This window comes from Babylonia areolata, chromosome 18 (assembly GCF_041734735.1).
Source record: "Babylonia areolata isolate BAREFJ2019XMU chromosome 18, ASM4173473v1, whole genome shotgun sequence".
Lineage (NCBI taxonomy): Eukaryota > Metazoa > Mollusca > Gastropoda > Neogastropoda > Buccinidae > Babylonia > Babylonia areolata.
Window position 1 is genome coordinate 37,675,222 of NC_134893.1, and position 72,089 is coordinate 37,747,310.

General features: G+C 39.6%; 4 protein-coding genes across 8 annotated transcripts in view; 2 read left to right on the top strand and 2 right to left on the bottom strand.

Annotated features, from left to right (window-relative positions):
• Positions 1 to 9,080, top strand: part of LOC143292728 (ubiquitin-conjugating enzyme E2-17 kDa-like) — an 11,303-nt gene extending 2,223 nt beyond the window's left edge. The window contains exons 2-6 of the mRNA XM_076603260.1: positions 2,672 to 2,735; positions 4,070 to 4,101; positions 5,319 to 5,396; positions 5,842 to 5,947; positions 6,894 to 9,080. Of these exons, the coding sequence (XP_076459375.1) occupies positions 2,672 to 2,735; positions 4,070 to 4,101; positions 5,319 to 5,396; positions 5,842 to 5,947; positions 6,894 to 7,033 (420 nt within the window). The 3' untranslated portion in view covers positions 7,034 to 9,080. The remainder of the gene's footprint in view (positions 1 to 2,671; positions 2,736 to 4,069; positions 4,102 to 5,318; positions 5,397 to 5,841; positions 5,948 to 6,893) is intronic.
• Positions 9,081 to 11,362: 2,282 nt separating this feature from the next.
• LOC143292729 (serine/threonine-protein phosphatase 2A catalytic subunit beta isoform-like) lies at positions 11,363 to 23,891 on the bottom strand. Of its 4 annotated transcripts, none has more exons than XM_076603261.1 (8): positions 23,750 to 23,891; positions 21,455 to 21,790; positions 19,496 to 19,705; positions 17,595 to 17,768; positions 16,583 to 16,672; positions 15,853 to 16,014; positions 14,925 to 15,043; positions 11,363 to 14,128 (listed from the first exon to the last, which is right to left on the bottom strand). In XM_076603261.1, exons 2-8 carry the CDS (start codon positions 21,608 to 21,610, stop codon positions 14,044 to 14,046), a joined length of 996 nt encoding a protein of 331 aa, XP_076459376.1. In that variant the 5' UTR covers positions 21,611 to 21,790; positions 23,750 to 23,891; the 3' UTR covers positions 11,363 to 14,043. The 4 variants fall into 4 exon arrangements, with proteins under 4 accessions (XP_076459376.1, XP_076459377.1, XP_076459378.1 ...); XM_076603262.1 differs by lacking the exon at positions 23,750 to 23,891 and adding an exon at positions 22,287 to 22,439; XM_076603263.1 differs by lacking the exon at positions 23,750 to 23,891 and adding an exon at positions 22,174 to 22,279.
• Positions 23,892 to 28,313: 4,422 nt separating this feature from the next.
• On the bottom strand, positions 28,314 to 42,371 carry LOC143292730 (serine/threonine-protein phosphatase 2A catalytic subunit beta isoform-like). 2 transcript variants are annotated; one of them, XM_076603266.1, is made up of 8 exons: positions 42,306 to 42,371; positions 41,933 to 42,069; positions 39,556 to 39,765; positions 37,818 to 37,991; positions 37,088 to 37,177; positions 33,480 to 33,641; positions 32,253 to 32,371; positions 28,314 to 31,335 (listed from the first exon to the last, which is right to left on the bottom strand). In XM_076603266.1, exons 2-8 carry the CDS (start codon positions 42,038 to 42,040, stop codon positions 31,263 to 31,265), a joined length of 936 nt encoding a protein of 311 aa, XP_076459381.1. In that variant the 5' UTR covers positions 42,041 to 42,069; positions 42,306 to 42,371; the 3' UTR covers positions 28,314 to 31,262. The 2 variants fall into 2 exon arrangements, with proteins under 2 accessions (XP_076459381.1, XP_076459382.1); XM_076603267.1 differs by having other exon boundaries at positions 42,223 to 42,323.
• A 16,222-nt stretch (positions 42,372 to 58,593) lies between these two features.
• The window catches only part of LOC143292731 (uncharacterized), a 14,739-nt gene continuing 1,243 nt past the window's right edge, over positions 58,594 to 72,089 (top strand). The window contains exons 1-7 of the mRNA XM_076603268.1: positions 58,594 to 58,824; positions 60,872 to 62,004; positions 62,742 to 62,897; positions 65,373 to 65,552; positions 66,090 to 66,859; positions 67,766 to 68,137; positions 68,630 to 72,089. The exon at positions 68,630 to 72,089 is cut by the window's right edge and continues 1,243 nt beyond it. Coding sequence (XP_076459383.1) covers positions 58,785 to 58,824; positions 60,872 to 62,004; positions 62,742 to 62,897; positions 65,373 to 65,552; positions 66,090 to 66,859; positions 67,766 to 68,137; positions 68,630 to 68,957 — 2,979 coding nt within the window. The 5' untranslated portion in view covers positions 58,594 to 58,784 and the 3' untranslated portion in view covers positions 68,958 to 72,089. The remainder of the gene's footprint in view (positions 58,825 to 60,871; positions 62,005 to 62,741; positions 62,898 to 65,372; positions 65,553 to 66,089; positions 66,860 to 67,765; positions 68,138 to 68,629) is intronic.

Consider the following 72,089-nt stretch of genomic DNA (forward strand, 5'->3'; position numbering starts at 1 on the left):
ATGCCACATCCACCAAATCTCTTTACACTATCATGTCAAATCTTCTCGGCACTGCAAAAAAGACTCCTCTTCCTTCTGCCTACACTTTATCTGAACTCCCCAATGTCTTCTCTTCTTTCTTTTTTGACAAAGTCCAGAATATTCGTACCATCTTAGACCAAATGTCTTTCCAACCTACTCATCCTGATCCTCAATTCAACGGCACTCCTCTCCATTCCTTTAATCCATTAACTGAAACAGATGTCCATGAAATCCTCAAAGAAATGACAATAAAATCCTGTGAGCTCGATCCTATACCAGCCTGTGTTTTTTCTCAGTGTGTCTCACAGCTTCTCCCCACAATCACCAACATTGTCAACTCATCCCTTCTCTCTGGAACGTTTCCATCCACTTTCAAAACTGCAATAGTCCGGCCTCTTCTGAAGAAATCCAACCTTGACGCAAACATTTTGAAAAACTATCGACCAGTTTCTAATCTTCCATTCCTGTCCAAACTCCTTGAAAAAGCCGTCCTGAAGCAGCTCAACAATCACCTTTGTTTCAACAATCTCATCCACCCATTTCAGTCTGCCTATCGTGCTGACCACAGCACCGAAACCACTCTCCTCCACATCCTGAATAACCTACTGCTAGCGTCCGACTCAGGACATATCTCCCTTCTCACTCTTCTCGACTTGTCAGCCGCCTTTGACACGATAGACCATTCAATCCTTCTTTCCCGTCTTCATTATACATTTGGTATCAACGGCACTGTTCTAAACTGGTTCAAATGGTATCTCACTGATCGATTCCAGTCTGTCATTGTTGATAATTTCGAGTCTGAACCCGTTAAAATTGAACATGGAGTCCCACAGGGATCTGTTTTAGGCCCAGTGCTCTTCACACTGTACACTGCTCCTCTCGCTGAAATTATCAACCGCCATAATGTCAGTCATCATTCTTACGCTGATGACACTCAACTCCAGAAGAGTGATACACCTGAAAAACTGTTGTCGCTCTTGCAAGAAACATCTAACTGCTTCCTGGATATTCAAAATTGGATGACTCTAAATAAGTTACAATTGAACGCGGACAAAACTGAAGCAATGATCATAGGAACTAAACAAAAACTCTCTTCCATTACAACTAATACAATCAAACTTGGCAGTACATCCATCCCTCTGTCCACTTCAGTCAGGAACCTCGGCGTTGTCCTTGACAACACACTGTCCATGCAAACATTTATCAATCAGACATGTCAATCCTGCTACTGTCAACTGCGGCGCATCAGTTCCATCCGGAAATATCTGTCCACTGACGCAACATCTAGACTTGTCGTTTCTCTCATTCTCTCTCGCCTTGACTACTGTAACTCTCTATTGTCTGGTTTGCCTGCTTCATCCATTCAGTCCCTTCAGCGCATACAAAATTCTGCTGCCCGACTCGTCCTCAGAAAGAAAAGATCTGAGCACACCACTCCTCTTTTGCAACATCTCCACTGGCTCCCTGTCTCACACCGAATAAAGTACAAGATCAGCACTCTATGCTACAAATGTATTCACAAATCAGCCCCTTCCTATCTCTGTGCCTGCCTTCACCTCTACACTCCATCTCGCTCACTACGATCAGCTTCGGATCCACTCCACTTACATATACCCAGATTCAAACTCTCGACTGTTGGCCACCGTTCTTTCTCTGTCTCTGGACCTTGTAATTGGAATGAACTTCCTCTTTCGCTTCGTCAAGTCTCCACACTCAGCTCTTTCAAGTCTGGCCTTAAAACCCACCTCTACCCAAAGTAGCCTCCCTTCCCTGCCTCTTCCTTGTCTTTTTAGTTTTTTTCAGTTTTAGAGTTATGCTTGCGTGAGAATGACTGGTGCGAAAGCGCTTTGATTTGTTTATGCACAAGATTTAGCGCTATACAAATACCATTATTATTATTATTATTAGTTGTGTCCAAGGGAGGTAATACTCTGTCCTGGGTTATCCTCCCCCTCTTATTTTAGTTGATCGATAAGCAATACAAATACTTTTGTGGGAATGGTGTGTGGAGGATGAGTTGATGGGGTGGTGGTGGGGTGGTGGTGGGTGGCATGTGACCAGTTTTAGATACTAAAGTTTTGTGTCTGACATTGTGCATTTTTTGACTTGTGAAGTAGCACAAATGTTAGTATCAGTGAACAATCCTCAGTAATATTTAGGATTTGTCTGTGAAGTTCAGGAATGAATATTATTCTCTTAAGATATAGTAATAAAAAATAAAACTTTTTGCATCTCATAATGCTTAAGAACTTCCACAATTTGTGTAGATGCATCAATATCATAGTAATGTACAGTGCTGCTTCAGTCAAAAAGTTTAAACATTGATTAAATGAGCTTTTTTTTTCTTCTTCTTTAAAAAAAAAAAAAAAAAAAAAAAAAAAAAAAAATTTTTTTTAGAGAGACTTCCTAACCTTGGAAGTCCATTAAGCATAAAGAACATTATTTGTCAGGAGACAAGGAATAGCATTATGTGAATAGCTATTTTAGGATTATCGAATTAACTTGAAATATTATTTGATATTATAGTTTTACATAAATAGATGTACTTGAGATCATTAGTTTTTCATATGAACAACCAATGTACTGCATTAGTACATGTATGTGTCGTCTTTAATGTCAGTTAACAGTGAACAAAGTTGTTTGTTTGCAGGAACTGCAGGACTTTGGTCGTGATCCACCAGCACATTGTTCAGCAGGACCTGTAGGAGATGACTGTAAGTTTGTATGTGTGTGTGTGTGGGGGGTGTTCATTATAGATTCATGCATAAAATAAATTTTTAAAAAGAGAGAGAGAGAGAAAAAAGAAAGGAAAAAAAAATATTGCCGGCGCTGGGCATTGATCCTCGATCGATGTGCAGTGAACAGCTTGACATCGGTACCGAATAATCAACGGATGTAATGTTCAATTCTCGGTCAGTGTAAGTCTATGCAGACCTTTCTTGATCCTTGAGTTTACTTTCACTGCTGTCCTGCGTGAACTTTTCACTAATGACTAATACTCGTGATAGAACAGCATGCAGGAAAGTCCAGCCAGAAATCAAACTCTTGATCCACAGATTAGTCATGTGACCCTCAACACTGCCTCCTGACTCTATATTTGCCAAAACTCCCACCATAATTGCCAACGAACTTACACTATTTTAAAAATTTATCATATGTAATGATTACTGATGTCGATCGATGACATTTTGGTTTGGACCTCTGCTAAGCACCGAGCATTGTATCAATATAGGATTGATACCCAGCTACTTCTAAAAAAAAATATATAAGGTTTCAGAATTCAGTGGAGCCTCTGAGTGCATGTCTGTGTATGTATGTGCTTGCAGCACAGCACTTGTATATTTTGCACAGAATTTGAGAAGAAATGGTTTTAATGTCATCTTCATCAAAGACATTGTTTTGCATCATCGGATCATGATAAATGAACCTTGTAAATGATGATCAGATCTGAAGCTGTCATTGTTGCCAGCCCTGCAGGCAAAAGGCTGAAGGTTTGTGTAACAAACCTGTACTATTTGCTAGTTTTCCAGATGGCACTTGGAAATTAGAAATTAAAAGGAAAAAAAAGACTGATTATTGAAATGTGTGATTTAGTTTTAATATGTTTTACTTGATTTCAGTGCATGTATGTTTCTTTATGAAATTGAAAATTAGAATAATTGTTTGTATGCATGTGTGTATTCATTCTGATTCATCTGTTTAATTTGTAAATAAGTCCTTATCTTAAATAAACCAGTCTTCCTGATGTGTATGTTGCTTCAAGTAGGGCTTAAAAGATGGAGCAGCCAAAAACAAATGAAAATGAGATAAAATCAGCAGTGTTGACAGCATTTTACTCCAGTTATTTCTTGTTGAATTGATAAATTGTAATTAATGAAAATAAAGCATGTTATTCATGCTTGAAAATCCAACATCATCTGTGATGTAATTCTAATTGTACTTATAGTAATTCTGTTGGGTTTTTTTTTTTTTTTTCTTTGGTTTTCTAAAAACTGGTTTCAAGGAAACTCGAAAGATTGAACATTGTGTGTATCTGTGTCTGTTTCAGTATTTCATTGGCAAGCCACAATAGTGGGCCCGGTAGGTGATTCTGAAATAATTTTTTTTAGGCATTTTTAATTTTTATTATTTGTGTTATTATTTTGATATTGTTGTTGAAGTTGTTGTTATTGATAAAAAATATTATTATTAACACTATTATTGTTATTATTATTATTATTTATTCCGTGTTTTATTTGGTATGGTAACAGTTGTTGATACTGTATGACAGTGAAGAGTTCTGAGGTGATGCCACTAGTTCCAGTGTGTTGCAGGTGATATATATATATATCTTGGTAGTCAATCCCAGGTTTAAAAACTGGACACCACACCGTGACCTGTTGGGCTCACGGGATGATGTATGTTATGCGATTATAGATTAAATATTAAATTCAGGCCCAGATGTCTTTGTTTTTTTCACAATGTATTGAAGAATACACAAAAAACACTCTTGGTTAATCTTTAAACTTTAAAACTTCTCATTTATGCCCATGTTGGTCCAAAACCACCCCACCCCAAACACAAGTACAGTTTTAAAGGTTAAAAGATAAACCAAGACTGTTGGTGCATTCTCCATGACATTATGAAAAAAACAAAGACATCTGGGCCTGGATTTCATATTTAATCTCTCTCTCTCTCTCTCTCTCTCTCTCTCTCTCTCTATATATATATATATATATATATATATATACTGATAAGCAATACAGTTGATTAGTCTGATTTTAAAGGAAACGGTCAAATCTTGTACTTCCTATAATATGACAGTTGAATTTAACCTTTAGAGAGTTGTAAAATGATTGGATTTTTACTTTTAGGGAAAAAATTCTTTGTAGAGAAACTGCTCAGAGAGTTGTCTTGTATTAGTTCAGAAAATTTGATTTAAATGTTTAACAAAGACTTGCTTATAATCAGTGTTATATGATATACAGAGAGAGAGGGAGAGAGAGATTTTTTGTGCCCACAAGATTAACTCGTTATGAAAAGGACTGGCTTATTGATGTTGAAAAACATTTAGACAAATCATAAAATTTTGCTTTAAATTGCAACATTTAGTGTTTACAGTTTACAAAGTTTTTTTTTTTTTTAGAAAAATAGTTTAAATACCTTACTACCTAATATGGTAATGTTGATAAAATTAAAAAGAAGCAAAAAAAAAAAAAAAGCACCTTTTTTGTTACAAGTTCTCTTTTACTAACACCTCATGTTTTTTCTTGGCTTTTTAATTGTAATATTTTTTTTTGTTTTGTTTTGTTTTCCAGCCTGACAGTCCATATCAAGGTGGTGTGTTCTTCTTAACCATACACTTTCCAACAGACTATCCTTTTAAGCCACCCAAAGTAAGTATGACTGTTTTATTAGTATTTTATTTACACAGCACACTCTTTTAAAGCAGACAGATAGGTAGACTAGAAGTAGGTTGGTCGAAATCTGAATTGGTTTCTTTTTGTCAAGGAGACATTTTAGACTTGGCCAGCTAACTCTTGGCAGACAAGTAATTTTTTCAAATCATCATTTGCATTGGTTTACTCTTTGTTCATGCATGGGAATGACAGTTTCTACTCTGCTCGCATCTTACTAACCTTGCTTGTTTCAATCACAGAATTAGAACAGTACATATGCTACCAACTGTTCTTGGTTGTACTGAAACAAAACTGACATTACAAATAGAAAAGATTACTGAGCTTGTCAGTAGAGTCTTGAAAGCTTTGCCATATCTTCTCTTGAAAAAAAAAGAGGTCTTTTGTTGTTTGGTTTTCTTAATTACTTGATTGCTTTTGACAGGTGTCGTTTGCAACAAAAATATACCATCCCAATATCAACAGTAACGGCAGCATTTGTTTGGACATACTGAGGTCACAGTGGTCACCGGCTCTAACTATTTCTAAAGGTATGTATGCCCCTCTTAGCTCTGGTTGTTCTCTCTGATATATCATGTTGGCAGACCTCATTGAACTGAGGAACATGAGATGGTTGACACAGACCAGGTGGGCATATAGGACTCATATGTCATGCTTGTTCTTGGCATTTTGCGAAATGAATTGCTCAACAATGAAACATTTGTTGCCCCAAACATGTTTCATCATTTTGAGAAATGTTTTCACAGCAAGCACTGTAGTGCGATCTAGTCCTGTGTTTGGCTAGGTGCACTTTTGGGTGGTTTAGGTGGGTTGGGTAGCTCTTTTGCTGGTTTTTTTTTGTTTTTGTTTTTTTTCCCTTTGCAAGTTAGGTTGTCTGTTAAAAATGTCCCATTCTGATAACCCACCATCATGATTAGTGACTGCACCGTAAGATGTACATGTATTGCGTAAGACTTCAGGCAGGTTGCTGGGTAGATTTCATGTCCAGTTGTTCAAAGCTTATCAAAGGTTTGAAATTGGTAACTGTTTTTTTCTTTATTGTGTATGCAAAAGCTGTCATCGCTCTTTCTGCAGACATTCTTTTTTCAATGTCTGAAGATCAAAGTGCTGTAAGAAGAGAGTTAATGGTGTGCAGATTTGACAGATGATCAGTTTTGTTTTGATTTCTTTTCATCTCATTTGAAAGAACATACTCTGCATTAGATTTAATTAAAAAAAATTTAAAAAAGGTGTAGTTTTGCTGACAGTGCAATGTTTCTTGCATATGGAAACAAGCTTGTGGCTAAGTTGGTTTTTTTTTTTCCAGATGTGAGAAAGTTTTGTGTTTGACATGATTGAATATTTTTATTCGGTTCAGCAGTCCTGATCTGACTCTGTGTGGTCTTATCAGGAAACAATGCAAAATGTGGGGACACTGCTCGTGCCTTCTTTCAGTTGCTCCTGTACTCTGACCAGTGCCTCGTTTCTGATTTGCAGTGCTGCTGTCCATCTCCTCCTTGCTGACAGACCCCAACCCTGACGACCCACTGGTGCCGGAAATTGCCAGAATATACAAAATGGACAGAGACAAATACAATGAACTGAGCAAGGAGTGGACGAAGAAATATGCCATGTGACCGACCGCGGGGCCGGACCTGCTCCAGGGCGGCTGTGAGACAGTGACTTACTGTAGTGGAATGTCCCTAGTTCCTTTCTTTTGATGGAAGACACTTGACATTTTTTTCTGCAATTGGTGACCTGGAAGAAAGGAATGATAGAGAAGGAGCGGAATGAACGGTTTGTACGTCATCGTGCGGATGGATGTGTGTACGAGCAGGGGAAGTAAAGAGCCTCTTGTCTGGTTCTATAGTTTTGTTGTACTGATGTTACGAAGGTGAAACAACAAGCAAATGAAACAAAACTTTTTTTTTTTTAATTTTTTTTTTTAACCTTGTCAACTTTGATGGGTGAAACATGGTTTAGTTCTTGGTTTGGCTGTGTATTCATAAGAAAATCATTTCCTTTGTTTAATATGAACATTTTTTATGTGTGCATACATTAAAAAAAAAATTTTTCACCCTTCTGTTCAGCAAGAAAGTTAATTTCATGATAAAAGAGAGACCCTGAGAAATCTGAATCATGTTATAAGAAAACACAAAAGTCTTCATGTCTTTATATATGATGCAAATGTGGTGAAAGCTATTAAAAAAGAAAGTGTAAACCCCAAAAAGTGTACTGTAGCCAAATGTTAAAGTCCATGCAATGTCGAATGTACAGGTTGATAGATGAACTCTGTAAAGCAGTTTCTTTCTGTCAATGGAGACAAAAAATAAAATGAAATGAAAACACCTGTTCCCAAAAATGAATCGGACTAACTTGAATTTTATGATCATCTCAGGCAGGCTTGCTTTATGTTTCATTCATCCTCCAGGTTTGGAGCATAGATATGTGCAGGATTTGTGAGGGCAGAGATAAGCTGTAGTTTTTGTTTGTGTGGTGAGAGTGGTTTCTTGTGCTCCAAGGGATGAATATGAGACAATCATTTTCCTCTTCCTTGCCTTGCTGCCAGAATCAGGACTTCCATCACTTGTTTCTGGCCCCTGCCTCTGTCCCCTCTTTCACCCAATCCTTCCTCTCCATTGCTTGTTTCATATCGTATTTCGCAAGGAGTGCGTGCAGTTACTGCTCAGTTATTGTAGTGGCTTTTTTGCTGTGTGGTACATTGTTGCTCTTTGACTAGTTTTAGTTTTTGACAAGATTTAATAAACCCTGATATTGCCTCATGCAGTTGACAAGCAACATGATATCTTTTGATTTGTTTTGGACTCTGAAAAAAGATTTGTGAAACACAATTATTATTTCAAAGGTTTCATCACAGAACCGTTTCCCTTTATAAAATTTGAAATTAAACCTGTGTTCTGTCAGAAAACAAGTCGATAATCTCATCCTGATGCCATACCCCCCTTTTTTATTTTGAAAAATTCATTATTTTATTTCATTTTTTATTTATTTTATTATGTATTCTTTGCATGTCTTGTTTTGTATTTTGAGCAGTCGTTTGAGGCATTGCAACTATTTTACGGACTGGGACTACTGATAGTTCCCATTACAGTAATTAACTTTAAAAATGATTATCTTGTGAGAGCCAAACAGCTAGAACTGAACAGAAAATGCTTGCGGCGATAGAGCACAACTGTGAATGTGCGTGACTGGTAAATTGGAAGGACTCGATTCTCAGTTCATGCTACTGGAACTTTGGTCAGGAAGAGATGGTTGGTCTCTCAGCACTGAGCAGCTGGCTGCCTCGGTTTTTTTAGCTGATAAACAAGAGGAAATGAAAGGTCTTCAAGATAAGCTTGCAGTGTGTTCATGATCATAACTTTTTACACAGCTTTGGCTTGGATCAGAGTGGATTGTACTGACAGCACTGAGTGTCTGGTCACTGGTCTGTCTTTGTTAGGTTTTTAATTTCATTTGTCGGGGAATGATGGTGCTGACTAAGTCTTATTTTCCGTTGCCTTCATTCTAGATTGGCAGATTGTCCTCAATTATCTACTTATAGTCAATACCATAATGGTTTATGTTAAGATTTTGCTATCCCGCTTTGAAATCTGTGCATCAAGACAAGTATTTTTGTGTGTGAGGCTGGAATGATTTGAGTAATAAAAATCCATGTTGATTGAACTGTGTCTGTGTGGGGGGCGAGATGGAGAGGTGTGTATTGTTAAGTGTTAGTGAATAGTAGAAAAGAAATGTCATGATTAAAGTGAGTACTGTCATTAAGTTTATAACATCACATGCTGACATGAAAATAAAAAGTATGTCAGATTATCTCACAAATGCATGTGTGTGCATTCACACTCATTGGTGCTGACTAAAATATTGCACTCCATTACCCAGCTGCACAAAATCACCCACCCACATAAAAGAAGTGTCATAAGATTTTTGTGTATAGGATCAGACTAAATCAGTAAATGTCTGAGCTTTTAATGCTATCTATGCTCTTGTCTCTTCAGTACAATTCAGATCAATAGAGACTGTCCCTGCTATAACTCCATAGAAAGCAAACAGTTATTATTTGAGCATTTGGTAAACATGCACGACAAAGACTGAAATATTTTATTGGCCACCACAAAACACCAATTTTCAACAAAAAAACTTTAGACAAAAACTTATTGTTTTCATGCAACCCCCCACCCCCCACCCCTTTTTTTTTTTTTTTTTTTTTTTTACCATACTGAACTTGTCAAAAGATTATTCAGAAAACACACTGTTGTCACTTGAACCACATTTAAATTTTTTTTTTTTATCATACTCAAAAAAGTATATTATGAAAACATTCTTCAGAAAAATACACAGTGTGACACAGTTGTCACTTTAACCACATTTTAAGAAAGATTTACTGTACTCCTCCAAGAAGTTAGTTTTTCAAAAATCTTCAGATGAAAACCATTGAGACAGTGTTGTCACTTGAATTTCTTGTTTTTTTGTTTTTTTTCATTTCCATACATTTTTTACCATTTATAAAGAAGTACACATTTATAAGCAACCAAAGAGTCCATAGAGGCATAGATGCATTAAAGAACTTCTGCAGCTTGTCCAAATCTCTGGAATCGTTTACACTCCATTTAATCCTCTCGGCAGTACCGGGATATGAAGTCCCAGGTTTACTGCTTTGTTCCTTAAATTTTGTGTGTGTGTGAGAGGTGTCTGTGTATGTGTGCGTGTGTCTGTCCTCAGATAATGTACACATTGTATCACTGTGTGTGACGTCTTGAGATAAGTCACAAATTGCATTTCTTTCTGTCCATCTCTAGTGCTCACAAAAGTAATTCAATTGTAAGTGGCAACTTCAACACGGCTCACTTTCTTCATAGTATTACAAGTCCCTGTTGCCAGCCATTGACTAGGAAACCTTTGAACAACAGTTTGTGACATGGTTCATGGGGTTTGTGGACCTCCAAGGGAAGAATTTGCCTTCACTTATAGGTAAAAGTCATGCACCTCCTCTGGGAAGAACATAGAAATTGGGCTTACTGTGGAGTTTGTTAGATATATCATGAGTGACCTCTGTCAGAGTCTTCACCAGCTCGGTCACTAATAATATGTCAAACATTATTTTAGGAAACATAATTTCCTTTTGCCCTCTTCTGTTTGATTTCAGTTCAGTTCCCAATAATGCCATTTCCATTTACGGTACATTTTTACATTTTCATTTTTATTTCTTGCTCTGAGTTGGCAGAAAAGACTCAACAGATGAACTTGGCTTGGTAGTTACCGAGAATTTTCAGCAGATAAGTGGATTTTTTTTTTTTTTTGCTTCCTCATACCTTCCCTTTTTTTTTATTGTTTTTTTTTTGTTTTTGCTGCTGTTGCGTCATACTTCGTACATGCCATTTCAGTGACATTGCTTTCATGCCACTCATTCCAATCCCCTCCACACACAACCCAGGGTCATCTGCCATTGTCTCAGAGCCAGCAGTCCACAGAGGGCTATGAGGTCATATGCTGCAGCAGGTAAGTTGACTTTTTCTTGTGCATGACCAATCAGGGAAACAGAACCTCCTCTTTTTTTTCTCGTTTTTTTTCCCTATCCATTGAATTTCAGAGCACGTGCGGAAGGAGGGTCGGAGAGAGGGAGCAAAAATATCACTGGCTAAACGTGATAAAAGAGTGAACATGTTACAGAGATCATTCCATTAACTCACTCAGTACGGCCAGTCCTCTCTTCTCCTCTACACAGACCCCTCGGATGTCCAGTGGGTGTCTGAATGACCCAACCTTTAGCTTCCGTCGCCAGAATTGTGGTATTCTTTGTCAACATTCACCTCTTCAGTATAAGAGCCTTCCGCTTGCAATATTTTGATGATGGTAACTGGGGTGAAACGCTGTTAGCGTCGTCTCTTTCGCCATTCGTATGGAGAGAGTTAAGGTTGGTGTCTTGTTTTCATTACAAACTTGCACACATGAAAACAAAGACATTATCTGTAGTATTCTTTATTTGAAATGAATTATCAACAAATCTGAATAGTGACATATTTCATTAAAAATGTAATTCATAAAAAATACCATTAAGTCTGTAAAATTATTTTTTTTTAAAACAAACAAGAGAGGCAAGGCCTTTATGACTCACTTGTGATACACTTTAGAAAAAATTAGATAAATTTAATCGTAAAATGTGTTCTGTGTTTCTTATCAGAAAGCTTCCAGTTAAAAAAAAAAAGGCCTGATCACAGATTGGAACCCAGCATGTTCGGGTGGGAAGAAACTGTATTTCTGCACTATTGCGGATCCATGAATGACGTTCAAAAGTTAACATTTAAGCATGCTGTTTTGAGGGCTATAAATTGATAGCAGTATTCGAAGTGATAACGCTGTTTAAATCATTATTTTGGTGTATCTTGAGCATTTAAAAATTCTTAAGGGCAATGAAGGATTCTTTAGTCCGTGGTAAAGGAGACATAGCTATCACTGCAATCAGACTGCAACATTTAGCTGTTTTTCTCTGGATCTAGATAGATGTACAAGTTTTGTTTCACCCGCCAGGAAAGTATGACACGGTCAATTCAATTTCTCTTTTATGTTCATTCTAGTTAATTGAGTATCCACTTTAAAAGATTCATATGCAGTAAACACATATATACGTACAGACAGATACACACACAGACAACTGAACACCAGGTTATAACATACTCACTTTGTTTACACAAGTGAGTCAACAAAATGTCACCACTTTGAACACTGAATATTTCAGACAAAGATTTGTTTGACCAGCAAACATAAGTTCCCATCTTTAGTTTTGATCTTCATTTAAAGCATCAACAGGAGAAGAAGAAAAATCCTGAGTTGATCTTCAGTGACAATATTTTATATCTGCAGATTAAAAAACAGTGACGAGTGAGATATGATCTGAGTAACAAGAAATATATATTGTGCAGATGCAAAGATACATTTGATTAATATCTGAACAAATGAAAAACAAAAATATATATATTTACATTTTGAACTTTATAAACAAATGCGAGTTATTCCAAATGTCATACATGAACATGGAGTGATGGCTTAGAGGTAACGCATTGGCCTAGGAAGTGAGAGAATCACGGCGCAGCCGCTGATATTTTCTCCCCCACCACTAGACGTTGAGTGGTGGTTTGGACGCTAGTCATTCGGATGAGACGATAAATTGAGGTCCTGTGTGCAGCATACACTTGGCGCACGTAAAAGAACCCACGGCAACAAAAGGCTTGTTCCTGGCAAAATTCTGTAGAAAAATCCACTTCGATAGGAAAAACAAATAAAACAGCATGCAGGAAAAAATATTAAAAAATGGGTGGCGCTGTAGTATAGCGACGCACTCTCCCTGGGGAGAGCAGCCCGAATTTCACACAGAAATCTGTTGTGATAAAAAGAAATACAAATACAAATGAACAAATATCAGTTAATCCCAAGGCATACTTGAAGAACAAAATCTGTTTTTGAGTTAGTTTTCTTTCTTTCTCTATTTTTTTCTTTCTAAATTAAACAAGGCAGCAGCAATATCACAATAATAACAATAGCTTAAAAAAAAGAAGAAGATAATTTGAAGAAAAAAATTTTTTTTTGAGCATTTGATAAAAGAAACTGAATGAAATGAGAGTGATGAAAGCAGTTCACAACAAAGAAAAGGCAAATGGCAAGGTGTGGTTTTACATGTTGAGAACAATCAACATTTTAAGAAACAAGTTCATATGATATCAAAGAATAGAAAACAGACTGCTATTATCAAAAGAACATAACAATGCATAACATTTGGTAAGTGTGCATAGATGCCTGAGAGCTTTTTCTGTAGTGCTTTAAACTATTCTTGGTAATAACACCAAATATAATTTCATGACGGGTATTAAGTAACTAAAGTAAACATTGTGCCCATTTTATTAAAAAAGAAGAAAATAATGGTTAATGATAATTCAGCACAGCTGCACTTATTTTCTTTTTTTTTCTCTCTTTTATACATCTCCTGCAAACACACACACACACACACACACACACACACATTTTGTTCCATGTGCATGTTATCAACAGAAATGGCAAATTATGTGACTTAAAATGATTGTGACATTCTTGGCAAATCTATCAACAACTTTGTGTCATCAAATGTCGACATGCCCAGGAATCCAGATTAGTAACAGTCATATAATTACTGATTTGTGCAGTAGTAGATAATAATAGTAACCAGTATTTAGAATGAAACAGCCGTGTCAGGTCTGTTTCTAGCCAGTGACAACCACTAGAAAATACAACAATCACAGAAAAATCCTGAATTCTTTTGAGCTGAGATTAATCAATATATCGCATCAAGGACCAGAACCAGAGCAGTAAGTTCTATGTTTAATGTTCTTTCAAGAGGAGCTCGCAGAAGAAAATGCTTCTGATCAGGGTTCATCAGCAATGAAAGAAAGGAATGCTTCACACATCAACACACATTGGGTCTGCGTACAACTGACTTGAGCCATAATATCATTCTTAACATTTCCAAATATTTATTAATGGACAAATGTGCTCATGAATTCAGGATTTTTTTTCCACATTCAGTTCAAAACGCACAACAGTATAACCATACTCAATTTCATAAATATATCTAACTAACTTAGCAGAGGTGATGAATTCCTCAGAAGAAGGAATACATGTGGTCAGGTAACCTGGAAGGGGGCTGTCGTTGGCTGTCTGTGCGTGGAGCAGCATCAAACTGGATGCTGTGAAAAAGAAAAAAGAGCACCATTGTCACAATCATTTTAAGTCACCATTGATTACTGTTGTCGATATTTGACTGAAGAGGCTTCCAAATAGGGTATCACTGATTACAGTGCTTGAGGAATGTCATAGTAAGCTAAGTTAATCCTCTTCATGCCCATAAGGCTGCCACCAAAAATCTCCATTGTTGACTATCTTGTGCTTTTACCTCAGGTAAAGCCATTCTCCTTTCGTTCTTTGCCAACCATTCTGTACCATGTAATGTCATTGTTTAGAAACATCAGTTATTTAGTTCAAGGTATTCTGTTTCTTTTTCTTTTTTATTCTTTTTTCTTTTTCATATTTGTTTTGGAAGTGCTCTATATTACTGGGGTTGTATGCTACAGCTGCCATTGATTTTCAGAAATGATGACTTCTGAGTAATGATAATAATAATCATCATCATCATGATAGAAATAGTACAATAATATCGTTTATTTTCAGTCCAATATCATCATCTTAGATTAACAGACTATAAATAAATAAACATAGGTATGCTACAGTCACAACTTTGTATATTATGCCATTTTTAAAGACTTTCTTTTATGTCTGCATATGCTGTTGTATGCCGTTATGCACCATTGTATATATATTGTGTCATGTCAGGCACTTGGGGCCCACTGTATGGGAAGTTTGTGCCATGTAAGTATCATATATTATAATCATGATTATTATTATTATTACCGGTATTATCATTATTATTTTATTTATCTATTTATTTTTAAAAAAAAATTATGATTATCATAACTGAATACTCACAATGTGGTCTTCATGGATTCATCCAGCTGTAGAAGAGCAGCCCGGTTACCCAGTCGGTACATGTAGTTAGGGGCACTGAAGGTAGTGACCACCCTCTGGTCATGACACCACTGATAACCCTGAGAGATAAAAACCACAACGACTGAAAATAACTTTCCTCAGCCTCAAAGTTCACTTGTACCAATTATGATGTCTGATAAAACAGCAGTGATCTAGCAACAGCAATAGTATGAACACATAAATGTGCACTGGCAAATGGGCAGTGAATGAGATAATTATGGCAAGCTGAAATGCATTGTGGCGAACCTAAGAACTGAAAATAAGGGAAATACAATATTTTGCTCGGTACAGCAACATGCTTTTGGAAATTGCCAAAATATAGTGTAAATGAAAGTCAAAAACATATGAAAAGACACTATTGAAACTAGTTTAATAATTAACAATACACTTCTCTCCAGGTTCCATTAAAAAAAAAAAAAGCTGAAAAAATATTTTAAAATCACAGAAAAATAAGTAATAATGAATAATAAGAATGAAAGCTTTCAAATACATAACACTTCTTTCCTGTGATTCTGGATTAAATATTTTCAAATTATCACTATATATCTTTAAATTGGTGATCCCGATTTGCCTATTCTCAGTTCACCAATATACTCAGCAGCTGTGTGTGTGACACAGAGACACACACAAGGATACTGAACAGACAACTTGTGTGTGCGTGTGTACTCGTGTGTGTGTGCTTCAGAGAGAGAGAGAGAGAGAGAGAGAGAACTGGTAAAACAGAAATGTCAGGAAAAGCGAAACAGGACAAAGACAGTCAAACTTTCAAGAGGCCACTGAGGGTGGCAGCATGATCAAAAGACTAGGTGAAATGATAACTGGCAAAAATTGGACCTGTTAATAGAAGATGTATATATATATGACTCACCTCATGCACAGCCTGATGTGCCCTGGACACCAAGGAAAGGTCATTGGTGTGGAGGAACATCTCGGAAACATCGGCGCCAAACACGTAACCTGCCCCACGTGGGGATCTGCCCCAGCCATGGATCTCGTCAGGGTCTGACCACAGGAAGTCGTTCATTGGGCCCTGCAAATTGCAAATAAATAATCATTTTTCTTTCATTACAATTTGTAGTTTTTCAGTTACAGAGGTGAAACATATTACACACACTCAGAGGAACATACACAAAAATAAACATATTTTTAGAACATACATGTACAAGATCCAGGATCATTGTAGAATCATTCATTTGTCATTGTTGTCTGTGTATTTTGATTTTGGTAAACGGTTGCTTAAAAAACAAAAGAAAGAAAGAAAACTTGGGAGATTCAGCATTCGGTGGCTGCAAATCACCACAGTCATTGTGTTACTGTTAGTTCTTCATTTGTTTGTTCATTTATCTTTTTCAATCATCTAACTGTTTGATTATTCTGGGGATTAAAAAAAGAACCGAAGGAGAAGGGCTATACTTGGGAGGAAGCTATAACCAGGAAAGGCAGCAGCAGAGGTCTCTGGTGGTGGTGGCCTTATGTGCCACATGACTCAAAGAGGACCAAGAAAGTTATTCTGTGAGTGTGATTTGAATAAAACAATTTTTTTTTTTAAGATAAAAAAGGAAGGGCATTAGATATCATGCCACAGTCTGCATACTGACCTCAAATGGTGCTTCTTGTATTCTGTCTAAGGAGCGGACATGATCCAGTGTATCAATGGAAGGAGACAACCCACCATGCATACAGAAGACCTGTAATAGAGAAAAATTAAAAAAACAAACAAACAAAAAACAACTAAAAAACCCATCAACAAACCACTGATTAACAGTCAGAATCAACAACCACACTGTCACAGATCTACAGTAAGGAATTAGTTATTCAAGAGCACAGCAGTTATAACACTAATATTGAATCATTCTTACCAGAGCAGTAATGATAGAGTGTTGTATGGGCACTGGTAGTATGCACAATAGACTGCCTGCAGCTTGATAGAATTCAAAACCCATTGATTGCCAGGAGTAAAACAGTAGAAATTGGTGTTCCAAGTCATAAATCATCATCCAGAACAATCACACCAAAAACTAAGAAGAAAATGGTCTCGAGATATACCACTCTAGATCAAAATCATTCAAATTAATGTGTGAATTTTCAGCCTTCCAGAGCTATTTCCCTTCTTTTAATGAAGTCATCAGTGATGTCACGATGGATGTAAGTACTATGTCCTAAGAAAATCAAGGGGTTGATAAGGTGGAGGGTGGTGGAAGACATTGTATTCGCCTCCTCTCCTCTTTTTCTCCCTGAATGACAGGAACACACACTAAACCAGGCACACATACCATCCACACGCCACTGCCGTATCCCTCCACACACAGCCAGAAAATACAACTATGACTCAAGTTTTTGTTCGGAAACATACAAAATTAGTTGTGTGTGTGTGTGTGTGTGTGTGTGTGTGTGTGCGTGTGTGTGTGTGTGTGTGTGTGTGTGTGTGTGTGTGTGTGTGTGTGTGTGTGTGTGTGTCTGTTACTTAATAACCACAATGCCCCAAAATGGGTCAAAAGATTAGATATTCTTGATTCTTGCATGTGTGTGTGTGTGGGGGGGGTGGGGGGGGGTGCATGCATGCACATGTACCAGTATGTGTGCATAGGTATGTGAGCGTTGAAAACTTACCTTGCCACCCACAAGTGCTGTTATGGGCATGTGGTCACAAACTTCCATGAAGAGGTTCCAGACCGTGACACTACCATATTTGGCCATTACTTCATCATAGAATCCATACACCTGCGATGTTGTTCGGGTTTCATGATTTCCACGAAGAATGTTCACTCTGTCTGGGTATCGGACCTGAAATCATTCAGATTAAACTTTTTTTCCAAAATATTACTCTTGCAAATGTGAGTAGAATCATACTTAAAATAGTGTTGTATATTCTGAAGAGGTGAAAAAAGATGAATAGATAAAAATGGTGTATCAATATGTGAGAAAAACAGGAAGCTGAATTATACAAATGGACAAGGCTGAAATCTGACCCTGCTCATTCACTCACTTTTCAGAGCTTTGGTCAGATGATGATCCTTTCCAACTGGTCCCTGTTTCTTTGTTTTTCTCATCAGGTTTCCGTCTTCTCACATCAGTCACTGCATCTTCAGTCAATCTTCAGGTCAGCTTCTTCTATGTACGGCTTCAGCCAAGTGTCAGGTCCTCTTTCTTGCCATCGTCCTTCAAAGATGATCCCTGGAGTATTCAGCACTTTATCGAAGACGCGTCTCATGGAATTCAGGGGATAGCTACCTGTGCTTCTTCTCTATGCATATGTCTAAAATAAGATAAAAAAAACAACAACAACAACATCCACATCCTCTCTGTCTATGATGTTCACTTGACAGACGCAATAGCCGAGTGGTTAAAGCGTTGGACTGTCAATCTGAGGGTCCCGGGTTCGAATCACGGCGCCTGGTGGGTAAAGGGTGGAGATTTTTACGATCTCCCAGGTCAACATATGTGCAGACCTGCTAGTGCCTGAACCCCCTTCGTGTGTATATGCAAGCAGAAGATCAAATACGCACGTTAAAGATCCTGTAATCCATGTCAGCGTTCGGTGGGTTATGGAAACAAGAACATACCCAGCATGCACACCCCCGAAAACGGAGTATGGCTGCCTACATGGCGGGGTAAAAACGGTCATACACATAAAAGCCCACTCGTGTGCATACAAGTGAACGCAGAAGAAGAAGATGTTCACTTAAATCACCATGAGTCATCACTGACTTAATCAAGACTGTAGTTGTTCTTTTCGATTTTTTGTAAACATAGACCTACATCAATCATCAAAGACTTGGGTGCTATATGCTGAAGAAAAACAAGCCACATGAACATCATACAATGCATGTATGGATGAAGTATGCCTGAACAGACAACTGAATTTTTTATATATTTTTAAAATCAAACTTCCTAATTTACCCTACTGTCTGATGATTGATTATATGGGAAGTGATCCATGCAGTTCTTTCCTCAGTCTTTTCCACTGTCCAGATGAATATGATGAATATTCTTAGATTCATTTGCACCCTGACCCCTCCACCTCCCCTTTTCCTTTACCCCTTCCACCTTCCTGTGAAATATCTGCGAAAATTCTGTTGTGACAAGAAAGTAGCATAATACAAGATTATTTCTTCTGTTGTGGTTTAGAAGCATGAGAGAGCACTGCTGATTTGATTGTGTGTGTGTGTGTGTGTGTGTGTGTTGTGTGTGTAATACATGCATATGTGTGCATGGGGCTTCATAGCATACCAGAAGTAGTGGTGATAGTGATGCATTTTTGCCTGTTTGCATTTTCCCCACCTGCACTGAATATGAACACGGGTGTGATATTCTTTATGCAAAGCACTTCCATACATTCATCCACCTGTACTGATTATGAACATTGGTGTGACATTCCTTATGCAAACCACTTTCATTCATCCATCCACTCACTCACTCAGCCATCCACCCATTCATTCATTCCTTCATTCATCCATCCATCTGTTCCTTCCCTCGCATGCTGACTGTGAGTATGACTCACGTCCGCTCACCTTGAGAGCAACAAGAAGAGATATGACCTCCACCGAATAATACCCACGGTCAACGTAATCCCCCAGGAAGAGGTAGTTGGTGTCCGGAGGCTTTCCCCCGATGCGGAAGAGCTCGAGGAGGTCATACATCTGCCCATGGATGTCTCCACACACTGTCACTGGGCACTGCACCTCCCTCACATTGCTTTCCATGGACAGGACCTCTTTAGCCTGCAGCATCGTAATGTGGCATCAGTTGACAATGACAAACGTTTTACTGAGGGTAAAAGAAGGAAGGCGGCAGAATGGTTAAAACACTATCTGCCAATACAGAGAGTCCATGAGGGTCTGGGTTCGAATCCTGCTCTCACCCTTTCTCCAAAGTCATTCGGATGAGACGATTAACCTAGGTTCTGTGTGTAGAACACACTTAGTGCACTAAAAAAAACCCAACCCTACAGCAACAAGAATGTTGTCCTCTGGCAAAATTCTGTTGCAGAAATCCACTAGTCCTGTGTGTAGAACACACTTTGTGCACTAAAAAAACCCTACAGCAACAAGAATGTCGTCCTCTGGCAAAATTCTGTTGCAGAAATCCACTAGTCCTGTGTGTAGAACACACTTAGTGCACTAAAAAAGAAACCCCTACAGCAACAAGAATGTCGTCCTCTGGCAAAATTCTGTAGCAGAAATCCACTCTGTATAGATACACAAATATATATGTGCAAGCACTCAAGGCCTGACTAAGCACACTGGTTTATGCTGTTGGTCAGGCATCTGCTTAGCAGACGTGGTTTAGCATATATGGATTGGTCTGAACGCAGTGATGCCTCCTTGAGAAGTTGAAACTGAAATCTGAAACTGAGGGTAAAATGGGTAAGGGAGCCGCTGTGGCAGAAATCAGGCGTTGGACTTGTGATCCAGTATGTGTTGACTGGTGATCAGAGTTTGAGGCACCATTTCAACAAGATGTTGTGTCCCTGGGAAAGGCACTGTATTCCAGTTTTCCACACTCCACTCAGTTATGAATGAATCCAACAGGAAGGTTGAAATGGCAGGAGGAGAGGGTTAGGCGCCACCTTCCTATGCTAAGCCCTAGACATGGTGGATATGAATTATCTGCCCTGATAGCCATAAAATACAATGGGACCTTAAAATGGGTAAGCAGAAAGCTTCTTTTCACCACGCCCTCACACACAACAAAAAAGAAAAGATTATAAAAAAGAAAAAGAAAATAGAATCAACATGTACACGTGAGACAACTGAACAAAAATAAAGTCTAATGGATGATGAGACAATAAACCAAGGTCCCATCAACTCTGAGCTTTTTGTGTGATTTTGCATTAGCATACAAAGGTTTCTCATAGTGTTGGACTGGTTTTAACACTATATATACATGTACTTAAAAGAATTGGGGTGTATATTGTTTTAAAATCATAAGTTGTAACTGTAAGTCATTTTGGATCAAATAATTTCTTCACAGTTAGCAAAGAACACATGATGTTACATTAGAATTCTCTTACATTGTCACACACACACACACACACACACACACACACACAATGTATATCTAAGTGGCAGTATGTATGTGTGTGTGTGTATGCGTGCATGTGTTCAGGTTCAGGTTCAGGTTTGGGGCTGATGTTGATCATCGTAGCCTCACGGCTTTTTACGCCCCGTCTCATTTGATTAGCACAAGGCCTCGCGGCCTTCTTTATGCTATGTCGTTATCTGTCTTGTCTCAGTCTAAGTAGACCCAGTTACAATTATCTTTGCGTGTGCGTGTGCATATGTGCATGCATGCACACATCACATGCATGTGTGCCAGTATATGTGTGTGAATGTGAATGCACACAAACATGTCTGTACTGTGATGTCAGCGAATCCACACACGGGTGCATGTGTGGCTGTGAGTGCGTGCACGGCGTGTGTTTCAAACACATTCATGCATGCACATAGACAGACGCATATAATACTAACCTTATGGCAGAGTTTTTTCAGTTGGCTCTCTGTGAGTTTCTCGCACCTGAGCAACTGTTCTATCCATTCCTCGATCTCCCCGCACGCCCTTTTCTCCAGAAATGATGAAGTCATTGAGTTCTCAGAAGGCACAGTTGAGGATGACATCAGATCCATGGATCTTGGGATTTGTTGTCATTAACTGAATGATACAATTCTGAGCAGCTGTGTATGACTGCACGAATACACGTATAGCTGGCCTGTCGTATGATAGCCCACTTATCGTCTGCTTGCGATGATCTTGGTTCTCAGAAACGAACGCACTGTTCAGCCAAGGAATTTTTCTTATCTGTTTTCCTGAAAATAATAAAAGAAACACGAACATAATCATTTTGGCAACTTGCGTATTAAACACACATCAGTGCACTTTCGATGACAGTGAAACATGAGACTGAAAGTTACGAACTTTAGTCAAACGGTCAAAAAACACAACTCGAACGAATCCATTCATACGGAAATCCGATTGAGTCCGCAGAATGGGAGTAAGGAGGTGAGCGGCCCTGAGGGCGAGGTGGGGGTGAGCAAGGAAGAAAGAGAAGAAGAAGAAGAGACAAACATAGAGAGAAAGAAGGCAACGCATACGGGTAGAATCATGCACATAGATTATAACTTAAGTCATAGTTACCACATTTCTATCCGGAATCTTCTAAATAAAAAAATGTTGATCTCAAAACTTATACCATACTCTGCGGAAAAATACCCTCGCTGACAGTGGCTCGCACGTAGCTGGGTCAATGGGTATTTACTGTTAGCACTTTCTGCAAGGAATGTGAAAGACATACAGCTGGCCTACCTCAGTACACAGTGCACTAGTAGTACTGTTCATGAACCGGACACAGGTATACTTGTGAGTCGTGTGTTGGCCAATGTGACAATCACTACAACTGATGGGCTTAACTGTAGACCTATATATCGTCTGTCCAATGAAGTGATATCAAGAATCATGTGATAATGACTTGTATAACAGCCTACGTAATTCTCAGTCATAATTAAGCTAGTTACAGCGGGTAACTAGTTTTTGCCCCAGTACCTGTGCGAACACAAGCCTCAGTACAAGTAACTGGCTGCCGGTAGTGTGTGGGCGTTTGTCTCTCTGACTGTGATGTAAGGGAGAAAGTACCGTGGATGTATTTCCATATAATTCATTACATGTATGTGTTCCGAGTTGGTTCTTCAGTAAGTTATAACATCAGCTCGCTTCGCAAAGAACGACCGTGTGTGGTTCGGTCAAGTTGTGTGTCAGTCCTTGTGTCAGTGCGCCGTGCGCGCGCGTGTGTGTGTGTGCGTACTGTGCGTGTGCGCGGCGCGCGCGCGCAGGCACTGAGACCTTCGTTCACTTTCATTTCAGGTGGAAGGCATGGAACTGAAGATGTGTGTGTGCATCATGACTGTGTGTGTGTGTGTGTGTGTGTGTGTGTGTGCGCGTGCGAGCGTGCGTGTGTGTGTGTGTGTGTGTGTGTGTGTGTTGTGTGCCTCTGTGTGTGTGTGTGTGTGTGTGTGTGTGTGTGTGTGTGTGACAGTCACGGTGTGTGTGTGTGTGTGTGTGTGTGTGTGTGTGTGTGTGTGTGTAAGCCAGTCAGTGTGTGTGACATGACCGAGTGCGGTGTAGCGTCATAGAGGCGCTCGATCCGAACTGGATCAGTTGGAATTGCTTCTTCTTCTTCTTTTTTTTTTTTTTTTCTCCAGTTGCCAGCGTTCTTAGCAAAAAAGGGATGAGCACACATACCTTTTGTGGCATATTCTTTCACGAGTATTGCGTCTAAACTGACTGAGTGCGTGGAATTGCGCAGCCTACCGTCTGAAAACACCGTGGCTGAGTGTTGGCCAAATGAACACAAACTTCTCGCAATCTGTTTCACACACATGCGCGCGCGCGCGCACACACACACACACGTGACACACACACACACACACTGACACACAGACACACACTGACACACACACACACACATACACACACACACGACACAGAGGAAAAGAAAGACTGAATATGAACACCGAGGACAGTCAGACAGACTGACTGTCAGGCAGACAGATGGTCAGACAAATATATATATATATATATAGCTTTGGGGAGAAAGACAGACAGTCACAGAGAAAAAAATCAGGAAATATTATTAAATACTACTATCAATCTGGAACAACATGTGATATGTGACTGTCGTGAAACCAAACTTTGTCCCTAGTACATACGCTGATTGATGGTTCAAAAAAAAAAAAGGGGGAAAAAAAAGGGGGAAAAAAAAGTTAACTTACAATATATATGGACAGAGAGAATTTCTACAGTAGGCTATAGATCGATGCTGGCCGCGAAATCTCAACACACTAAAACCAGTCACAAATAATCAGAAAGGCACCCTCTAATGTTTGGTATCAGCGATTAGGCGTTATGATCCCACTGACGAAACCTGTGTTGCATGCGGACATGTTGCGCCGTAATATATACCTTGTCATGGGTTCTGATGAGTCATGGAGTGACCGAGATAGCAAAGACCCTGACATCGACTGTTCAGGTCGATCTGGTTGAAGCCGGTTTTTTCTTCTCGAAGAAATCTTCATTTCGGAAGGGCGTTGTTCTCATCGCAATGTTTACAGAAATCAAAGCGGCGACTGAAGAGCATTTTGGCAAATATAATGTCGTGGAATACTTACAATTGTACGCACCTCTCCGTTCTCTTGTACATGCACTGGAGAATAGCTTTCGGTTTCAGGCTCCGAGTCAGTTTCAGCTTCAAGGTGTTAAAGCGTGCGGACCATCCGTCCTGGCCCATTATGCTATACTGTCACACCTGCTTAACCCCACCCCCCACCAAAAATAAACAAAAACCAACCAACAAACAAAAAAAACACCCAAAAACAACAACAACAACAACAACAACAACAAAACAACAACTTAAAGCTAATGCGCTGGATAGCTCTTAGTATGTAATGTGACAAAATGAATCAGAACCTAGAAAAACACGCCTGAAATATAAAAATGCAATCATCACTGTATCAAAAACAAACAAACAAACAAAAAACAACAACAACAACAAACCTTAAAGCTAATGCGCTGGATAGCTCTTACTATATAATGTGACAAAATGAATCAGAACCTAGAAAAACACGCCTGAAATATAAAAATGCAATCATCACTGTATAGGCGTAGTTACTGAATGTATATTCGTCATCTTCGTGAAGATCAGTCAAAATTGCCGGGAAAATTTAATGTTCACATGACATTGCATGCAGTATAAACTATATTGATTAAATCAAACGCAACATGCAAACGAAAGCAACTTGCCGTGGGTAGCTTTGACAGTATACTTTACAGGCTGATCGAACTATCTCGTGTGTACAAGCGTGCGGCAACAGCAATTAAATCATTTGTGCTCTGGCGTTTGATCATAGTAGCGTGCATTTTTCACGTTCTGAATACAGCACACTGTATGTTCTGACTTTATTGCATACTCAAGTTATTTGTATTGAAAAGGAGGAGTTTGTATTATACTCCATGCTTGGTGATACATATACTTACCATGTCAAACTGATGCATTCGAGTTTGACATGGTACAGTATATGACACCAAACGGAGGAGTTTGTGTTATACTCCATGTTTGGTGATACATATACTTACCATGTCAAACTGATGCATTCGAGTTTGACATGGTACAGTATATGACACCAAACGGAGGAGTTTGTGTTATACTCCATGTTTGGTGATACATATACTTACCATGTCAAACTGATGCATTCGAGTTTGACATGGTACAGTATATGACACCAAACGGAGGAGTTTGTGTTATACTCCATGTTTGGTGATACATATACTTACCATGTCAAACTCGAATACATCAGTTTGACATGACACAGTATATGATACCAAAAATAGATTTGTACCGACGGTTGATGAGGAAAGTAGGATATATATTAATTATATTTCATTGAGTCAGTCTGGATCAGGATCAGTGGAGTGAATCATTTAGCATAATTATGTGGTTGGCCGATGAGTGGCAAACATTCAGGGAAAAAGCAAGATTTGGACAAACTGTAGTTTGAATGTCAGGGAAACTATATATAGGCACACGAAGAAAGAGAGAGAGAGAGAGAGAGAGAGAGAGAGAGAGAGAGAGAGATTGCTGTTTGAATGTTTAAATATTTCGTTTTTCACAAAATTATTCAGATTACATTGAATCTGTATATCAGCAGGTCGTATGAACACAGATGACAGAAAACCGCCCTACTTCCATTCTTTCCTCACGAAGGAGTGGTCATTGTCAGCGACTGACGAAGTTACTATTTTTACCTTGTCGCTGAGAGGTTGGTGTCAACTTTTTTCGTCGTCTGGTTCTGAACGCATGCATTACAAATTCTTCCACGGTGTCAATTTTTTTTTGCTGATTGTATACTTACTTTCAGTTTCACTATCCTTTATATAAGTTTTAGCATGGTTATTTTCAATGAAATGTATGTATGCGTGTGTGTGTGTGTGAGCATGTGTGTGTGTGTGTGTGTGTGTGTGTGTGTGCGTGCGTGCGTGTGTGTGCGTGCGCGTATGCGTTTGCCTGTGACGAAATTACCTTTTTTTTTTTTTGAAAAACATCTGTTGACATAAAGGATTGTTGTCAGTATTCTGGACCCTTGATTTTATCCTGCTTATCTGATGCAAACATGTGATCAGTTGGAAGTCATAGAGGCAGGACAGGGTTCTGTGATGAGTTCTTTTCTAAAATTGAATTCATGCACAATTGTGTGTATGTGAGAGAGAGAGAGAGAGAGAGAGAGAGAGAGTTTTAAGATGTCCAAGTGTGTGGACTGGTCCGTAATACTCCACATCACATCTGCTTTAAAAAACAACTGACCACCGGGTTATTACATAGACTCACATTGTTTACACAGGCGAGTCAAAAAAAAAAGAAAAAAAAAGAGCAGATGCCTGTCTTAAGCGTAAACCCAAACCCAGCATGCTGGTCAGGCTAAGAGAGGGTACCCAAGGTTTGTATAAAAAATGAAAGAGAGAAATGATAATATAAATCAATTAAACTTATTCAAAAGATAATAAAATGAAAAATACATATGCAAAAGGCAAATTATAGGAAAACGATAAGAAATGAAACAGGGACTTTTCGAATGGGCATAAGTAAATGACCAATATCCAGCGGTCAAACTTGTGCGCACCCAAACAAGTGTGCACTCACACAACTGGTCCTGTCAACTGTTCCAGATTAGTTTACTGACCTATTGGCAGAAGTTGTTCATGGATGGGGTCAAGTGTGTTCTATGAAGGTGCAGAGTGTATGCATGTGTGTATGAATTCTTAAGTATGTTTTGGCGGTGTGTGAATGTATATGTGAGTGTATGAATTCACAAGTTTGTGTATGTTTTGGCTATTTGCTCAGCACCGTCACTGGTCTTGTCTCACAATGTTTAAAACATTACGTGTGCAAGGCACAGTGCATTTGACTGGCCTCAGCACGCACTTGTACTTATGTGTGTCCATTGTTTGTGTGTGATTGGTTGTGATGAGCACAATTATGTGTTTGCATTTGTGTAGCGTATGGGTGCCATGGCCACAGTATGTGTGAGAGTGCTTGGTGTGTGTGTGTGCATGCGCATGAACATGAGTAATGTTTGCATGCGAGTTTAATGTGCGTGCATACATGGAAGTGGGAGAGAAAGCATGCATGAACCCGATACAATCCATCCTCTTTTATGTGGCACAGTCTGCAAAGAAATGAATGAGCTCACAACTCATGTCAGGAATCGAAGTATCCGAATGAAGGAGATAAACTGTGCAGCTGAATCATATTCATCGCTGTATAATCTTTTCTAATCTTACAACATTTATTCTGTTTGTGTGGCTTATCATCTTATTTCCTTCACAGTAATTTCCTCTTTCGGACTTCTTCATGGCATCCATTCAAGCGTCCAAGTAAACCACAGCAACAAAATTTGTGGTATGTACATTGTTTACTTTACACAACAATGGCTAAGTTCATTGGACAAAATGCAAAGTCTGGCATGACCAGATCAAATAAGCAGGCCCTAGTATACAGTAAACAAACAAACAAAAAAAAAAACACCACCAAAAAGAACGAAAAAACATATAACCACGAAAAAAACACAAAAACACCAACCAAACCAAGTGTTCCAACCCCCTCACCTCTCCCCCCCCCCTTCAAACAAACAACACCAAAAAACAAAACAAAAACACCAAAAAACCCCCACCAAAAACAAAAATTACACACACACACACAAAAAAAAAACAACCTTACACAAACAAGCATCATTTAGTACAACAAGCTTTGTAAATAACAAAATGGCACAAACACAAACACATTTTAACAAATGTAATACCACATAAAAAAAAACCCCAACAGAACTCAAAACTCAAAAATTGCTGGAAATGTTTTTCACAAAAAACAACAACAAAAAATGAAACAAAATAAAAAACAAAACAAAAAGAACTGCAGACACTGATCCATATTCACAGGCAGTTAATTGTTTTAAATAGTAGATAGCCATATCTGCTTCACCACAATATTGATTTCAAATGCAACACACTTTCTTCCAGTATGATTTTCTGTTAATAATTTTCAACATGAAAAGGTTGAGGCTTTTTATTTATTTGAAAAGAAAAAATAAACATTTTTAACCCCAACACTCATATTCTTTATTTCACTCACTGGGAATAATGTATACACTGCAGCACATAAAAAAGAAAAGAAGAAAAAAAAGAGAATGTCAGAACCATTGCTCTTTAGCAGAATGCCAAAACAGCAGTCAGTCTGCTGAAGAGGAAATGTTAGAATTCTGTCACAATAGTATGTAAAGTTTCGTGTATATATATACATGTTTGTATATATATATATATATATACATGTTTATATATATATTATCAACCCCGCTCCAGTTCTGGGTCTGTGAAAATTCACTGTAAAGTTTGTCACACACACCTGCTCATCAAAGTGGCACTTAAATCACCAAATACAACAATCCATTGCTCTCATGCATGGGTTTCTTCCTTGTCAATGGCTTAAAAAAACAACAAAAAAACCCCAAAATCTCTAATTTCACCTTAGTAAGAACGCATTTTCAAAGAAACATCAGACAGACACACAAAGAGAGAGAGAGAGAGAGAGAGAGAGACAGAGACAGAGAGAGGGACAAAGAGAGGGACAGAGACAGACAAATGGCAGACACTGTACAATGAAAATGTGAATGAAAACACAGCAAAGACTGTTCCACTTCCCAACCACACCATTACTGATTTTCAAAAGATAACACTGTGATGAAATGTGACTCTCAAGTCTTTAAAACTCTTTCTAAAACAGACCGGGTAAATCTGGATGTAAATTCAACAATTTCTTTAACACAAAGTTTTCAGCAATTTTGGGGTGTGTTTAAAGACAAACACCACTTTCAGGCTGGGGCATGAAATATTCGGCATTTTTCACAGTAAATGTCATGCTCTGAATTTTAACTTAAAAAAAAAAAAAGGAATTACATAACAAGCCATGCTAATGCCTACTACAAACAGTGCTCATTTTATTCAATCCAACCAATTTCATTTCATCACATTTTAAGCAAAGCGGATGCAGTTTTCTTGGAAAAAAACAAATTTATTTGCAATTATCTGCAATGCAAAATTAAAAAAAAAAAAACCCAACAACAATCACAAGACATGTAATTGGAAAGGAATTTTGTCAAAAATTTGCACCTGTCTTGTGTTGATCATTAAACTTTTGTGCTCCAAATAAATCTTAGTTATTTAAGTTTTACTTTATCCACTTTAACTTTCCTCTGTCTACCATAGAAAGTGTTTTGAACATTCATGTTTCACAATACAGATAAAATTATTACAGCAGGAACAGGAATTCTTTTTTACGTGACAGCTGTTTAGACTGATATATTTTTTTTCTGAAGTGGTGACTTGCTATACACTAACTGCTGGTGCTGTACGTCACTGTGAATACATGGCATGCTTCTGCTTTTCCATGTGTGGACTGCACCTCCCATGATCACTGCTTTCCTCAAACAGATATTTACACCTGTGACTGTTTGATCTGCCATAATGGAACCCATGTACTGTTTTAGGACAGACAACCATGCATGCTTCTGTTTCCTTAACCCCTTGGATGTGTCTGCTGAACAAGCTTGTCAGCAAAGTGACGTGTCTGTGTCACATATTGATGCCGCTGATGAATCCGTTTGTCGCTGCCCACTAATGTAGTTCAGTAACCCAGAGCCTTTCATGCAGCATCAACTGACTAGTCAAGGGCTAAATCGAATGGAAAACTGACATGGTATTTTGCATGCATACATACAGAGAGGGGATTAAGACTGACCTGGGAGATAGGGAAAATCTCCACCTTGAACTATCCAAGTGTGACTTGGATTTGAAGCCACAGACGCAGACTTGCATTTGAAGTCACAGACATTATAGCTTTGTCTATAGTTGCAAGTCCAGTGCAATGACCAATGAACTGTTCAGCATGCACATGTCATGTTTCTGAATCCTGTACTATAACACAATATAAAACTGTGGTGGCACAGTGCTGTCATCGTCAATTCACAATGCACCACGCACCACATTGAACTGCATGTGTTTGTCAGAAAATGAAATCAGATGCCAACTCAATCTAATTCTGTTTTGTCAGTCACCATCGTCTTTGAGCAACCTGCCATGTCACCAATTTGCTGTCATCAACTGTAGGCATTGCAGACTCACAAATGGCGTACGTTATGGACTGATAAGCAAAACCTTTGTGAATATAATTTGTTATGTGTGAATTTGTTAATTTCTGAAGCTGCCCAAAAGGGGAAAAAATGTAAAAAGCAAGCAGGGGAAATTCTGATTTGGCACTGTATGGCAATCTGGTACAAACCAACTTTTGAGATGAAAACGCTTAGTTCATCTGATAAAACAAAAACAGCCACAATTTTTATTCTGTGTAAATAAAGCCATCTGAACAATCTGCATTAGCACCATCAGCTTACTCACTCTTTCAACACTTTTTTTTTTTTTTTTTTTTACAAGCAGCTGCTGAAAACTTGCCATACAGTATTAAAGTACAATTCAGCCAACTCAGATGTTGCTGACTGGAGCCAGGAAAGAATCAGCCAGTGTTGTTTCAGTTTTAGGCGGCTTCTGCCAGACCATACGCCAAATGTTTAAGTTCCATTCAGGCTACTTCACCGTCATCTCAGGCTGATATCAGCACATGTACATCTCAAAACAGGAATTCATATGCAATTATTCCAGGTTGCCAAAAACTGTCACAAAACTGGCAATGGGCATGTGTTACAAACAACAAATGACAGACACTACCTTACACCATTCTCTCCTGGGTAAGGACAAAGTTTACAATCATAGAACTGAAGGGGTGAAACATTTCAGCTGTATTATTCATTTTCTTTCAATTGTATTACATTTTACATGAGAAAAAAAAGAAAAAACTTGGGTTTGATTCATGAAAAATATCTGCTCTTTTGAAAGACAGCACATTTGTCAGAAAATGTCATTAATGCCTCCGTCATCATCATCATCATCATCATCACAAGGACAGCTGTTGAAGATGGGCGATGAAATGATACAGACAAACCCATCTGGGCTAAAAAACAAAAACAAAACAAAATCAAAAAAATTCTGGAGGGAAACCGTCAAGCGCTTATCTTACTTCCAGCACCAGTTTATCACACATTCCACTGCCCCACCTTCCCCACTGTTCCCCCAAACCATGGTCAAAAAGAGTTGCTGTGCCGTGACAGATGCCAGACAACTGCGAATCTACAGGAAGTAGTCAGGGGTTCTCCTGGTCACATGAGGTTCTCCTCGCCGGGGAGCAGGGTCAAACTGAAGGCTGAAAACAAACAAACAAGAATAAACCAGCAAATATTTCATTCAGAAAAGCTGTGGATCTGATCTTAAGATGGATGCAACTGCAAAGAACACTGTCTGCTTAATTTTTAACAGTGTGACCAATCACAGGCACAGCATAAACACTCTTACTATTCCCCCCTCACAAACAATACCATATAAAAGGCACAATAAATCTTCACTCTCAGACAGGCACTTCTAGTGGCTGGACGAAGAAGCAGAGGAGAAAAACAAACAACATTAAGCATGTGAAGCATCAAACCTGAGTTATATACCAGCACAAACGAAGTAAGCTAGCATCAGCTATTGGATACAGTACCCGTGCTAAATATCTCATCTGGTGGGCACACCCCCAATACTAGCTAAAAGTGAGATTTTGAAAAATTTGACCACAATCGGAACCCTTCCCTCTTTGGCACCCCCTCCCCCACCCCATGTTTACACCCAGTATGGGAGAGAGAGAGAGAGAAACAGAGAGAGAGAGAGAGAGAGAGAGGCACAGAGACAGACATACAGAGACAAAGGAACATGAACAGGAAGAAAACCCAAGGCTTGACAAACATTGAAAACTATGGGTACATAATTTCTGGGGCAGATTTTCCTGATGGCCAATCCCCTGTTCATCTGCTTCCTATCATTTGTTAACAGATCAAAAGAATGCCATCTTATGGATTGGAAGCATTGCAAAACCCATGGTTCTGTGGCATTAAGAAAAAAAAATTGCGACCACACCTAATAAGGCTGGTGTTAGGCAAGTATGCTGCTTTTGGTGGGAATAATCTCGTCTGTTAGACTTTGCGATGGTCATTTCCAAGGCCTGAAGTGGCAGTACATTACTTAAGACATCTGGACAAGCAAAAGATGATGAAAGTTAAGAAAAAAAGGAAACTGTCAACTCACAAGGAATATTTTAAGGTGTCATCTAACTCCATGAGGGCGGCCTGATTCCCGCAGCGGTAACAATAGTTGGGAGCACTGAAGATTGTCACCACATTGCGATCATGGCACCAATTGTAACCCTGCAACATGAAAAAAAATCCACTGCTTAACACGCTGAGACCACTGAATTAACTTCAAAGGAACAGCACAAAATTCATGCAGAGTGTCTTTCTTGCATCAAAAACCAATTTATTTATCTTTGTGAAAATGTTGTTTTCTTAATAGGCCTCTGCATACCTTGCAAATATGGCTGCTCACTGTTCAGTCACAACCTGGCAGTTGATTTTAACTTCAGTAATTATGAACTATGCATCATCATGATGGGGAAAACGTTAACTAAAATACAACAACAAACAAATGAAAAGAGCAAAACAACCAAAAAACAACAACCAAAACCACAAAAAAATAACAATGAAAAACAATGTAATGAACTTTTCACATGAAGAAAGGACCCTAATGACAGAAAGTTCTAACATTACAAAAGAATACAAATGTATTTTCATAACCAAAATCAAAGAATTAAAAAAAGTCACACACACACACACACAAAGACAAAAAAGACAACTCAACCCACCTATCCTAACTGCTTCTGTGAACCCTCCAAAAAACTATCAAATGACAAGTCCGTCCCATCATAAAAAATGTCCTACCCCAACCCCTTCTCTGTACTCTGACAAACTATCAAACAAATGGGATGCCCCATCACAAAAAAAGTCATATCTTGCACCCTTCAGCAAACCCTAACAAATTATCAGACATGGACATCTCATCACAAAAAGTGATGCCTCATCCCCGTCTGTGAATCCTGACCAAATATAAAAAAAAACCCCAAGTCATACCCAGCCCCCACTGCAAACACTGAAAGAGTAGCGAAGGACAGGGGCATCTCATCATAAAAACAGCTGATGCCCCACCCCATTTTTTAAACCCTGACCAATTATAAAACAAAAGGGATGTCACATCATAAGAAAAACTCATATCCCACCTCCTTCTGACAAATCACCGCAAATGATTAAATGACAGGGACGTCCCATCACAACAACCAAACTCCCCACCCCCTCACCCTTTTCTGCAATCCCTGACAAACTATCCAAATGACAAGTATGTCCACATCATCACACACACAAAAACATTCATACACCTGTCACCTGCATGGTACACACTACAGCCTAGTGATTGATCTCTCACCTCCATGACCAACTGGTGGGCCCTGGAGATGAGGGTCAGGCCGTTGCTGTGGTTGAAGGTCTCCGAGATATCCTGGCCAAAGGTGTAGCCTGCGCCCCGTGGGGAAATGCCCCAGCCCCCACGATCATCCGGGTCCGACCACAACAAGTCGCACATCGGGCCCTGATACAACAATACTTTGTCACTGTAACCTGGCTTGGTTGTGGGGGCGTTGTACTGCTGAACACATCACCATGGTAAAGAATACTTTACTTTCACTTTTAAAGAAAAATTATTGACATGTTTACAGAAGAGAGCTGAGCATCCTTTCTCACGAGTATGGTGCTCCTGTCATGGTGTTTAGTGTTATTTTTTCGTTGTTTGTTTTGTTTTGCTCTAACTGGTTTGTACTGATTATTTTTTGTCTTTCATCCAATGATCCATGTTTATCATTTCAGTTCCATTATCATAAACAGAACAAAACAGGTTTATATCAAAAAATGAGCAATTGAATGAAATGTATTGCCTCTGATCAAGAACCCCCCCACACTCCCACCATACTAATTATTCTCTCAAGGCCTGACTAAGAGCTTTGGGTTACACTGCTGGTCAGGCATCTGCCGAGCAGATAAGGTGTAGTGTATATGGATATGTCCAAATGCAGTGACGCCTCCTTGCGGAAGTGAGCTAAGGAAAAACCAAAAAAACAAAAAACAGCATATTTAAACAAAAACAAAACAACAACAAAACAAACAAAATCAAACACCATGAATGTAAAAACTTAATAATGCACACACACACACACACTTAAAAGAAAGCAAGTGTTCGATTCAAGAGGAATAAAATCTCTGTCTACAGTCAAAATAAAATCCAAGGATTTAACTCTTGACCAGAAAAAAGATCAATGGACCAAAAGCTTTCAAAGCTTAATGAAGACAAAGATGGTCGGAAATAAAGCTGACAGGGTATCTAAACATGGAGTTGAAGTGGAAAATGAGGTGCTGGTGTCCAGTGCCAGAAATGACTTTGTGACAGATATATGGAAAAAATTATATATGCTTCCACGTTCAATTTACCATGGAAATTAAGAAATTGTGAGAATTAAAAAGAATAGATCAGAACTTTAGTAAAATCTACAGAGAAATAGTAGCTAGCTCAGCTGAAACAACTTAACCCTTACACCACTTGAGGCGATGTGATTCGACTGCAGGGGTTCACTACTGAAGGCAGGGATCGCGTTAACGCATGTTTTTCGCGTATTTGATGCATTTTGATTTTCGCTGACGCATTTTCACAGCGCTCACGCGTAACACTTACGCAAAACAACTTTTACTCCAAGCCGTATCAATGCAACTTTAGGACTGACTTGGCAGCTAGGTTTGCGATACTGAATCAGACGGTACAAGACAAAGTGTCTGTGCCTGCGGAGCACTGTGAGATGCCTACGTGACTCTTAACAGCTACAGCCAATTAACAGAGTACACGCGCACACAACACTGCTTAGCTGACGAGTTTTGGAACAGAGTGGCGTCATTACAGGGCGTGACCAGTTCGAGAAAGCCTGCAAAGTCGTCATCATGGATTATGACACAACATATCCTGATTTTGCTGTGCTGGTGAACATTGCATTGACAGTCCCTGTCAGCTGTTCCTTGTGAGAGAGGTTTCAGCTGGCAAAATATGATCAAAACTGCTGACCGATCAAGACTGACAGATGCATCAAGACTGACAGATGCGCATGTGGACACGCTGTTGCGCATTGCAATGGAAGGTCCAGCATCGAGCCAGTGCAACGAACTGATTGTCAGGACTTGCGGTGAATTTCAGCGCCGACGTGAGCGACGAAAATAGGTGAGTAAACCTTTGATTTAGTGTCATAGGTCTGACGCAATTCTGACTCTAACTTACGCGTTTTTTTGCCGACTTTGCGTAAGCTGCATGCGTTTTGAAAAAGTCTAGTGCGATCCCTGTGAAGGTGACACCAACTGACAAAATTATTAGACTGACTTCCCACGATGTTCTTCTCTGCCCTGAATCAGTCACAATGTTTACATGAGGTGAAAGGAAAAACAAACAAAACTGCACGCAGAAAAAAAAAAAAAAAAGTGTGGTGCTGTAGTGTAGCGATGCGCTCTCCCTGGGGAGAGCAGCCTGAATTTCACACAGAGAAATCTGTTGTGATAAAATGAAATACAAATACAAATACAAAGGTCAGTCCTTCACTTTCAGCCTTGATATTGTATTGCCTTTGTTTTTGAATGGGACGTTTATTTTCACTGCGTGTTTTGATGACAAACGAAGCAAGCTAAACTGCGATCACTCAACACCTGCTGTGGACACTCAACCCAGTACTTCTAACAGACTTTATGCTTCATGCCAGTATGCTTTAGCTGACGCTGTAAATATTATTATGGATGAGAGTCCAAACTCTCAATTCACTGCTGATACTGTGATAGTAATTCAGAAGGAATTGATGGCAATGTTCATTCGCTATTTAACCACAATGACAAAACTGATACTGACAGCACTTACAAAGAGGAAGAAAGCCGTGCATGGAAAAAGTCGTGTGTTACTGCTTCAAGCGGGGTGCGAAGTGCAAAGATAAAAATCGATTTTGACAATATGCAACAATCTCTTTGCATTAGTGAGACTGACTGAGTGGTTCCAAATATACAGTAGTTTGAGAACAGCACGCCCCATGCGTCTCAATAGATCTCTTGCACAGGTAGTTTCTACCTGTGCTCTGGTTAAGCTGACCTAGTTTCACTCCGGGCAGGCTGACTGACAGAGAAGTGGCAAAAGGGTTAAGTTCAAGGATGCAAGATCAAAGAAAAAAAGTTTTTGGACAGGCTTATTGCAATATTTTATTTAACTATATTGAATCAGAGTTTTATTTCTGCATCATTCAGACAGACAGAAGGATATACAACACTGTTTATTTTCTTGTGTTGGACAAAGTTGGGAAACAGATTTTTCAAAATGAAAGGTGTTTACAAAATGTTGCAGGTAGCAATTAAATAGCAACAAGGGAGACCAATGTTGCAGATAAAAAGGAACACACACAACTGGTGTTAGAAAGATCAGGATATCTTCCCTCCTCCCCTTTCCAACCAACAATACCTTAAACACAGAGCAAGAAAATACACAAAATTTGACATGTCTGTAATAAACAAGAGTGGGACATTAACATAATGTGTGGTGGAATGGTTGTCCAACGATTAAAAAAATCAATCCAAAAAGTCAGATTTGGGGTTTAAAGGTAGGAGAACTCACAACAGAAAGTAATGGAAACTGATCTTACTCATTAGAAAGGATTTTCTCTTTATTTTTGATTAGCGGTATCAGAATAGGGGTTTTCACTATCCCTCCCTAAGCACTCTGTAACTGGGAAGAGACTGGTAGGGAGTGGGGAGGGGGGGTGCAGGGAGGGATTGGGGGCGGGATACTTGAAACCAAAATTATAGGAATCTTTCTGCCTGTACAATACTGACAAATGTCCATATACTCCTGACACATCAGAATCACTGGAACATTCCAGCAGTAGGCGCTCTCAGAAAAAGTGCACATCCAGTTTATAACCAGAGATCTGCTTTATGCAATAAGCGGCAATGAGTAGAAACTAATCTCACCTCGTGAGGGACCTCTTGTATCCTGTCCAGTGCCCTGATGTGGTCAAGTGTGTCAATGGATGGCGACAGTCCTCCGTGCAAACAGAAGATCTGAAACCAACCCACCACAACTGAAAGCTTACTGTGAGCAAATGAACCTGAAAAGCTTGGTGAGAAGTCAGAACAATCTGACAGCAGTGCATCGTTCATCAAAACCTGTCAAACAATATCAGCATGTTACAGTCTGTGAAACATGTCCTAAAAATATGAAAGTCATATCGTCATTTTTAAACAGAAAAAAATGTGTGTTGAAAATCCTCTCAAAGCCTGATCAGCGCACTGGGTAATAAGAAGGTAAGGCATTTTCCCCCCCAGTAGATGTAATGTACAGTATACTGGTGTATGGATCTGTCTGAATGCTGTGACACCTTGAAACTGAAACTCATTGCATCAGACCAGAGTCTGCACAATGACTGACTGCCTCTGTTTTGTTTCAATTTTTAGTCAACATCAGCTGGGGAACACTGGAGAAATCATTGTGCTTTAAGAACACTTCCATCAGTTTTCAAAATCGGTCTAATATGACTTACTCAAAATGAGAAAGATGTCAAAACTTTCTTTTCCACCACTTGCAATGTTATTCTAGGTTTTGGTTGGTTATGTTAAAAAGACATCAGGCCGTATCATCCATTGGTCAAGCATGCCTACTGAAGATGCAATTTCACAAAATCACAGAAAGCAAATGGTTCACCTGTCCTTGCACAAGGGCGGTGAGCGGCAGGTAATCAAAAAGGTCTGTGAAGTATTTCCATACGTTGGCATTGCCGTACTTCCGCAGGCACTCGTCATAGAATCCATACACCTGGGTGATCTGCCGACTTTCGTGGTTGCCTCTAAGGATGGTGATCCGGTCCTTGAATCTAACCTGCACAAGATAGCATTCATTTCTACTTCTTCTGTTTGATCTTGAGGGCTACAGGAGGGCTGAAGAAACAAACAAACAAACAAAAAAAAAAAAATGTAGCTGCAGCACACATACAAACAAAAGTGCAAGAAATATTTGCCTAATTTACACCTATTTTAACAACTTTAACTTCTTTTTTCATAACAGTACCAACACTAATGACATGCCAGAAAGGAAAGAGGACTCCAGCAACACCCTCCACCTGAGGTGCCTCTGTTGCATCCCACGCATCTTCTGGAAAGACAAAGTGTCCATCTAATACTGTGGTCCTGTCCCTCACCGGCATTCCCATCTTGTACAACACACTGCTCAGACAATGCAGGCTCCTCTGTGCTGGCCACGCTCGCTGCAAGCAGGATGACATGTCTACAAACAGTGGAAGGAAAACTTCTGACTGTGACAAAACAGAAACTGCCTGGTTGAAAATGATAGTGCAACTCCAACACCGCTGAAATCCATGCACAGATGTGACACTTGGAACAGATACCTCAATTCTCTGATCAACCTGTTCAGCCACAGAATATGCTGCTCCAGCATGGCTGCATCGCTTAGGATCAAGTCTGCTAAAGGAGGTGGCTCTCTCCCCTTCTTCCCTCTACATGATATAAAAGTAACAAAGCTGTCATTCCTATCAAATCAACCACAGAAACTGGATTTGGTCCCTTCTAAAGTGGCTAAATATTTTTTGTCTGAAGCTTTCACCACTTCTAGCAACTTTCAAACAAACATATTATTTTGAAAAATACCAAAGCGATTGATGAAATTTATGTGGAAGGATCAATGGGGCAGGCAGCCTATAGTGTAACATATGTCTACATTAACACAGAACTGATCAGCAACAACAAAAAAATCCACACCAGAAAAGGAAAGTTAATAGTGTTGAATATTTCATTATTCTCTTTTATTTGAATTTTCAACAAATCCTTTTCTTTTTTTTTTCTTTTTTTTTTGTGTGTGTGCATGAACTGGCTATCAGTTGCTTGAAGATTTTGATGGTGTATGTATCAAGCATTAAATGTCTGACACTCACCATCTTGATAATGACCATGAGAAGTTGAAAATAACAACACACACACTGATTAAAAATTTTTATGTGTGCATGTGTATCTATATGTGTGTTTGCATGTGTTTTACTTTCATCAACAGTCCCAAACAGTGCTCTATTGTGTTTTTCATTTCTTTGTGTTTTGATCTGTGATCTCTATGACTAAAAAAAAAGAAAAAAAAAGAAAGAAAAAGGTTACTGGATAAATCAAATCTCGGAGTCTGCACTAGTGGGTCACGGTTAAGTATTTGTAATTAAACTTGAATTATGTGTCCATTTTTAAGTATGCACACACAGGAGGCTAAGAAAGACTAAGACACTAAAAGAGACAGACAAGCAGACTGAAACGAAGAGCAGAAAAATAGAGAATTAAAAAACAAACAAAACAAAACAAAACAAAAAAAACCAAAAAAAAAAAAAAAACCCAAAAAAAAACAACCCGAACAACAAAACAAACGTGGATGAAGAAACCAAACCGACCTTCAAAGCCACTAGCAGTGAGACCGTCTCCACTGAGTAGTAGCCCCGATCAACATAGTCTCCCATGAAGAGATAGTTGGTGTCCGGGGACCTGCCCCCGATACGGAACAACTCCATCAGGTCATGGAACTGGCCGTGCACATCTCCGCACACCGTCACTGGGGCCTTCACCTCCTGCACGTTGGACTCCTTGGACAACAGCTCTTTGGCCTGTGGAAATCAAACATAAATGCATTCAATGTAATTTAAACCCACCACCGTGTATCATTTCTTTGGCCCACGGGAATTACACATGCAATGCAATTTTAAACCCAAAGCCATGTAACATTGACCAAATATTCATGTAGTTTTCAATTTGATTGATTTAAAAAAAAAATTATTGCATTGTCAAACTCAAGCAGATTACTGTAATATGTCCATTTCACTGTGTGCATAAACACTAAAACAGTAAATCAATTAAAAAAACAAAACAAAAACAAAACCCTTTGGACAAAATCTAAATACATTTGCCAAGAGAACAGTTCACAGCATAAAATGTAAGGTGCTCATATGGGACTGACCAGTGGCCATCTAATGCGGCAAAAACATTATCACTCAATTATGAGTTTAAAATCTAAAAGTAAAAAGTAAAATCTATATTAAAAAAACAAAACCAAAAAACAACAACACAACAAAAAAAACAAACAAACAAAAAACAAAAACAAAACAAACCCCAAACAAACCCAACAACAATGACAAAAAACCATTCTTACTATATTATGGATTTTATAAAAAGAAAAATGAAATGGTTCTTAGTTATTGGGGAAAAAACAAAAACAAACCAAAAAACACAGCCTAGAAGCCTGCCTTTTCATTTTGCAATATTTCAATTGTATCTAGTCACATGAATGAGACTGCGAACCACGATTCCCTGTGCAGCATGGACTTTAAGGCATGTCAAAGAACCCACAGCAACAGAAGGGTTGTCTCAAGCAAATTAACTTTAAATTTGATACCAAAACAAACACACTTGCATACAGAAATGTGTCAACATGCTCTCTCCAGGGACAGCAGCCTGATTTTCACACAGAGAAATCTGTTGTGACAAAAACTGAAAAAGTAATACAATTCAATAGAATAACATAAAACTGCAAATAAATAATTAACATTATGTTAAGGTGGTACCTTACAAAATGTAGTATAGATTATGTACTGATGAGGAAGAGCAGGACTTGGTTTCAGTTTTGTTGCTATGCAAAGAGAGGGAGGTCAGCAAAGGAATGTCCACATTGCAACAACTGTCAGAAACACTAGTGTTTTTTATACTGAAATTTTTGTCCTTTTATCAGTCATTTACTAAATAACTTTTGGACAATTTTAGTACCAGTTTAAACTTTTTAGATTTTTACAGTTGCACAGTTAACTATTTGGAGTTCTGTTTCCATTTTAAACACACAAATATACAGAGATATGTATGTGTGTGTGTGTGTGTGTGTGTGTGTGTGTGTGTGTTCAATTTCATTTAATGTCTATCCACTTTAAGTGATATTAGACATGAAAAAAAAAAAAAATGTGTGTGTGTGTGTGTGTGTGTGTGTGTGTGTAATTGGTAGCTGCTTTTTTGTTGTTGTGGTGGGTGTATGCTGGGTGTTTTCATCTCAATAACCAACCGAACACTGACATAGATTACGGGATCTTTAACGTGCATATTTGATCTTTCGCATGTGTATACACACACAGGGGGTTCAGGCACTAGTAGGTCTGCACATATGCTGAGCTGGAAAGTCCAAAAAATCTCCACTCTTCACCCACCAGGTGCACCAAACCAGGGATTGAAATCAGGAAGCTCGAGCCAGAATCCAGTGCTCTAACCATTCTGCCACTACTCCCGTCACTTGCTTATTTTCATGGGGTAAATACTTAAGTATACAATGACTACATATATGAACAAGTATTCAACCAATCAATTATCCTTTTTTGTTACATGAGAAAACAATTAAAGCCATGTTGATGTTGTTTGGACCAGAGAAAAATTTAATGAGACCAGTCCATATAAACATAAGAATTACCCTTCTTGTTTCTTTTTCAATAATCCAATTCATGACATCATTTGCAATTTACCCAATCCCCTTCTTAAACTGATATTTTTCTCTTGAGCATCATCTACTTTTTGCCAACACCTATGTCAAAAAGATAAAATTGATCAATAATTATCTGCACAATGTGAAAAAATCAAAAGCAGTTGTAATCTTATCACCAAACTATATAATTTTTTCGATTCTGAATTAGAATCTTGAGCTACTATTACAAGGTTGTATTAATCATAGCATTTCTATTTGTCTTGGGTGTTGCGGTAGTGAAAATGAAAGTAGACAAAGCGGTACCCCATTCTGCTCACCTTTTCACACAGTGTTTTCACTTGATTTTCGGTTAGCTGCTTGCATTCGTTCAGCTGCTCGATCCACTGATCCAGCTCTTTCGCTGCAGCCCTGTCCTCTACACCCATTTCTGATATTTACAGCCGATGTCAAAACACTGCAACAAAGAATAATATTTTGGATTGGTGTGTAAAGCACCGTTGTCTGCGAACAATCGATGAGCTGCAAAAATCAAAAGATGGCTGCTCAGTGCGGGATCCATCAATTTTACGAGCAAGATAATGAACAATGATATGCTTTTAACACCTACAGGAAAACGAGAGACCGTCCAGTCATGACATTCGTTCCTCCATTGCGCTCGAATGTTTGTGTGGGTGTATGTAGTTGGCCTACCTTCGGTTTGTGGTCAAGATGTCATGCGAGGACACGATCAGCAAACGACTTGATGCGCCACCTGGCGGTGCATTCTATCGTCATCTGCACAATCCGTTAGGTGCTGGGCGAAAATGAGCGCTCAAAATTATGCCTGTTCAGGACACTGAATGCACGTGTGTGTGTGTGTGTGTGTGTGTGTGTGTGTGCGTGCGTGCGTGCGTGCGAGCGTGCGTGCGTGCATGCGTGCACACACTGACACCGGCACACACACACACTGCAAGACTGACGGACCTGAGAAGATGAATGGAAGACGAAATTCCATCCTGAAAAATGTAGTGTCCTCATGTGCACCACGAGGAGAAACAGCTGTCCTCGGGAGTACCATCTGTACGGTCATCGGCTGGAGCCCCGTCTGTGACAGCCACTAAATATCTTGGTGTCACACTCCAGTCCAATATCCGCTTCAGTCATGAACCATATCAACAGCATTGTGACAAAGGCAAACAGGACGTGTTCTTGTGATCGCTCCCGGCGTCGAAGTTAAAAAAAAGAAAAGAAAAGAAGTTGATTAAATTGCAAGACATCTGATCATCCAAAATTGTTGAAAACAAAGCCGGCTGGGGGAAACGAGAGAAAAAAAAGAGGAAGAAATTGTGGATAGAAAACTGACAGAAGCCCTCGCAGAAAGAGACGAAAAAGAGTGGATAATAGAGAACTGACAAACCCAACCAGGTTGGGAAAACAAGGGGGAACAGACCTAGAATGTTGAAAGTGACTGTGAACACAGAAAGTAGAAAAAGAGAAATCATGAAAAAAAAAGAAGTAACAATGACAAATCACTGAGGGAATTAGTGACCCTATGAAAAGGTGTACACAATGACATGATACCAACAGAAAGACAAAAATTCAAGGATCTACTGACAGACGGAAAAAAAAAGAAAAAAGAAAGAACGGCCAAAGGGGAGACTGAAGGATTTAATTACACGGCCAAATAGTCAAAATGAAGACGAAAGTTGAGGACCAGACCTTGACTTAGACAGATGACGAGTGACTGCAACCTGACAGTTTCAGTTTCAGTTTCAGTAGCTCAAGGAGGCGTCACTGCGTTCGGACAAATCCATATACGCTACACCACATCTGCCAAGCAGATGCCTGACCAGCAGCGTAACCCAACGCGCTTTGTCAGGCCTTGAGAGAAAAAAAAAAGAAGAAGAAAGAAAGGTGAATAAATAATAGATAAGCTTACATAAATAAATAAATAAATAATTATAATATAAAAAAGATAGTAGTAGCAATAATAATAATAATAAAATAATAACCTGACAATGTAAAACAGATTGTAAATAATTTCAGTTAAAGAATTTCAGTTTTCCTGTGATTGTTGTTCTCTTAGATAGTAATATAGATAGCCTCTCCAATAAGATAGATGAACGATCTTAAGATAAGAGTGCGTGAAATAAAATCACATATTATTGGTCTCACAGAAACAATTAAAAAACAACAACAAAAACAACAACAAAAAAACAGAACAATATAAATTCAATATTATAGTGCACTGTAATATCCCAAATTATGATATATTTACTAATACCAACGAAAAGAGAGGTGTGGCCCTGTATGTACACAAATCCTTAAAACCCAAGAATGTCCTACATCAACAAATTTTACTTTTGAAGAAAGTGTATGCTGCAAATTTGAATGATGAGAGAGTTTTAATCGGGTGTATATACATTCATCAAAACAAAACACAGAAAAATTATCTGAACTCTTAAAGTCCAAAGAAATAACTAAATCAAGTTCAACAAAGTATGTATTATCCAGCTGTGCAATGGGATGGTACTTGGACAGGCCCTTCAGACAATAAATTTATTGAATGTTTACGTGATGCCTTTCTGATACAAAAGGTGTCAAAACAAACAAGAACAAAACCAAATCTAAAACCCAGTATTGTGGATCTGGTAATAGTAAATGAAAACAATTTAGTATCAGATATCAACCACCTAGATCCCCTGGGAAAGAGTGGCCATGATATGTTGGTTTTTCAGATCCACATTTCATTGGTGAAGGAAAAAGCAGAACAAAGTATAAATTTGACTTAAAAATGGGAAACTATAATGGAATGAGAGAAATGATAAATAACGTGGACTGGGCATCAATGGATTGGGATGGAAAAGACGTGAACCTGTAGACATAATTTATTTAGACTGGAAAAGCATTTGACTCTGTACCACATCAAAGACTTTTATAAAAATTAGCTTTATATGGTATTACTGGAACCATTCTGAACTGGACAAAAAAAACTTCTTGTCAGAAAGAACACAGCTAGGTTGTTTAAATTGGAGAAAAAATGTCAACAAATGAAAATGTTGTTAGTGGTATACCACAAGGTAGCATATTTGGCCCAGTGCTTTTTACAATATACATAAATGACCTTCCTGAAAGTATGGAAAGCAAATACAAAATATTTGCAGATGATACTAAATTTTACGGCAAAGCACAAAATAATGATGGAGACTCCCGTCGGTCCGACGGATGAGTAGAAGGCAGGCTTAGCCGATTCTGGATGCACAGCACTTCCCACAGGTGTTGCAAGGGAAAATGTCTCCAGAAGTTGAGCCCTGCTTCCTTCGCTCACGCTTCTCCTTAATGGCCAGCATTCTCTTGTTTTCAAACGTCTTTATGCCACTAGAGCACAGCATCCTCCAGCGAGAGCGGTCAAGGGCATCAGTTTCCCAGGAAGCGATGTCTATGTCACAGGCTTTGAGGTTTGTCTTCAAGGTGTCCTTGTCAAGCGCTTGCAGGGTCTTCCAAGTTCACGGTGGCCTTCCTTCAGCTGGCCATACAAAAGGATCTTCGGGATTCTGCTGTCTGTCATGCGGACAACGTGTCCTGTCCAGCGTAGCTGGCACTGGATCAGCAGGCTTTCGATGCTGGGCAGGCCGCTCCTCTCTAGGACCTGGCGGTTGGGGACCCTGTCTTGCCACTTTGTGCCGAGGATCTTTCGTAGGTATCTCTGGTGAAACTGCTCAAGTTGTTAAATGACGGCGATACGTCGTCCATGTTTCACAGCAGTACAACAAGGTGGTCAGCACAACAGCTCTGTAGGTTTTGAATTTGGTGCTGAGCCTGATGCCTTTGTTGTTCCACAGCCTGTTGTTGAGCTGGCCTTGGCGATGCGCAGCGTCACTTCTGCATCAAGGGCTCCGTTGCTGCATAGGGTGCTGCCCAGGTAGCAAAAATTGTCGACTGACTTGATCTCTGTGCCATCGATCTTGATTGCAGGTGGGGAGGAGGCACTGGCGTTCTGTGAGCTAGCTGGTTGGAACATGGACTCGTCTTGCTGAGGCTGATGGCGAGTCCAAAACGCCTGCAGGAGGTTGAGAACCTGTCCATAATGAACTGCATGTCCTCATGGGTGTGTGCAGCAAGCGCGCAGTTATCAGCGAAGAGGAACTCTCTCAACAGTGCCCCAAATACCCTGGACCTGGCATGGAGTCGCCGCAAGTTTGCCATCTGTGCGAAACTGAATGTATATGCCCCAGTCACAGTCTTGGAAGGCGTCAATCAGCATGGCAGAGAAGAGAATGGACAACAGTGTAGGTGCCAGGACGCAGCCCTGCTTCACTCCATTTACCACAGGGAACGGATCCGACATGTCAGTATTTCCTGTACTCTCGCCTGTATACCATCGTGGAATGACGCAGTCACCTGGATTAGGCTCTCTGGGCAGCCGAACTTTAGGAGGATCTTCCACAGACCACGGCGGTTCACCGTGTCGAAGGCCTTAGTCAGGTCTACAAAGACCATGTGGAGCTCCTTATTCTGCTCACGACACTTCTCTTGCATCTGGCGTACGGCAAACACCATGTCACATGTTCCCCTGCGGAAGCCGCACTGTGCTTCAGGGATGACTGTGTTGGAGACATGGTCAACCAGTCTGTTCAGTATGATGTGGGCGAAGATCTTGCCGGCGATGCAGAGGAGAGAGATTCCACGGTGGTTATCGCAGGATGTTTTGTCCCCTTCCGTTTGTAAATGTGGACAATTGAAGCATTCTTGAAATCCTGGGGGACCTTCCCTCTCTCCCAGATAGACTGGAACAGGGCGGTCAGCTTGTCTGTCAGCACCTTGCCTCCATACTTGAAGATGTCAGCCTGGATTCCATCCGCTCCTGGTGCTTTTCCTGACATTGTCAGCTTCAGAGCCTTCTGGGTCTCGGCCTTGGTGGGAGGGGCAGCTAGCGAGTCATTGACTGGTAGCTGTGGGAAGGCTGCAATTGCCTCGTCAGATACGGACGAGTCCCTGTTGAGGAGGGTGTTGAAGTGCTCTGCCCAGCGGGCAAGGATGTCTTTCTTGTCAGTCAGGAGGGTGGTCTAGTCCAAGGCTCGGACAGGGGTTGATCCTGTGACTCTCGGCCCATACACAGCTCGGAGACCATCATGGAAGATCTTCATGTCGTGAGCATCAGCAGCGGACTGAAGCTCTTCGGACTTACTCTCCCACCAGGTGTTCTTCATCTCACGCAGCCTCTTCTGTACGAGTTGCTTGGTTTGCAAGAACTGGTTCTCCTTCCTCTGGCAGTCTTTATCGGAAATGTGATCCTGATGCTGTGTATGCAGTGTGTTCAGGAGCTTGGAGATTCCAGAGTCGTTCTTGTCAAACCAGTCTTTGTGGCTCCTCTGCACAAAGCTGAGTGTGTCAGCTGCTGCTGTGTACACAGCATCTCTAAAGGTGCTCCATACCTCTTCTACATCAGTAGATGCAGGAATTTCTTGGAGAGCTGCTTGGATTTGGTGCTGCAGCACGTCCTTGGTGATAGGGAAGTGGTGGATGTTCAGCTCCCTAGGGGGTTTCTGCCTGGCTGGTTGGAGCTTGCGTGCAAGTCTGATGTTCATCTTGCTGCGTACTAGGCGATGGTCCGACCAACAGACAACTCCTCTCATGCAGCGTGTAATGGAAACATAACCTCTGTCCCTCTGCCGGACAATCACATAGTCTAGCATGTGCCATTGCTTTGAGTGGGGGTACATCCATGTGTTCTTGTACTTGTCCACTTGTTGGAAGAGGGTGTTGGTGATGGTCAGTCCATGCTGTGCGCAGAGCGAGAGCAAAAGCAGTCCGTTGGAAGTGCACTTGCCAGTGCCATGCTGTCCTACGACTTTTAGCCACGAGAAGTCTACGCCGACGCGGGCATTGAAATCCCCAAGGATGATCAGCCTGTCCTATCTACCGCTGAAATGGTGCGGCTGATACTCCTCGTAGAAAGCTTCTTTGATGTCATCAGGGTTGGTCATCGTCGGGGCATAGCAGCTGATGACTGTGGAGAAGCAATCCTTGGACAGCTTCAGACCCAGGGTCACCAGCCTATCGTTTATCTTACGTGGAAGGCTGTCAAGCTGTCGTGCAAGTTTGGTTCGTATGGCAAAGCCCACGCCTCAGGTTCTTGGTGTGCCATCTGGCTTCTCAGTGCAGTAGAAGGTGTAGCCCCTCCAACTTCCTCCGTCTGGGTTTCACCGGCGAACCTGGTTTCGCTCAGGGCTGCTATGTCCACCTGGTAGCGATCAAGCATTCTAGCAATGAGCGCTGTGTGTCTTTCTAGTCTGTCGTCTCTGTTTAGTACGGTGCGAACATTCCAGGCACCGAGAGTCAGGGCATGACTCCTGGTTCTTTTCTTCTGTTGTTTTCGACCGCTGTTGTTGGATGTCCAAGTAGGTGCGGTTTCCTACTAGGTACTACGCGAGGCAGGCTTTGTTTGGGGATACTTTTATCTCCCCTTCCCCATGTGGGGAGAGCAGTGCTGTCCCTGACACTGTGGGGTGATACGGGCGCCGCATCTGCCCAAGTGTACGGCGGACGACCATCACCCCACAGCCTCCTGCGTGCAGAGTCGTGACTAGGAACTGCCAGCCGCATCCTCTGCCTGTCCCCGTTACCACTTCTCAATCGCCGCAGGGCTTGGGAAAGCTGGGTGTTAAAGGGCTAGCTCGTCTTTCCGACATTAGCCTGGCTGCCTGACCAGCACAGGTGACTTTTTTTTTTTTTAGTGAGGAGGAGTTGTGCAGTCCCTTCCCCACTCTCTCGCCTACCGACACTCAGTCCCACAGGTGCAGATACTGCCACGTGTAGGACGGCCTCTTCAGGTGCAGGTTTTTTCTTCGGAGCTCCGTCTGGAGGACTTCCAGCCAAGGATAAGAGGCCCCCCCCCCCGCCCCCCCCCTGCCCTTTGGTCATTCTCTTCCGCCTTCACAGCCGTTGGGAAAGGTTTCCTCCTCCGCCTGGTCCGTCGTTGAGAGACTTCACATGCGGCAGGTAGTACTGGGTTACATGGTACCAGTAGCAAGGGCTATGCCCCTGACCTGACGCAGACAAAATAATACTACACTACAAAAGGACTTATATAAGTTACAGGACTGGAATGATAGATGGAATCTATATTTTAACGTATCAAAGTGTAAAGTAATGCACATGAGGAGAAAAAATCCAGAAAACAAATACCGTATGATAACAGAAGACATCACACAGGACATTGAGAAATGTCAAAGTGAGAAAGACCTTGGCATAACTTTCGATAACAAACTATCATTTGACATACATATACAGAATATAATAAATAAACCCAACCAGATGATAGGAATAATTAAGAGAACATTTACCTATTTAGATAAAGATATATTTCTTAAACTGTATAAAGCATTGGTTAGATCACAAGTGGTGTATGGTAAAATTGTGTGGCACCCATACCTCAAGAGACAATCTACTATAGCTCTTGAAAGGGAACAAAGAAGAGCAACTAAGTTATTAAAAGAATGCAAATCTATGAGCTATCAACAGAGACTTATATACTTAAATCTGCATTCATTAAAAGGTAGAAGGCTAAGAGGGGATTTAATAGAAACATACAAAATGTTAAATTGCTATAATGAAGTCAATGTGAATAATATTTTTAGAATGTCAGATTATGACAGTACAAGAAATTCAATGATAAAAATTTGTAAAGAGCACTGTAATACTAACCTTAGGAAAAATTCATTAGCTAATAGAATTGCACAAATATGGAATGCCCTACCTATCGTAACTAAACTTGCACAAAATACTAATGTGTTCAAAAATCTCTTTGATATGAACATCAATTTAAAAGAAAAATTTACTGACTTTGGCGAGTGATTTACAGTACTTGTAAAAGGAAACATATATGTATCCCACAAATAAAAGGATGATTCCGATATTGTGGGGACAAAAAAGGCCGTGAGGTCTAGGCAGTCAAATGCCAGTCCCTACACTACTACTACTACTACTCCTACTAGGGCACTCGGCTTCCTACGAAAGAACCTGATGAAGGCGTCAATCAAAATAAAGTCACTCGCCTACAACTGAATCCAAGATACGTCCTATCCTCGAATACACCAGTACAACATGGGACCCCACGGCCAGGAAAGAGATAGACAAAATAGAAGCGGTCCAACGACTAGACTGAACAGCACGATTTCGGCCCTCAATAAACACCAGAGGACAGTGTCACCGAACTGCTGCAGACACCGGGGTGGGAAACCCTGGAACGGCGTAGGAGGAGTGCCAGATTCAATGGTCATGCTATATAAGATCAGCAGGGGCATGACCAAAGTCAAGTGCTCACACCTCCACCAGCATCAACAAACGGGCCAGAAGAGCTCACACCAAAACGTTTGACAGAATCCCCTGTAGAGAGGACATCAGGCTGAGATGCCTCCTTTCCAAAAAAACAATCCCCGTGATTCAGTGGAACAGTGCCCTGCCCCAGGAGACTGTTGATGCCTCAACATCTTGCCGCCTTCGTTAAAAAGGTGGCACTCTGCTGATTCACTGCCACCTTTTTTTAATTTTTATTATTTTTTTTAACCGGAACCCACCACCACAAAATGTCGATAATGGCCAACTGGTTGACCCTGGGCATCATCCGGAAGAAGAAAAAGACACACACACACAAACACACACAGAGTTATAATGCCACATATATTAGTTACATATTAGTTCCGACCATAGCAAACTTTCTGCACGCCTGCACACCTCCCGCCACCATGCCCCAAAGAGAGAGAGAGGCTGAGAGAGACAAAGAGAGAGAGAGAGAGAGAGAGAGAGAGAGAGGGTTCTGCACGCCACCCTACCTCCCACCACCATGCCCTAAAGAGTGAGAGAGAGAGAGAGAGAGAGAGAGTTCTGCACGCCACCCCACCTCCCGCCACCATGGCCAAGAGAGAGAGAGAGAGAGCGGAGAGAGAAAACACTGTGTTTGTTGCATCTCTCTCTCTCTCTCTCTCTCTCTCTGTTTTACATTTATTTGCTTATTTGTTTATTTATTATAATTATTGGTGTCAGTCGAATTTATTATTTCAGTATGGAAGAACTCAGAGCGAAGGACAACATAACATAAGTCAGTTAGTTGCACACAGAGGCTAGGTCGAGTGCCTTACTTGGTTTTGATCCATGCGATTTAAAGGAATGAGAATGAGTCGCATTCCATCGCGATGGTGTGCCGTTCGGCGTGAGCGCTTTCACATTTGAGCAGTTCAAGTGCTTCACTGAAAGTCAAGAAGCGCACATGCAGTACATCGGCCGACAGCTGGGTACAAGATAACGCGACAACACAGTCAGGGCAAACGCCGTAAGACAAAGAACCAAACCAGACGGATTTCTCACTCCTGCCTCAGTCTTCTCCGAATGTCACTTGTCCCTTCAGCAACCATTCAGTGTCTCTGAGAATAGCTCTGTTTCTACGTGTGCTGCCTTTAAGACTTACGTGATCACTTGTGGGGATTGTATTTGGATGACTTATTTTGATCTAAATCATGTTAAAAAAAGAAAAGAAGTTTTATTGTTGTTGTTGTTTGTTTTGTTTTTATTTTTATTTTTCAAATTCAAGAGTAAATCAGTAAATGGCCATGACAGCTAGGGGGAAAAATGCTGTATTGAAAAATAATTTTGCTCTTTATTTTTATGTATTGTCACATGTACACATGCGAGCATGTTTGAGCATATCTATTACTGTGCCAGTCAGTCAGTCAGTCTGTATGAGTGTGTGTGTGTGTGTGTGTGTGTGTGTGTGTGTGTGTGTGTGTGTGTGTGTGTTGCAATTGTCAGCTGTCACTGTTCCATGTCATCACAAATATGACTGATGATAGTATGGACATTAGAATCATTCTGTCTGTGATTAAATCAATGATGATAATGAGAATAGAAACTGATTAAATCTTATGTATTTGTGTGTTTTCTGTGTGTGTTTGTGCGCACGCGCGCGTGTGTGTGTGTGTGCGCACACACATGCAAGTTATGTACTCCTAAAGGCTAAATGAGAAACCACTTTTGCCATGTGCAGTAATGGATAAATCAGACAGTAATGATGCCCACTGTTACTACATGGCTGGGTTGACTGAGATCTGAACCCCTACAGGGGAACTGCTACTGAAGCAGCTGTAAAGCTTGGGGTAGTCACATGAGTACCATCTTACTGGATGGTTCCCCAAAACTTGACAGAATGAATTATGTTTGTAATCCTGTTGGCCTCATACTGTCACATGTCTGTTCATCTGCAGTGTGATTTATTTAAGATTGTATCTATTATTTTGCAATTGATCTGTTTACTTTTGTTTGCTTGATCTAGCAATCTGAAAGATTTTACCTCCCATACATACATATAAACAGTTTACATTTATGACACAGTCTTAACTTATTTTCACAAAGGTCTTAAAAAATGACCATTTTAACATTGTACTGAACCATCCACAAATATTCATCCATTGCAACTGATAACATAATAAGTAGTATCTATTTTAGACTCTCTCAGTCTAGCTCTGTCAACATGTTAATGTCTGTTACTATTAGCAGTAGTCTTGATGCCTTTTACTGGATCAAACATGAATTGTGCTATTACTTCACTCCGGCCTTATGAGAACATGTCTAAAGGCATGGTTCTTGTTTTGTACACTACAACATGTGCTTCATGATTGCACAAATAATGTTTGTCATCAGTTCATAACAATTTGACCATACAACACTGAGCTAATTTCTTTCTTCTGCAACTGTTCTCTCAAGTTTCTGTTTTCATATATGCCTGTTTATTTCTTCCCACATCCCATCAATTTCTGAATGTTCTGGCAGTCAGTTCTTGCATCCTCAAGAGCTACACTCTCTTTTTCCATTTCTGATTCAATATCATGGGCCTCAGGCTCTTGTTCCACTTCTTCATTTCTTATTTCATGTTACTTGCATACTGCTTGCATGTCCATTTGTGTGTGCATGTGTGTGTTGCATATTTTTCATTGTAACTCTCATGGTTAAAATGAATAAGTAATTTTGAAAATGACAAATTGTATATGTGTCTCATACAATAGCGACGTATGTCTAAAAAACAAATTCAAATGATTTACATTTGTATGTGTTGGGGAGAGGGCGTGGAGGTGGGATAGGGTGTGGGGGGTTATTCATTTTATTTAGTTTGTGGTTTATTGCATGTTGCTGTCTGCATTGAGATACAAAGAGACAAGTCAGACGGAGAGAGGAATTCTCATCTGATTTAATCATATTTAGAGTTATTGTTGAACTTGCATGTTGACTGAACTGATTTAACAAATTATCATTCATTCTATTATGGGGAAAAAATCAAGTATTCTCGTATAAAACATTTTTGATAAATGGATTTTTTTCTATTTTAAAAAAATCAAACAGATAAAAAAAATTCCAAACAGAGAGAGAGAGAGAGAGAGAGAGAGAGAGAGAGAGAGATTTGATCTGAAAATCATTTATTCTAGTTCAAAATTCACACACTGAGACACACACACACACACACACACACACACACACACACACACACACACACAGACTGATAGGTAAACAAATATAATACAGCACAAAAATCCAGCAGTTTGGGTTTGCTGCTTTTCAAGAATCTGGCCGTCTAGCAGATGTGGTTTGTCATATACATGAATTTGCCCGAACGCAGTGCAACCTCTTATAGTAATCAAAATTGATGGGGGGGTGGGGTGTGGGGGTGGGGTATTAGTTTAAATTCAGTTACGTCTCCTTGAGAATCAAACAGAAAATGACATTCGTGACTTAACACTCGTATGACACGGACATTCCTGCACACAATACGCATAGGCCTTTATTTTATTTTATTTTTTTTATGTCCCTTCAATGTCAGTCTCCTTTTATTTGTGGGATACCTTTTTGTTTTCTTTTACATCTTCTGTAAATCACTCACCCAAGTCAATACATTTTTCTTTTAAGTTGATGTTCATGTCAAGGAGATTTTTGAACACATTAGTATTTTGTGCAAGTTTACTTTTCGATTGGTAGTGCATTCCATATTGAATTTTGTGCAATTCTATTAGGTAATGAATTTTTCCTAAGGTTAGTATTACAGTGCTGTTTACAAATTTTCACCATTGAATTTCTTGTACTGTCATAATCTGACATTCTAAAAATATTATTCACATTGACTTCATTATAGCAATTTAACATTTTGTATGTTTCTATAAAATCCCCTCTTAGCCTTCTTCCCTTTAATGAATACAGATTTAAGTATATAAGTCTCTGTTGATAGCTCATAGATTTGCATTCTTTTATAATTTAGTTGCTCTTCTTTGTACCCTTTCTATAGCTATAGATTGTCTCTTGAGGTATGGGTGCCACACGATATTACCATATTCCACTTGTGATCTAACCAATGCTTTATACAGTTTAAGAAATATATCTTTATCTAAATAGGTAAGTGCTCTCTTAATTATTCCTATCATCTGGTTGGGTTTATTTATTATATTCTGTATATGTATGTCAAATGATAGTTTATTAAAAAAAATATATGCCAAGGTCTTTCTCACTTTGACATTTTTCAATGTCCTGTGTGGTGTCATCTATTATCATATGGTATTTGTTTTCTGGATTTTTTCTTCCCATGTGCATTACTTTACACTTTGACATGTTAAAATATAGATTCCATCTATCAGTCCAGTCCTGTAACTTATATAAGTCCTTTTGTAGTGTAGTATTATTTTGTGCATTGCCGTAAAGTTTAGTATCATCAGCAAATATTTTACATTTGCTTTCTATACTTTCATGAAGGTCATTTATGTATATTGTAAAAAGCACTGGGCCAAGTATGCTACATTGTGGTATACCACTAACAACATTTTCATTTGTTGACATTTTTTCTCCAATTCTAACTACCTGTGTTCTTTCTGACAAGAAGTTTTCTGTTCAGTTTAGTATGCTTCCAGTAACCATAGAAAGCTAATTTTGATAAAAGTCTTTGATGTGGTACAGAGTCAAATGCTTATCTAAAGTCTAAATAAATTATGCCTACAGGTTTACCCATATCTATCATTTTTGTGAGATCTTCAATTACTTCTAGGAGCTGTGTTGTACCCGATCTTCTCTGTTTAAAACCATGTTGACAGTCTGCATACAGATTGTTTGTTGTCATGCCGTGTGATACTATAGCATCCCTGATAAAGGACTCCAAAATCTTGGAGTTTCCTTGATAGCTGTTACCTCGGCCATTTTCCAATCTTTCGGTTCAGGGTTGGCAAGTGATTTATTATAAATCATACTCAAAGGAAGAGCTAACTCCCTGCTCAATTCCTTTAATATTCTTGAGGGTATTTTGTCTGGTCCTTGTGCTTTGTTGGGGTCTAAGGCATGCGACTGCCAATGGAGTGACTCTTAAGTCACAAATATTAACGTTTTCCGACCTGGAGCGTTCTCCAAGGTCGGGTAAATTTGTCAAGGTCTTTTTCAGTAGTATTCACACTTGCAAAGAATTTATTAAGTGTTTCCGCTTTTTCTAGATCGTTTTCTGCTAAGCTTCCATCTTCTTTTTTTTTCATAATACCTATTCCTGTACAAAGTTTCGTTTTTTTTTCTTGCACATATTTCCAAAACATTTTAGGACTTTGCTTACATTTTTTGGCTAAATTTCTTCAAGTTCATAATCTTAATTAAAAAAAAAAATTATATAGCTTTTTTAATGATTTTACAGCATTTATTCCTTTCTTTGATGTAGCATAGATAGGAGTGACCTGACTTAGCTCTTAAGAAACGCTTATACAATTTATATTTCTTTCTGATGATTCTCATTATTTATTGTTCATCCATGAGGGTTTATTTTTTTCTCCTCTCTGTTTGACACTTTTGGTATATGTATATATATTCACACAAAACACACACAAACACAGAGGAAAATGTGAATCCCGTTAAATTCCTCCCTGACAGTGTCTTGAACTATCACGCATACCATCTCAAATGTGATGATGGTTTTGCGTGTGATCGCTGTAATCTGAGCACGATATCATCTTCTTCTTGTGACTTCTGAGCAGATTTCATCTCTTTCCACTTCAGAGAATCGGAAGAATTTCATTCCCGCATCATTTATCTATTCTTCGATCATGCGAAGCGTTGTTTCAATTTACAAGACATCTTCGAACTCGTAGCTCTGAAAGCATCGACAACGCTTACGATCGCGGTCGCGCAAGTTCGTTTACTTGTTGCAAAGACACAGGATCTTCCATCAATCCAGCGAAAGCCCAAACGTTGCTGTGCACCCTCAACAACAAAACCGCGAGCAAATCACCACCTTCTGTGTCATTCGATGGGATTCAAATTGAGAAAACTGAATGCCTACGCTACCTAGGAATACACTTCGACAGGATGCTGACCTTCAGAAAACATACGGAAAACACTGTTCTCAAATGCAAAAAGGGCCTTTCAGTCTTAAAAGCAATGGCAACCAAAGGAATTGAACAACGCCACCTCTTTCTGCTATACCAATCACTCGTCCTCAGTGTGATCGACTACGGACTTGGGCTAACAACACCGTCTCAAAGCAACCTCCTAAAATTAGAAAGAGTCCAAAATGAAGCTATGAGGCTGATCCTTGGAACAACAAAAGACACGCCCACAGAAACCATGCGATACCTGCTTGACCTTCCTTCAGTGCAGGCCAGAAACAAGTTAGAACAGGTCAAGACCTACTTCAAAGCATTAGAAAACCCTCAAAACCCACTGCATGACGCAGTCAAAGAACCAAAAGGCAGCCGTCTAGGACGAGGAAGATCATGGATGGGGCAAGCAGAAGACACAATCCAGCTAGTATGCCGACTTCAAGACCTGAAAGAAACAAAAGAATGGGAGAAAAACCCCGAAAACCTCAACCATCTATTCAACACAGTCATTTCACCCACTCTAGGAAGACATTGTCGGGAATGGCCAGAGGGCAAAACTGATGCGGAAGTGAAGCTGCTTATAGAAGAAAACAGTAAAGAAGAGGACATCATCATATACACAGATGGCTCAGTCACCAAAGACCAGTCTGGCTGGGGATTCACTGCGAAACAAAATGGAAAAACAATTTGGGAAGAGAATGCTGCCTACAAAGTCACAACCTCCAGCCTAACGATGGAAGTTGAAGCTGTGACACATGCCCTCCAGTGGCTATCGTCCTTCCATACGCCCGGAAACCAACATGCCATGATTCTAACCGACTCAATGAACCTCATACAGAAAATTGAAAACGGAATGGGAAGCCCAGAGTGGCATAACGCAATGCGCAACTTTCAGATTAAAAAACTCACATGGTCATACTGCCCGGGACATGCAGGTGTTAAGGGAAATGAGCGAGCTGACAGACTTGCTGGTAACGCAACACTAACGAGCGGCCTACATCTAGGAAAATCGGAAATCCTCAGAAAAGTCAAAGAATACCAAAAAGAACAGGTACAAGGCCATCACACCATCGATCGCCTCAAAGAAATAGAAGCAGAGAGAGGGAGCGGCCGCAAATCTAACATGCAAGGTAGAGCACGATGCTTTGCAAATCAAACAAATATCGGCATCATTTCCAAACCAACATTGCGCAAATTTCTTCAAAACGGAACAGAGTCTCTGTGGGCCTTTCCAAACACAATAGACCGAGCAACACACTAGACGCCACGTTCTTGGCATCAGAGATCTTTTCCCATCCCTCTTGCGGCCAGTCAGTGGCGGCTGTGTGTGTTTGTGTGTATGTGTGGGTCTGTGCTTTTGAGTGCGTTTGTGAATGCGCGAGAGTGAAACTGTACACAGGTGTCAGGAGAGATATGTGTACGTGTGTGTGTGTGTGTGTGTGTGTGTGTGTGTGTGTGTGTGTGTGTGTGTGTGTGTGTGTGTGTGTGAGGGGAGGTGGGAGTGCAGGGGGAGGTGGGGTAGAGGATGAGGTATGTGAGTGTATGCATGCCTACACTGTGGGAGCAACAGGATATTGGAACGTGTATATATATATATATATATATATATATATATATATATATATATATATATATATATATATATATATATATATATCTTTGTATGTACGTGTGTGGGGTTGGGGGTGGGAGATATGGGCGTATGTGTGTGTGCTTGTACAAGTAAGTGTTCATCTCTGTGAGTGTGTGTTTGTGTGTGTGTGTGTGTGCCGTGGAAGCTGCGATACGTAGACTAGAAATGAGTGTGTGGAGGAGGGGGTAGAGGAGGTGCAAGGTAATGTGTGTGTGTGTGTGTGTGTGTGTGTGTGTGTGTTGGAGCTCATGTACGTTTATATGTATTTGACTGTGCTTTCATATGTGCTTGTACAAGTAAGTGTTCATCTCTGTGAGTGTGTGTTTGTGTTTGTGTGTGTGTGTGTAGCGTGGAAGCTGCGATACTTAGACTAGAAATGAGTGTGTGGAGGAGGGGGGTAGAGGAGGTGCACGGTAATGCGTGTGTGTGTGTGTGTGTGTTGGAGCTCATGTACGTTTATATGTATTTGACTGTGCTTTCATATATGTGAAACTGCATGTCTGGTGCATTTCTGTTATGCATGTGTGGGTGTATGTGTGAATGTGTGTCTTCATATTTTACATTTATTTGCTTATTTATCACCATTGTTGTCTTATTTATTTATTTATTTATGTTTTATTATTATCATTTTATTAGTATTACTAATATTATTACTACTACCTTTTTCTATATTATAATTATTATTTATTTATTTATTTATGCAAGCTTATCTATTATTTATTCCCCCGTTTTTTTTTTTTTTTTTTTTTTTTCAAGGCCTGACTAAGCGCGTTGGGTTACGCTGCTGGTCAGGCATCTGCTTGGCAGATGTGGTGTAGCGTATATGGTTTTGTCCGAACGCAGTGACGCCTCCTTGAGCTACTGAAACTGAAACTGAAACTTGTTGCGTGTTACCAGAATGGTGAGCGATCCCACAATCCATTGCGCGTGACGTCATTCGCTCGTTCCCTATTTTCGATTCTCAGAATCACTGGAGGAGGATGTTCCGGAAGGGCACAGTACTTTGATTACCCGTGAAAAATGTCGATTACTACTGTGTCGAATGTTTAAAGGGTGAATTTCGATTAACGCTTTAAGCATTTTTAAAATTGGGCTTTGATTTTCTTACTGAGGGTATACTATCGATGCACTAATGCTGCAAACAGGACTGATCTGGATCGTATCGTCGACAGCATGGCTGAACTGGCCCAACCTCTTGATTCTTTCAGCATAGGTAAGGTCGTCTCGTTTATTTCAACACCACGAAATTTATCATTCTTAATAATCAAGCTTCTTTAAATCATGTATTATTGGCAATATTTTTACCCGTGCGCTCTTCGATGTTGAAGTCAGAAATAAAATCCACCCAAATGGGTATACCGGCTTGTGACGAAGTTGTGCACCATCTCTGGTTCATATCATAATTATCAATATCAAGGCGTGCAGGCCTGACAAGGCCGTTTGCCCGCTTGAAGTGGGGAAGAAAAATTGAGTCCCCACATATGTCTGATGCATTTTTCAACATTGAGTGCGCAGTGCTTGAAAAATCAATAAATATGTAAATGAGTTTTGTATTTAAAGTTTTTTAAGTGAATATCAAGATAATTTTTAAATGTATTCACTGTTCCTGCGGAAACAACGCCTTGTGACAAATTGTTCCAAACATTTGTTACTCAGTTAGGAAAGAAAGGAAGTTTTAACTGAAACTTTTAATAGTTTGTAGGAATGGCCTCTAGTGGCACTGTTCTCATTCAATGTAAACAAAGAGTTTATAGTTCTGCTGTCATATAATCCATGTGTCATTTTATACATCTCTATTAAATCACCACACAGTCTTCTATATTCTAAACTTGGTAACTTAAGTGCTTGCAACCTACTTTCTTAGTCCATATCAGCAAAGCCAATGATTCTATTAGTAAATCTTCGTTGAACATTTTCAATACTGTCTATATGTTTCACTAAACCCGTATTCCAAACAACATTCCCATATTCTAAGACTGGCCTGACTGATGACTTAAATAATGGCACCATTATGTCTTTACTTTTACACTGTATATTTCCAACTAACATTCCTGTCAATCTATTGGCTTTTTTAATGGTTTCATTAACATGAACATCAAAAGAGAGACCAGAGTCAACAATGACTCCAAGATCTCTTTCCGATGAAGTCTCCTGCAAGTCCGTACCATTCATATAATACTTATAATGTGGATTATTTCTGCCTACGTGTAAAACTTTACATTTATTGCTATTAAATTTAATTTGCCATCTATCAGTCCAGTGTACTAAATTATCAATACTAACTTGTAATTTCAATCTACCAACATCAGAATCTACTTCCTCATAGATCTTTGTATCATCTGCAAAGATATTCGATATTCTTATATTATAATTAACATTTTTACCCGTCTGCAGTACAAAACATACGTGAGAACGTCCCAAACGGGTGAAAATGTTAATTATATATATAAGTTTGTCGACTGTAGTAGAGGAGTTTAACACGAACTTGTCGAGATTAGAAAGGTGTCTAAAATACCGGCTTGTTACGAAGTTGTGCACCATCTCTAGTTCAACATTCTTATATTATAATTAACATTTTTACCCGTCTGCAGTACAAAACCTATGTGAGAAAGTCCAAAACGGGTGAAAATGTTAATTATATATATAAGTTTGTCGACTATAGTATTGAAGAGTGGACGGGTAAAAATGTTAATATTGCCTTCAAAAAAATTTATTTTAAAACACAACTATAACTTGAACAGCCAACTTCTGTCCCAACACTCAGTAAAGTCGCAGTTTTATTGACGTGTGTGTGCTGTAACAGTGGTAGTGGTAGAAATAGTTGTTGGCTAGTCGCATAAGAATTTAACTTATCTGCTGAATTTAGCAACCCTGTCAGCCCACTTGTCTGTCACAAATACCAAAGTGTGAAGGAACCCAGCAAAAAGTGTTGTTTTCCTCTGAAGATCAAATGATGTGTACTATGATTCTTTCTACTATGATCTTGAATTTGCTCTTGTAGTTTGGTGAATTTAAAGTGTATAAACTGTAATACCAATTTTGAATCAACGCAAAAGAAGACTTGGAAGATATACACAGGAAGATCAAGAAAATTAATCAGAACAGTGATAAGTTCAGCAGCAGTGTGTGTGTGTGTGTGTGTGGGTGTGGGTGTGGGTGTGTGTGTGAACAGTGGTAAGTTCAGTTGTGTGTGGGTGTGTGTGTCTGTGTGTGTCTGTGTTTTGGATGCTAACACTTGATGGCTTCATGCTGTTTTTCAGCTGAACAGCAGTGGCGGGGCAGGCGAGCACAGGAGGATGAGCTCAAGAAAGAATTTTATGATAAACTTTGCAACTTCCCAAATCTATTTACTTTGAAGTCTGAACTTCAAGACAGAGAATTAATAGAGCGAATACTCCGAAGGCAAGAATCTGAACTGAAGGAAGAATCCCTTCAGTATCATTTGGAAAAAGTACGGTGCCACAACATTATAATCTTTTGTAAGCTTCTGCTGGGTCATAAGCAAGATGCCCTTAAATACATTGAATACCTGGAAAATCTGGAAATCAACACACATAAATCCATCATCTTTATGACACTAAAAGCCAAGCTTCAGTATGACTTTGACCGCCGTCAGGAGTGGTTGGCAACCATGAAAAATCTTCAGGAAATGTACAAGCTAGCAGAGTTTGAGTACCTTACGGCTGTGGCAGAATCTGAGAAAGGGTATCTTCTGATGTTGATTGGGCCGAGAGGATTGCTCAAGGCAATAGACCTCTTTGAGAAAGCTATAGATATGCATCCTGGCACGGACGTATTTCTGTGGAAATATGACCTCGCCCTTGCCATTCGACGAAACTTCAAAGTGGATGCCTTCTCCAAACATTCCAAATTTTCTCCATCAGATCTTGCAAAACGAGCATTTACTTTACTTGATGATATCGTGAAACATTGTCCCAATGAAGCCTACATAGGAAGGGCTCAGATTGAGTTAGCAAGACTTGTTTCTAACTTGAAATCCTTTTCTGCTGTGTGTGATCAAGAGGAAAAGAAAAAGATTACAGAACTTCAAGCAAATTATTCTGAGGATGATTGTTTTGAGGCGGCACTGGAAACAGAGAATGGAAATGAAGACTTCTACATTCTTCGAGAGTGTGGACGTCACTTTCTGTATAGGGGAAATTTCAAGAGAGCACTTGAATGTTTTGAAAAGTCTTACCGCAAACGGGAAAGTGACATGGTTTGCCAGATTTTGGGCAAAACGTACTTGAAAATGTATTTAGCAAAGAAGAATTATTCCAGTCCTTTAATGAAGGAAGTTCTTGGAATACATCAGAGCCACACAGATGCAGGAGATCCAGAGATGATGTGCAGTCCTGGCGGCCGGGAATTACATGGAGAGAAGACATCTGAAGTAAGTGTTTTTTTTCTGTTTTGTGGTTGCATTGTACTTTGTTAATTTGTAGTCTCTGTTTTATGTGAACACACGCACATGTATCCACACACTCTCAAACACATAGAAGCATACACACACACACACACACACACACACACACACACACAAACAAACACACACCCACACACATATGTTCATATGCATACTTATGGAGAGATATCAGGAATGGAGAGAGAAGAGAAGAAGAATGTGTTATGGGAGAAATTTCATGTGCTTTCAATACTCAGCACTGTGAGAGAAAAGGAGTGTAATATTATTATCTAAAATTAAGTTGAATTATTCATTTGCTGCCCCATTTTCAGTTGCTTTAACCCCCCAAATTTCCAATACCCAGCCACAGCCAGAATTGTCTGCCACAGTCCCAGCACTGGCAGTCAGCAGTGAGCTATTGAAGCTAGGTCATTAGAGGACACACACACACACACACACACACACACACACACACACACACACACACACACACACACACACATACATGCATGAACCCACGCATACATGTACACACATGCTTAGGGTGTTTATGTGTCATTGGTTGTGTGTGTGTACATGTTTCTTATAAGTATGCGTGCAAGTGTGATGTAGCATACATGAGTGTGTGTGCATGCATTCATGCTGTATGTGTGTGGATATATGTGCATGCGTGCATGTGTACATACGTGCGTTTGTATGTTCATGCATGGGTGTGTGTTCTTTAGGATGAACCAGATGTGCGAAACTTTAAAAGCGAAAGAGAACAGCAGCTGTTTGAAGCCCTGGACAGCACCCCCTTCATGGACAAGGATGGCAACCTCCTGACCACACAGCCAGAAGGCTTTGGGCCTGTTGCCCCTCTTCCTCGTTCTCCAGACAATGTGAGATTTTATTTTTGATAACACACGTTCAAATTCTGTGTAAAGTATGTAATGTAATGAGAGAATCGATCATGGACATGGCTGTTCAAGTTTATTTTTATATATTCATTTTTTTACTGCCCCATCATCTGCACTGTTTCAGTGGCATTGCTCATTCTGAGTCTCCCATACACAGCCACACCCAGGTTCGTCTGTTGCAGTCCCATTGCCAGCAGTCCACAGGGAACCATCAATGTTAGATTACCAGGAGGCCACACACCAGAGGAGACCCTGCACGGCTGCTGAGTCACTTTGGTGGTGTTGGGTAGTTTTTGTTCTGATTTAATGTACTCAGGACACGGCCTACTAAGCCTCCGACTGATGGCAGTAATGGCTTAGTCGCAGAGCCAGACTGAGTGAGCGTCTCACCCAGAGTGGAGACTGCCACCACGTCCCTCCAATGGCAGTCACCCATGAATCCACCAACACTGAAGACCTTGACAAGTTTCGCCCCAAGTGCTGAATTGAAGCAGTATTGAAACTGAGGTCACCATGAGAGCAGGGCCATATAATTTGAGGCTTTATATATATATATTGATGATGTAGGAGGAGGATGGCGATGATAATGATGCTGCTGCTGTTGCTATGGAGGTCTGTTTAGGTTTGGGACTATGTGGCAGGGCTGTACTCTACCCTTCCTGTTATAATAATATCTTGGTGTCAACCAGGCCTTAGAGATACAGACACTTGCAGCATTGGTCAGGAAATTAGAGCAGCACACCCAAAGACGTATTGGTGAAATGGATGATACTCGGCTGTATAGTCCCGGTCTTCTGATTTAAGCCCATAGTACTCTCAACTTGGGTAGGAGCCAGCTGTGGGCCGAAAAATCCACCTCCACTGAGTTTCGAACCTGTGTCCTCCAAGCAGTCAGTTTGTGACGCTAACCACTTCGCCATGGTAACTGGTGGCAGCTCAAGTTTCAGTTCCGGTTTTAAGCTGGTGTCAAACCATGCAGGTGGATTCATACATGCTACACTGCATATGCTTTGGTGAAAGAAAAAAAAGAAAAAGAAGAAAAAGAATATGTGCCTCATTTTGGCATCTATCTCTACCTGTTTTGATATCTTGTTCTTGGGGTTTAGGGTTCCACTCAGTGTATGGGTTCCAATTTTCCTGAAATCCGGTATGTTTTATCGCTTGGCAATGCTTGTCTTTTCCATTCTGTATTTATATCATAGCTCACTTAAAAACAATATTGATGTTGGAGTTTTAACCATGAGCGATATTAGCTCTGTTTGTATAAGTTGGTGAATACATTTTGTTGAGTTCTGTGATGTTATGAACACAGGCTGCAAGTGAACAAGAATGGTGGAAAGCCCTGCCTGTGTGTGCACGAGTGTATGTGTGTGTGTGTGTGTGTGTGTACGTGTGCAGGGCTTCCGTTAACACATATGTGTGTCCCTGACTCTCTAAAATGAGAGGACGCACTACAGTTTCAGCTAGGAAGTCTGCAGGACGCACTATAAAATCGGCGTCAATTGAAACATGAATGAGCACGGTTAAAAAACAGTGCTAGCTTCCTCTCGTTTCACTAGTTTTTGGTCGGCATCTTATATTCGCAAAATCGGCGATTGCTGCAAAGTTCATTACTTTTGTCTTATCTCCCTTCAGAGAAAAGTGTTGGCCATTTCCAGTACACTCACAAGGCTTGTCATATGTTCTGTGATACCATTCGAAATCAGAACGCCTCCACTGGCTTGACTCTCCAAATGCAAACAAGACGAAAAGGCATATTCTGAATCAGCCGACATCAGTCAGCCAGCTTCAAAAGGGGACGAATCAAAGCTGGACTTATCAATGTTCATGAGAGTAAAGAATTCAAATAGCTGCAGTTTGATGAAGATGCACATGTAAGGAAGTGCAGAACTTAGGTGAAATTTGCATTCATGTCATCCTGCAACTCTTGGGAAATTGATGTGTTTGTGACAGGATCGACAAACTTTCAAATATCATCCTTGTATGGCTTTTTGTTTTCAGTGGTTCACTCCTCTCTCTCTCTCTCTCTGTATGCATGTCTCTGTGTGTTTGTGTGTGTGTGTGTGTGTGTGTGTGTGTGTGTGTGTGTGTGTGTGTGTGTAAGGGAGGAAGGGAGGGCAGGGGTTGAGTGGTGTGTGTGTCTCTGTCTGTGTGTACATGTGTATCTCTCATGTGTGTGCATGTGTATCTCTCTGTGTGTCTTGTTTGTGTGCATGTGTATCTCTCTCTCTCTTGTGTGAGTGCATGTGTATCTCTTATCTATCTCTGTGTGTGTGCATGTGTGTGTGTGCGTGTGCGTGTGTGTGTGTGAGTTTTATATAAGTATGTACTCCACCAAGTGCACAGTATAAGTACACTAGATTGACTGTCAATCATTTCAAGAAGCTCCCCCCCCCCCACCCAGCCCCCCTCACCCCCTCCTGGAAAAAAAACTGTTGTGTCTTATTTCCACCACAGATTCCAGTCCAGCATTCACAGAGTGACAACGAAGAACTTCGGAGAAAGCTGTTGGATGAGTTTGATGCCAGCATCCTGTGGGAAGGAGATGGAGAGTGCCAAACGATGCAGCCACAGGGAGCTGTTGGGCATCATCCAGTCCTGCCACTCTCAGACCCTGACAGAAGGTTTTTTACAGAGGTAAAGGGAACATGACCTCTGTACAAACTGAACTCTGTATTAGTCACTTCTGTCACTTTCTTACTAAACATACATACTTAAATGATCAATAAATTACAACCATTAATTGTTAATTGATTATTAATGATTTAAATAGATAAATATTTCTTTACTTATTTATTGCGGATGATACTGTGACCTTTGTGTGTGTATTTTACCCATCTTTAAGCAGTATTTAGTTTCATTTGAACTGTGACAGGAAATTTGAACTTGGTGAGATTGTGGTAAGAGCTGATCAGAATGTGGGTTGCCTTTGCTCAGATTGAGAATGGACTGTGAAGTGGGTCTCTGTCCCATGCCCAAATAATCTGTTGTTTTCACTTTTGTCAACTGATCAAAGGCACTCCAGTTTTCCTCACTCCATCCAGGTGTGAATGTTAGTGTATCATTGTGACACAAGGTAAAAGTTTCATTGCTGATTGGATGGCAAGTCTGTGCATGTTTAGCTATGTTACATGCATTGTCAAAGCATGTAACTTTGTAGCCTCTGTGTTGCAGAGCTCCAAGTCGTTCCCACCGTCTGCTGACAAAGATTCTCAAAGGACTGTGCTTTCACAAAGGAGACCCTTGGCACCTCAGGAAATGTCTGTCCCAGATTGTGGAGGGAATTCTGATGCCCGAAATTTTGTTCACAGTCATCAGAGAACCAAGCCCATTCCAGTGAATGCAGTTCTGAAATCGAAACTTGGAAAACTTGACTATGATGCTGAAGATCAAAGAATCAAGGCTGCTGAGTATTTTTATTGCAAGGGCTGCAAAATCAATCCTAAGAATGGCAATCTTCTGTTTGACACTGGCACTTTGTATGAAGGTATGAGAGATCTGAAGAAGGCTTTGGAATTCTACCACAGAGTAATTGAGCAACAGTATTCATTCAGCCGTATTAATCTTGTCAACGCATACGAACGGAGCGGCCTGTGTTTCTGGAAGCAGTCTGAGACCTGTGAGGAAGAAGTGGAACGATTGAAGCTGAAAGCTCGGGCTGAGGATATGTTCATGAGATCGTTGGTGGAGTGTCGCAGGGCAGTGGCACATCTGCCACAGGTCAGTCCCAACAGGGCCACCCTGTGGGAGTCCTACCCACGTGTCCTGGAAATACTGCACCAGTCGGAGCAAGACCTTGGGGGTCTGAAGAAGGAAGCTGAAGTTCACGAAATGGTGGGGAAACACCTGGAGGCCATAGAAGTCTACCAGGAGGTGATGAGACTGGCCAGGACTGACACCGATAGATTTCAAGCTCTTCTCGGCACAGTCAAAAACTATTCTGAGTAAGTCATGGGTCTTTAAAAAAAAAAAAAAGAAAAAAAAAGAAGAAAAAAAAATTCCCCAGGTCCTGTGAACTCACAGCTTGAGTGTGGAAAATTTTTAATAATGACAAACTTTTATGCACTCATTGTAAACCAAGTTCATTCATTCATCCATTTCAGGTGTCTGTAGATTGATAATATGCATGCATGATGAATGCTTGTGCACAAATGAAATAAAAATCATGTCGGTTATAGCCCAGCCATCAGTGAAAGGGGCCATTTTAGGGCTGAATATCCATCATTTCTCAAAACCACTTGAAGAGAACACAAAATAATGTTGAAGGGTCATTAAAACAGCAGATCAGTTCATCCATGTCTCCATCAGATTTTTGTGCACACATGCACATGGACATACATACACAAACACATGTCTTTACTCACCCATCCATCCATCCATCCATCCATGCATATGTATATACTTACATACATACATGGGACTTGAAAATGATGTGATTTCAGTTGATTTATCACGTGAGTATATATAATATAATGTGTGTTTAATGTGTGTGCTTACTGAGATGTGTGTAGACCTATGGTATATGTATACCATATGACATGTATTAATTAATTCTGTGATGTGTGTATACAATGTGATGTATGATGTGTGATAAATTATGTAACACATGTCTACTGTATGATGCGTGTATAACTGTGCGATGTGCATATACAACATGATGTATGTATGATAATGATGCATGTATAACTGTGTGATGTGTATATACAACATGATGTATGTATGATGCGTGTATAACTGTATGATGTGTATATACAACATGATGTATGCATCCCACAGACGTGTAGACACTTTGTGGTGTGTGTACTGTCTACCACACAGCGTGTGTACAGCTGCATGATGTGTTGTTTCAGCATGGGCCACGTCATTGAAGCCAGGTTCATTCTGGATCTGTTTCTCACTTTGGAGGAAGAACGGGAATGGATGCTGACAGCAACGGACGACCTCACCCAGCATCTGCGTGAGACAGCAGTCAAGATTTACAGACAATGTGGTGTGGATGCACTGAAGACGAAGAACATCCCTGAAGCATGCTCTGCCTTCAGGACCGCCTTACTGATGAGGGGCAAACTGCCTAATGAAATTGGTAGAGGTGCAGCGATGTCACAGACAGACCTTCTCCAGAAATTTGATCTGTCCCTGTTCTATGACGAAGAAGGCCCAGAGGGTCTCGAGAACATGGCTTCAGACGTTGCGGAATCTGCCAGACAGTTTTTGGGGATCAGGTAAACGTTTGCTCAAAATCCCTTTTAAAATTTTTTTTCATAGGTTTTATTAGTTTTCTTTTTCTAGCGTTTTGAATTGGATTTTTTTTGTGGATTGAGGTTGGGGTGAATGGTTCTGGTGAATTTTGCAGTTTATCGTTTTGAGATTTGCTGTGCCTTTCTCTACCAATAAAGGGATCCATGGTTAATTATAACTTTTCTTGCTGCAGTAGATTTCTTTGAGGGAAACTCATGCAGCTGTCCTCTTGAAGAAAATGTCTTTGTAGTTTGGCCATGCCTAATATTTTTTTTGCATTTTTTTGTGCTCTTAGACATGCATTAGAAATCACACATAAACACAAGCATGAGAACACACACATTTAAAAGAAAGGTTTATGTACAGCATAGAAAAATTGACCATTCATTTTTGATTGGTCGCATGCAGTAGGTTTTAAGGCACTGTACCACTTGGTCATGTATAATTGTCATGGCTGTGCTCACTCTATCATGCAGATACGTGTCTGTCAACAACGAAGAAGGAATACTTGGATGTCTGGACTTCGAGAGTGAACTTCAGTTGGCAGAGTCGGCTTACCTGGTGATGCTGCTAATCGACTCGACGCAGCAGTTGAGTCCTCGCATGAGGTACCTCGCAGACACAGCGTTGAGATACCATCAAGCAGATCGTGTGAAGCTCATTGACATTGGAAGCCGTGCAGAGTTACCCACCTTGCTCGGTGGACTTTGTCCCTTTGGTGCTGTGGAAGACCTGCATGGTTTGAAAGATGGCAATGCATCCTCTGTCCTTAGTCTTTTTGATTTTATCTTAGGGACGGAATAGAGCTGCACTTTTTACCCCCTTTGCTTCAGCATGTGAGACTGCCAGAATTGTAGAATTCTGATGTTGCATTCAGCAGTGCAGTGCCAGTGACATTTATGCAAGGTTCTATTTGAATTTGGTTTCAGTCTCTACATTTCGCAGCATAACTGTGATTCATCACACACTGAACAAAATATTTTTGTCTTGTAAATGAACATCACACAAATCAGGAAATGATAGTCATACAAAGGTTAGAGTTATAAGGGTTATTTTTTAATACAAGAGAAAAAAACACACAACAAAACAAGAACCAAAGATATTGTGTATAGTGAGCTGATGTTTTATGTTGTGTGTAAAAAAAAAAAAAAAAAAAAAAAAACCCAAAGAAAAGGAAAAAAGGGTAAAAAATAAATACATTTTGAAAACAAAATAAAAGAAAAGTGAAAACAAAATATCCCCCCATACCTGCCACTCCCTCCCACCCCACCTCCCAAAAAGAATCCCCTCTCACATCATGGCATGTTTTAATGACATTATTATGATAACAAAACTTTGAGGAGCTCCTGTTTTCCTATACAGTGATACTGAATATTTAATGTGAGTTAGCACTGGCCTGTAACAGTATTATATATTTTTTTCAAATGTACAAAAAAATAACATGTTGCTGTTAATCTGTTTTCTGACGTTTTTTTTTCCTTCGTTTTCTAGCAGTACGTCATGAACAGAATACACGAATAATGTTTTCATGTTTTGAAATGTATTTAACAATGCATTCATTGATATAATATATCGATCATGTTTCAATTCACACAACATTCCATTACTCGTTCAGAGTATGGTGGCCATTTTCTTTCAAGATTGATTGTTTTTAGTCACCAGTCAAGTGCTGTCACAACCAAAGTGTGCCATAATATTATCATTTATTTTTTTATGGATACTTTTATAGTACCTATCCTCTTCAGAGACCAAACCCATTTGGAGCAACAGGCTGCCTACCTGGGTGGAGCTGACTGGCAGGTGCCCCTGGGCACTAATCATTTGTTTCCTGTGTCATTCAGTCAGGCTCCAGTCACGGTGCCTCTCTCTCTCTCTCTCTCTCTTTCTCTCTCTCTCACACACTACTCCTGTTTTGATGTTCATGGCAGTGACTATTGAAAGCTAGTATGCCTGCTTCTTTTGTTTCTTTGGAAGAATGTCAAATATTTGAATTGCTTATGATCGTTGACTGTGATGAATATTTCTTGTTGAAAGCTGAAGAATTATTTATAGCTTTTTGCCATCCTTCCTTATCTTGTGATTTATCATTGTAAATCTTGCATTGAGATTTTAAAATTTCAGACTGCCTGTTAATGTTACCTTGCACTTTCTGATGGTTCATTTTTTTCTTTGAGTACTGCATTGTTCTTTTGTTTTTGTTAATTTTACTGTGTGCTTCTCCCATCATCCCCAACTGGAACTGCTTAATTTTGTATCGTGTATTTTTTGTTTGATTTTATCTTGAACTTTTTAGAAAAGGGTTGCTTCTTAATTGTAAAATGTACTTAAACAGAAAACAAAAGCAAAACAAACAAACAAAAACAACAACAAAAGACAACAACAGAAACTGCGCTTTATTTGAATGTATGGCTGTAATTAGCAGCCATTTGCACTTAACTAAACAGCAGTGCAAGGAATTCATCGACACTCAAATGATTTCTTTTGAATTGAACTGAGTGCTTTTTGAGTGCTCACTTTTCATTTTTGGATTGTTGATACAGCCTTGTGCTTTTGCTTTCTTAATTTTACCTTTTGTTTTTTTCGTTGTAAATTTTGCATTCAGATTAAAAAAAATCAAATTGCATGTTAATTTTGCCCTGTGCTTCTTGAGTGTACATTTTCCTTTAAGGACTGTTGATACTACCTTGTTTTTTTTTATTTGCTTGCTTATATTGGACTTTTTAATTTTAAATTTAAAAACAGCAACAAAATTAATTGCTTTTTGATTTTACTGTGATTTTATCCCCCTCTGCAATTGTTAATGTTACCTTGAGCTTTTTTTTTAAAAAGAATTGCTTGTTATTTTTTTTAGAATTTTGTTTTTACCTTGATCATATTCAATAGAACTGCTTGTTAATTTTACCAGTTAAATTAAAAAAAAAAAATTTGTTTTTACTTTTGTTAGAATTGATTATGAATTTCACATTGTATTTTTTGTTTGTGAATTCTGCCATTAATGTTTCAAATGGAACTGCTTGTCATTTATACCTCAAGCAAAAACAGCGACATCTCCAGGACAAAATCAGAACAAACACAGAAATGCTTGTTCATTTTATCTTGCACCTTTAGACTGTTAATTCCATTGAGTGCTTGTTTGTAGATTTGGCCTTGTTTTTGTTTTGTTTTGAATAAGAATTGCCTGTTCATTTTACCATGTGTTTTTAAAAAAAATATTTTTGGAAGTTGATTTCACTTAGAACCTACTGATTAGATTTACTTTTTGTTTTTACCTTGTACATAGTCAACAACAACAACAACAACAAAAAGATGATAATTTTTATTGATTAAACCTGCTGCTTTTTTATATTGTTAATTCTACTTTGTGCTTTCTGTTTTTCAGTTCTACCATTTTATTTTCTAAGCAAATTATATTTTGAATAGTTCGTAGATTTTGCTTTTTTTCTTTTGATTACATTCAAAATGAAACTGTATGAAGGTGTACATGTGTGGAAAGAGAAAGAATCTTTGATCATGTTTTAATTGGGTATAATTTGCTTTTTCACACCAGAGGCTGACAGAGATAGTGATTTTGGTGGTGATGTTTGTTTATTATTCATGTCATAACTTTGATTTTAGTAACAGGTAGATGTTAAAAAAACTTATATAAGCAGATAATACAATATCCTTGGTTGGATGACAAACCATTATTGAAGTGAATTCAGTTTACATTTAAGTTATTTGGACAGAGGATGAGAGATCATCAGCAGCACACATTAACAAGCATTGGATCTGTTACGGTCATGGCAAGCCATTTCTGATCAGTGTCCGCACATGTATAGACAGAGCGAAGAATTAAAAAAAACAAAAAACCCAACAAGGTCCTTTGTGCCAAGGTCTAACCCAGCAGTATCCATAACACTGAGCTGTCCTAAATCCTTTTATTTCCCTTGACCTTTT

Coding starts and splice junctions, on each gene's coding strand:
- LOC143292729 (XM_076603261.1), bottom strand. CDS start 21,610: ATGGATCTGATGTCATCCTCAACTGTGCCTTCTGAGAACTCAATGACT. Junction 17,769..19,495: donor CTCTTCTTGTTGCTCTCAAG/GTGAGCGGACGT, acceptor GAATGATTTCAG/GTCCGATACCCAGACAGAGT. Junction 16,673..17,594: donor CAGCACTTGTGGGTGGCAAG/GTAAGTTTTCAA, acceptor TCTCTATTACAG/GTCTTCTGTATGCATGGTGG.
- LOC143292730 (XM_076603266.1), bottom strand. CDS start 42,040: ATGGGTGTAGAGGACAGGGCTGCAGCGAAAGAGCTGGATCAGTGGATC. Junction 33,642..37,087: donor TACAAGAGGTCCCTCACGAG/GTGAGATTAGTT, acceptor TTGTTGTATCAG/GGCCCGATGTGCGACTTGTT. Junction 32,372..33,479: donor CCCACCAGTTGGTCATGGAG/GTGAGAGATCAA, acceptor TTCATGTTGCAG/GGTTACAATTGGTGCCATGA.